At 51.5% G+C, this 62,183-nt stretch overlaps 2 protein-coding genes across 8 annotated transcripts in view; one reads left to right on the forward strand and one right to left on the reverse strand.

Moving 5' to 3' along the window:
- Positions 1–5,206: 5,206 nt before the first annotated feature.
- Positions 5,207–51,454, forward strand: CMTR1 (cap methyltransferase 1). Of its 5 annotated transcripts, none has more exons than XM_044272863.1 (25): positions 5,207–5,311; positions 8,830–8,915; positions 9,175–9,312; positions 10,271–10,416; positions 10,968–11,126; positions 11,210–11,302; positions 13,020–13,091; positions 15,451–15,545; positions 16,016–16,088; positions 18,432–18,630; positions 19,090–19,208; positions 19,285–19,381; positions 20,638–20,770; positions 21,641–21,820; positions 27,304–27,360; positions 40,039–40,096; positions 41,127–41,195; positions 41,275–41,406; positions 41,555–41,677; positions 44,788–44,879; positions 45,430–45,498; positions 47,583–47,630; positions 48,285–48,397; positions 49,748–49,856; positions 50,792–51,454. In XM_044272863.1, exons 3-25 carry the CDS (start codon positions 9,180–9,182, stop codon positions 50,952–50,954), a joined length of 2,532 nt encoding a protein of 843 aa, XP_044128798.1. In that variant the 5' UTR covers positions 5,207–5,311; positions 8,830–8,915; positions 9,175–9,179; the 3' UTR covers positions 50,955–51,454. The 5 variants fall into 5 exon arrangements, with proteins under 5 accessions (XP_044128798.1, XP_044128802.1, XP_044128800.1 ...); XM_044272865.1 differs by having other exon boundaries at positions 5,231–5,255; XM_044272864.1 differs by having other exon boundaries at positions 5,282–5,418.
- A 7,312-nt stretch (positions 51,455–58,766) lies between these two features.
- CCDC167 (coiled-coil domain containing 167) overlaps positions 58,767–62,183 on the reverse strand; it is a 12,393-nt gene continuing 8,976 nt past the window's right edge. For all 3 annotated transcript variants that reach the window (XM_044272868.1, XM_044272870.1, XM_044272869.1), the window contains exons 3-4: positions 59,681–59,733; positions 58,767–59,011 (exon numbers count right to left, since the gene is read on the reverse strand). In XM_044272868.1, the coding sequence (XP_044128803.1) occupies positions 58,908–59,011; positions 59,681–59,733 (157 nt within the window). In that variant the 3' untranslated portion in view covers positions 58,767–58,907. The remainder of the gene's footprint in view (positions 59,012–59,680; positions 59,734–62,183) is intronic.

The following is a 62,183-nucleotide window of genomic DNA, read 5'->3' on the forward strand; positions in this document are numbered from 1 at the left end:
AACAGTGCCATACACAGATCCCCCTCCCCATAACAGTGCCATACACAGATCCCCCTCCCCATAACAGCCCCGGCCCCGCAGCTCACAGCAGTAGACTATTCCTTAACTGGCAGTAACTTTTACTTTAAAATTAAATCACTGCATCTTCTTTTACCTTACAATGAAGCTCCAGTAACAGGCAGAGCAGGCGGCGGCGTAACGTCACTCACTCACGTGACGCGCATGCTCCACCTTACTATGAATGAAGCAGACGGAGCATGCTCGTCACGTGAGTAAGTGACGTTACGCCGCCGCCCGCTCTGCCTGTTACTGGAGCTTCATTGTAAGGTAAAAGAAGATGCAGTGATTTGAAGTTTAAGGACCCGCAGGCATAGCGCTTGACCGCCCGCATATCAACGAATCGTCCGATTGTTCAATAACGGCTATAATCGTTAACGTCGATTAATCGTTGCAGCCCTAGACTTGAGCCCTCTCCTTTACTCCCTCTTCACAAGTGACTGCAGACCTATTCACATACCATACCATTATAAAATCTGCAGATAACAGAAAAACGAGTGGCCATCATTACTTTAAGAAATGAACAGTCAGTCCAAAAAAATTGGCAACTTGAAAGTGCCCAATTTGCAGTCACAAAAACCATCCATCGCTACAAAGAAACTGGTCTCACATCGGACGCCCCGGAAGGAGACCAAGAGTCACCTCTTCTGCTGAGGATAAGTTCATACCGATCACCATCCTCAAATCGCAGGTTAACAGCCGCTCAGATTAGAGGACCAGTCAATGCCACACAAGTTCTAGCAGCAGACACATCTCTAGAACAACTGTTAGGAGGGAGACTGTGTGAATCAGGCCTTCATGGCAGAATCTCTGCTAGGAAACCACTGCTAAGGCCAGGCAACAAGCAGAAGAGACTTGTTTGTGGCTAAAGAACAAAGGCATTGGACATTAGACCAGTGGAAATCTGTGCTTTGGTCTGATGAGTCCAAATTGAGATCTTTGGTTCCAACCACCGTGTCTTTGTGCAACGCAGAAAAGGTGAACGGATGGACTCTACATGCCTGGTTCCCACCGTGAAGCATGGAGGAGGAGGGTGTGATGGTGTGGGGGGCTTTGCTGGTGACACTGTTGGGGATTTATAAAAAATTGAAGGCATACTGAACCAGCATGGCTACCACAGCATCTTGCAGTGGCATGCTATTCCATCCGGTTTGCGTTTAGTTGGACCATCATTTATTTTTCAACAGGACAATGACCCCAAACACACCTCCAGGCTGTGTAAGGGCTATTTGACCATGAAGGAGAGTGATGGGGTGCTGCGCCAGATGACCTGGCCTCCACAGTCACCGGACCTGAACCCAATCGAGATGGTTTGGGGTGAGCTGGACCGCAGAGTGAAGGCAAAGGGGCCAACAAGTGCTAAGCATCTCTGGGAACTCCTTCAAGACTGTTGGAAGACCATTTCAGGTGACTACCTCTTGAAGCTCATCAAGAGAAATGCCAAGAGTGTGCAAAGCAGTAATCAAAGCAAAAGGTGGCTACTTTGAAGAACCTAGAATATGACATATTTTCAGTTGTTTCACACTTGTTTGTTATTATATAATTCCACGGTTATTCATAGTTTTGATGCCTTCAGTGTGAATCTACAATTGTCATAGTCATGAAAATAAAGAAAACTCTTTGAATGAGAAGGTGCGTCCAAACTTTTGGTCTGTACTGTATGCTGTAAACTGTGAATAGTAATGCTTTAGTTTCAATGTCAGTTCTTGTTCCTCTGTCCATGGCATCTAGGATTGCTCCAAACAACATTACATTGTATTGTACAGTGACAATAAAGGCATCTTATCTTATCTTCACCCGCACCTACTGTGTCCTTCTCCCATACCATGTAGATTGTAAGCCTCGCGGGCAGCGCCCTCTCTCCTTCTGTACCAGTCTGTAACTCGTCTTCTTCATGATTAGTGCAATTGTCTGTATTATGTCTGTGCACCGCTTATCATATGTACAGCGCTATGGAATGAATGGTGATTTCATAATAAATAATAATCATATGAGGTGTATATAGTGACTGGCGCTGTCTGTATACAGTATATGAGGTGTATATAGTGACCGGCGCTGTCTGTATACAGTATATGAGGTGTATATAGTGACCGGGGCTGTCTGTATACAGTATATGAGGTGTATATAGTGACTGGCGCTGTCTGTATACAGTATATGAGGTGTATATAGTGACCGGCGCTGTCTGTATACAGTATATGAGGTGTGATATAGTGACCGGGGCTGTCTGTATACAGTATAGAGGTGTATATAGTGACCGGGGCTGTCTGTATACAGTATATGAGGTGTATATAGTGACCGGGGCTGTCTGTATACAGTATATGAGGTGTATATAGTGACCGGCGCTGTCTGTATACAGTATATGAGGTGTATATAGTGACCAGGGCTGTCTGTATACAGTATATGAGGTGTATATAGTGACCGGCGCTGTCTGTATACAGTATATGAGGTGTATATAGTGACCGGGGCTGTCTGTATACAGTATATGAGGTGTATATAGTGACCGGGGCTGTCTGTATACAGTATATGAGGTGTATATAGTGACCGGGGCTGTCTGTATACAGTATATGAGGTGTATATAGTGACCGGGGCTGTCTGTATATACAAACCGGATTCCAAAAAAGTTGGGACACTAAACAAATTGTGAATAAAAACTGAATGCAATGATGTGGAGATGGCAAATGTCAATATTTTATCTGTAATAGAACGTAGATGACGGATCAAACGTTTAATCCGAGTAAATGTATCATTTTAAAGGAAAAATACGTTGATTCAAATTTTCACGGTGTCAACAAATCCCCAAAAAGTGGGGACAAGTAGCAATAAGAGGCTGGAAAAAGTAAATTTGAGCATAACGAAGAGCTGGAAGACCAATTAACACTAATTAGGTCAATTGGCAACATGATTGGGTATAAAAAGAGCTTCTCAGAGTGGCAGTGTCTCTCAGAAGCCAAGATGGGTAGAGGATCACCAATTCCCACAATGTTGCGCAGAAAGATAGTGGAGCAATATCAGAAAGGTGTTACCCAGCGAAAAATTGCAAAGACTTTGCATCTATCATCATCAACTGTGCATAACATCATCCGAAGATTCAGAGAATCTGGAACAATCTCTGTGCGTAAGGGTCAAGGCCGTAAAACCATACTGGATGCCCGTGATCTCCGGGCCCTTAAACGACACTGCACCACAAACAGGAATGCTACTGTAAAGGAAATCACAGAATGGGCTCAGGAATACTTCCAGAAACCATTGTCAGTGAACACAATCCACCGTGCCATCCGCCGTTGCCAGCTGAAACTCTACAGTGCAAAGAAGAAGCCATTTCTAAGCAAGATCCACAAGCTCAGGCGTTTTCACTGGGCCAGGGATCATTTAAAATGGAGTGTGGCAAAATGGAAGACTGTTCTGTGGTCAGACGAGTCACGATTCAAAGTTCTTTTTGGAAATCTGGGACGCCATGTCATCCGGACCAAAGAGGACAAGGACAACCCAAGTTGTTATCAACGCTCAGTTCAGAAGCCTGCATCTCTGATGGTATGGGGTTGCATGAGTGCGTGTGGCATGGGCAGCTTGCATGTCTGGAAAGGCACCATCAATGCAGAAAAATATATTCAGGTTCTAGAACAACATCTGCTCCCATCCAGACGTCATCTCTTTCAGGGAAGACCCTGCATTTTTCAACAAGATAATGCCAGACCACATTCTGCATCAATCACAACATCATGGCTGCGTAGGAGAAGGATCCGGGTACTGAAATGGCCAGGTCTGCAGTCCAGATCTTTCACCTATAGAGAACATTTGGCGCATCATAAAGAGGAAGGTGCAACAAAGAAGGCCCAAGACGATTGAACAGTTAGAGGCCTGTATTAGACAAGAATGGGAGAGCATTCCTATTTCTAAACTTGAGAAACTGGTCTCCTCGGTCCCCAGACGTCTGTTGAGTGTTGTAAGAAGAAGGGGAGATGCCACACAGTGGTGAAAATGGCCTTGTCCCAACTTTTTGGGGATTTGTTGACACCATGAAATTCTGATTCAACATATTTTTCCCTTAAAATGGTACATTTTCTCAGTTTAAACTTTTGTTCCGTGATTTATGTTCTATTCTGAATAAAATATTAGAAGTTGGCGCCTCCACATCATTGCATTCAGTTTTTATTCACGATTTGTATAGTGTCCCAACTTTTTGGGAATCCGGTTTGTAGTATATGAGGTGAATAGTGACCGCGGCTGTCTGTATACAGTATATGAGGTAATAGTGGTGACGTGTGGGGTCCATTACCTGCTGCACACGGTCAGCTGTCTGTATACTGCACACGGTCAGCTGTCTGTATACTGTACACGGTCAGCTGTCTGTATACTGCACACGGTCAGCTCTCTGTATACTGCACACGGTCAGCTGTCTGTATACTGTACACGGTCAGCTGTCTGTATACTGTATACGGTCAGCTGTCTGTACACGGTCAGCTCTCTGTATACTGTACACGGTCAGCTCTCTGTATACTGTACGCGGTCAGCTCTCTGTATACTGCACGCGGTCAGCTCTCTGTATACTGCACACGGTCAGCTCTCTGTATACTGCACACGGTCAGCTGTCTGTATACTGTACACGGTCAGCTGTCTGTATACTGTATACGGTCAGCTCTCTGTATACTGTACACGGTCAGCTCTCTGTATACTGTACGCGGTCAGCTCTCTGTATACTGTACGCGGTCAGCTGTCTGTATACTGCACACGGTCAGCTGTCTGTATACTGCACACGGTCAGCTGTCTGTATACTGCACACGGTCAGCTGTCTGTATACTGCACACGGTCAGCTGTCTGTATACTGCACACGGTCAGCTGTCTGTATACTGCACACGGTCAGCTGTCTGTATACTGCACACGGTCAGCTGTCTGTATACTGCACACGGTCAGCTCTCTGTATACTGCACACGGTCAGCTGTCTGTATACTGTATACGGTCAGCTGTCTGTATACTGTATACGGTCAGCTCTCTGTATACTGCACACTATGTACTATACACAGGCTGTTGGGCTCCTGTCCCGCGGATCATAGATTGAAGGTTTTCCACAATATACTCAGTATTTGGTGCAGGCGCGGTTTGGGCACCTTCTGACGTCACCTAATCGCGACGGGGGCGGAGCTGGTTCTGAGTGACGTCATTGGTCGTCGCCGGGAGGCGGGAAGGACCCCGGCTGTGAGGGAGTAAACATCCAGAGAATCGAAACCTGAGATCGCAGCAGCGGACAGTGTATCCTGTGCGTGTGACCTGTGTATATGGCGGCTCCGCTCTGTATACAGTGTGTGGTGTCGTCATCTCTCCTGTATAATGTCTACTCTCTGTGTACAGCACATGGCATGACGTGTAATGTATCCCTTCATCTCCGGATAACAGTGGTGGCCAACCTGAGGCCCTCCAGCTGTTGCAAAACTACAACTCCCAGCATGCCCAGACTGTCTTCAGCTATCAGCCTACAGCAGGGCATGGTGGGAGTTGTAGTTTTACAGCAGCTGGAGAGCCGCAGGTTGGCAACCCCGGCCGTATAATGTACATACCTCTCTGTATACGGCGTATCCCCCCGTATAATGTACATACCTCTCTGTATATGGCGTATACCCCCGTATAATGTACATACCTCTCTGTATACAGCGTATACCCCTGTATATTGTACATACCTCTCTGTATACAGCGTATACCCCTGTATATTGTACATACCTCTCTGTATATGGCGTATACCCCCGTATAATGTACATACCTCTCTGTATACGGCGTATCCCCCCCGTATAATGTACATACCTCTCTGTATACGGCGTATCCCCCCGTATATTGTACATACCTCTCTGTATATGGCGTATACCCCCGTATAATGTACATACCTCTCTGTATACGGCGTATCCCCCCCGTGTAATGTACGTACCTCTCTGTATACGGCATATCCCCCCGTATAATGTACATACCTCTCTGTATACGGCGTATCCCCCCGTATAATGTACATACCTCTCTGTATACGGCGTATCCCCCTGTATATTGTACATACCTCTCTGTATACGGCGTATACCCCTGTATATTGTACATACCTCTCTGTATACGGCGTATCCCCCCGTATATTGTACATACCTCTCTGTATACGGCGTATACCCCCGTATAATGTACATGCCTCTCTGTATACGGCGTATACCCCTGTATATTGTACATACCTCTCTGTATACGGCGTATCCCCCCGTATATTGTACATCCCTCTCTGTATACGGCGTATCCCCCCGTATATTGTACATCCCTTTCTGTATACGGCGTATACCCCCGTATATTGTACATCCCTCTCTGTATACGGCGTATACCCCCGTATATTGTACATCCCTCTCTGTATACGGCGTATACCCCCGTATAATGTACATACCTCTCTGTATACGGCGTATACCCCCGTATAATGTACATACCTCTCTGTATACGGCGTATACCCCCGTATAATGTACATCCCTCTCTGTATACGGCGTATACCCCCGTATAAGTACATCCTCTCTGTATAAGGCGTATCCCCCGTATATTGTACATCCCTCTCTGTATACGGCGTATACCCCCGTATAATGTACATACCTCTCTGTATACGGCGTATACCCCCGTATATGTACATACCTCTCTGTATAACGGCGTATACCCCCGTATATTGTACATACCTCTCTGTATACGGCGTATACCCCCGTATAATGTACATACCTCTCTGTATACGGCGTATACCCCCGTATAATGTACATACCTCTCTGTATACGGCGTATACCCCCGTATAATGTACATACCTCTCTGTATACGGCGTATCCCCCCGTATAATGTACGTACCTCTCTGTATACGGCGTATCCCCCGTATATTGTACATACCTCTCTGTATACGGCGTATACCCCCGTATAATGTACGTACCTCTCTGTATACGGCGTATCCCCCCGTATAATGTACGTACCTCTCTGTATACGGCGTATACCCCCGTATAATGTACGTACCTCTCTGTATACGGCGTATACCCCCGTATAATGTACGTACCTCTCTGTATACGGCGTATACCCCCGTATAATGTACGTACCTCTCTGTATACGGCGTATACCCCCGTATAATGTACATACCTCTCTGTATACGGCGTATCCCCCCGTATAATGTACATACCTCTCTGTATACGGGTATCCCCCCGTATAATGTACGTACCTCTCTGTATACGGCGTATCCTCTCTGTATACGGCGTATACCCCCGTATAATGTACATACCTCTCTGTATACGGCGTATACCCCCGTATAATGTACATACCTCTCTGTATACGGCGTATCCCCCCCGTGTAATGTACGTACCTCTCTGTATACGGCGTATCCCCCCTGTATAATGTACATACCTCTCTGTATACGGCGTATCCCTCCGTATATTGTACATACCTCTCTGTATACGGCGTACCCCCCCCCCCCCGTATAATGTACATACCTCTCTGTATACGGCGTACCCCCCCCCCCCCTGTATAATGTACATATCTCTCTGTATACGGCATATCCCCCCGTATAATGTACATATCTCTCTGTATACGGCATATCCCCCCGTATAATGTACATATCTCTCTGTATACGGCATATCCCCCCGTATAATGTACATACCTCTCTGTATACGCCGTATCCCCCCGTATAATGTATATATCTCTCTGTATACGGCGTATCCCCCCGTATAATGTACATACCTCTCTGTATACGGCGTATCCCCCCGTATAATGTACGTACCTCTCTGTATACGGCGTATACCCCCGTATATTGTACGTACCACTCTGTATACGGCGTATACCCCCGTATATTGTACGTACCACTCTGTATACGGCGTATACCCCCGTATATTGTACGTACCACTCTGTATACGGCGTATACCCCGTATATTGTACGTACCACTCTGTATACGGCGTATACCCCTGTATATTGTACGTACCACTCTGTATACGGCGTATACCCCTGTGTATTGTACGTACCTCTCTGTATACGGCGTATACCCCTGTATATTGTACGTACCTCTCTGTATACCCTGTATAATGTACATACCTCTCTGTATACGGTGTATTCCCCCGTATAATGTACGTACCTCTGTATACGGCGTAGCCCCCCGTATAATGTACGTACCTCTCTGTATACGGCGTAGCCCCCCGTATAATGTACGTACCTCTCTGTATACGGCGTAGCCCCCGTATAATGTACGTACCTCTCTGTATACGGCGTATACCCCTATATATTGTACGTACCACTCTGTATACGGCGTATACCCCTGTATATTGTACGTACCACTCTGTATACGGCGTATACCCCTGTATATTGTACGTACCACTCTGTATACGGCGTATACCTCTGTATATTGTACGTACCTCTCTGTATACGGCGTATACCCCTGTATATTGTACATACCTCCCTGTATACGGCGTATACCCTTCTATATTGTACATACCTCCCTGTATAATGGAGGTACTTCTCTGTATACGGCGTAGCCCCCCGTATAATGTACGTACCTCTCTGTATAGGGCGTATCCCCCCGTATAATGTACGTACCTCTGTATACGGCGTAGCCCCCCGTATAATGTACGTACCTCTCTGTATAGGGCGTAGCCCCCGTATAATGTAGGTACCTCTGTATACGGTGTATCCCCTGCAGTATGAGGCGTCGCACTGTCAGTTGTATTTCTCAGTGATACCAGTGGATGGCGCCGGACTTCTGGCCGCTGTATATATTCTGTGGAGAATTAACTCCTTCCTCCTGTTCTCTCCTGCAGAGCGTTGCTCCCGGACCGCCTCGTGATGACCTGACGGAGAGTCACCGTGGATTTCCTCATCTCCTGAGCCGCGCTCCATACCTCCTGTGAGTATAATACCATCTGCAGCCTTGCCAATACTGATACATTGTAACAAACTCTCAGCTTTGATGGACTAGATCAGGATTAGTTTTCTGGATCTGCAACCCACTGAAACCAAGAGCAGCAGCCCCAACCTCCATTACATCCCCCTTGTACCTGATCTGTTGTTGTGTCTGAACAGTTACCTAAACAACCCCCCGGACGCCGATCGTAGATCTCGCTGTGCAGCTTTGTAACAACATGTTTCCCTGTCCCATCTCATAGTGAGAATGAAGAGACGAGCAGAGCGGGAGCTCCAGAGCAGCACCCAAATCCGGCAGAAGAAACGCTTTGAAGAATTGGGGCTCAACTTGAGCTCAACCTCTGATGATGACACTCAGTACAGCAATCATGGCACCCAAGGTAAGCTGCGGGCACGCAGAGAGGGGACACCCAGCCCTTGTATCCCAGCTTACAGCATTCTCTACTGCCCTCGAGTACATCACATGAGCGAGATGTCTACTCCAGGTCCTGTAGGTTCTGCATTCAGATCCCCCAGGTACAGATAGAATACATCTTCCAGGGACAGTTTGAGTGAAGAGACTTTACTTACATTACAGCTTGTACAGGGCTAGCTGAAAGTAGGCAGTCAGCTGACCCTCCCGCAGGCGGAGACAAGCGTCTGACCCTCCCGCGGAGACAAGCGTCTGACCCTCCCGCGGAGACAAGCGTCTGACCCTCCCGCGGAGACAAGCGTCTGACCCTCCCGCGGGCGGCGACAAGCGTCTGACCCTCCCGCGGGCGGCGACAAGCGTCTGACCCTCCCGCGGGCGGAGACAAGCGTCTGACCCTCCCACAGGCGGAGACAAGCGTCTGACCCTCCCGCGGGCGGAGACAAGCGTCTGACCCTCCCGCGGGCGGAGACACGCGTCTGACCCTCCCGCGGGCGGAGACAAGCGTCTGACCCTCCCGCGGGCGGAGACAAGCGTCTGACCCTCCCGCGGGCGGAGACAAGCGTCTGACCCTCCCGCGGGCGGAGACAAGCGCCTGACCCTCCCGCGGGCGGAGACAAGCGCCTGACCCTCCCGCGGGCGGAGACAAGCGCCTGACCCTCCCGCGGGCGGAGACAAGCGCCTGACCCTCCCGCAGGCGGAGACAAGCGTCTGACCCTCCCGCGGGCGGAGACAAGTCATGTTTTTATTAGTTGATAGAAAATGTTGGTTATTGAGAAAGCTGATTGACAACCTCAGTGGGAGCTGCACTCGGGGTCGCAGTGGTTGTCACCCAGCCTTTCACAGAAATAAGGTTATTATTAAGGATCCTTGGTTGTAAATCACACACACCTTTGTGACGTCACTTTCCTGTTTCGTCTCTCCTCCAGAGTCTTCCACAAGTGGCTCCGACAGCGATGGCGAGGAGAAGAGACCAGTTTTCGGGTCTGGGATTAAAGAGGGCAGCCCAGATGCGCTGGCAGAGGGAACGTCTTCCCGCTACGCGGGGTTTAACAGCGTCTCCCAGAAGCTCATGGTAACTGCTGATCTCCACAAACGATTGTTCATTTCCCACAGAATCTGTTTCGGGGCTGTTTGTCAGGGAGGAAAGTTAAGCGATTCATATCTGATCGTCCAGGCTGCACTGACGGCTACTTACCTCCTCACTGATGTAACCTACTCCTTCTGATCACGGCTGTAATACACAGTCACAACCCCGCTGGTTAACCCTTTAAATGCTGCCATCAACAGTATCCATTGGGAAAGTGTGAGATGGGGGCAGCCTCCCTTTATTACGTAACAGGCAATCTTCAGGGCACGACTGAGGACCTTCCTAGGCCCAGAAATCGGGGTCTAATGGAGGTCCCCGGCGTCTGACCAGGCATCTTACTATTAGTATAAAGCCACACATCATGTTAAACGTAAAAATCCTCCTATAGGATTATAAACATAAAGAACTGCACAAAGTATGTCCTAAAGCATCAGATAATACAGGCATCGTCAGAGCTGCAGCCGCCTGTACAACACGTGGTTCTGGTCCGTATCCCGCCATGCCTTCGTGTCGCTGACTCGTTTGTCTTCTTTCAGGCAAAGATGGGTTTCCGTGAAGGAGAAGGTCTGGGCAAGTATGGACAAGGGCGAAAAGACATTGTTGAAGCCTCGAATCAGAGGGGCCGCCGCGGTCTTGGTCTGATCCTGCAAGGCTTTGAGAAGGATCTGAATATAAACTGGAGAGACTTGCCTGAGGTAAGCTAAGGGGGGGGGAGAAGAGGAGGACGGACACAGGCGCGGAGCGATGGCTGGCCCTAACCTTCTCTCTGATGTTCCAGGCCACGGCGTATGAAGAAGTCGATTGGTTCCCAGAATGCACCACAGAGATCCCCGACGCCGATGAGCTGTCTGATTGGATGACGGTGGGCAAAGTAAGTGGTTGATTGCATGATGGTGGGGAAAGTATGCCGGCGATTATCACCTGCCGTAGTGGGACTACTCCCTTAACATTTGCAATATGATGGCATTCTGGGAGGTGTAGTTTACAGCGCCTCATTACATCAGTTCCTCCAGTGCATTGCAGCAGACACTGAACCAGCAGGAGAGAGTTAACTGGAAATCAGCAAAATAGTGAGAGCAGCTCTGGGCGACATGTCCAAATTGTCATAAGTCAGGGTCCCACTGACTGCTATAAAGTGGGGCACCGTGCCCCTCCTAGATGGAGCTCAGATATTTCTGCAGACAGGTGACGCCCCTATAGACGTGCATGAGGTTCAGTCCGTACATCGCAGTGACCATTGGAGGTCGCAGGTAACAAGCCCTCACCAAGGGAAACTCTGCCACGTTATATAGGTATAGGGCATGTTAGAATAATAGCGGGCACCGTATTCACTTATTTCCACGCCCAGTTGACTGAGTTGCCGCCGTGGCCCTGTGACGTCATTGCGGATGACACAACATTGCATACAGCTGTTAGGATAATGTAGTCTTCAACGATATTCCTGCTGACATTAAAAGCTGAGGCCTGACGAATCCCGATACAAGACCCGTCAGGATACGATTAATAAAGTATTAGGGCTGCAGCTATCAATTATTTTAGTAATCAAGTATTCTACCAATTAATCCAACGATTTATCGAGTACTCTAATAAGAAAAAGCTAATTAAAAGAACTCTATAAAAACTCATCAGCTCCCCTGCCATCAGTTCCCCCTCCAGTGCCATCAGTTCCCCCTTCAGTGCCATCAGTTCCCCCTCCAGTGCCATCAGTTCCCCCTCCAGTGCCATCAGTTCCCCCTCCAGTGCCATCAGTTCCCCCTCCAGTGCCATCAGTTCCCCCTCTAGTGCCATCAGTTCCCCCTCCAGTGCCATCAGTTCCCCCTCCAGTGCCATCAGTTCCCCCTCCAGTGCCATCAGTTCTTCCCTCAGTGCCATCAGTTCTTCCCTCAGTGCCACCAGTTCTTCCCTCAGTGCCACCAGTTCTTCCCTCAGTGCCACCAGTTCTTCCCTCAGTGCCACCAGCTTCCCCATGTCATCAGTTGCTCCCCCTCCAATGCCACCAGCTCCTCCCCCAGTGCCACCAGCTGCACCCACTGCCATCAGTTCCCCCACTCCCCCTCCTAGCCAACAGTACCCAGCCGCAGCACCAGGAAACTGAAATACCTTTCCTGTAGGGGCACTGCCAGCACTCCCGAGATCTTCCATCCTCTTTTTTACGCGCTGCACTGGGACCTGACCATGTGTGTACGTTAGGATCCTGTGCGGGCAGGCGGGTGACCACGGAGTGTGAGTAATGGCAAGCTCTTCACTCACACTCCATGGTCACATGGCACAAACGAATCATCAATGCAAAAAATTTACATCAAGGATTTTTTTTGTGTTGAGTTAATCGATTAATTTGAGGTAACATTTCAGCCCTATACAGTATACGCTGTATCGGTCATGGTGTGAACAGAGCCCACGGGAACATTAGCAGCACCTTCTGCGGACTGTGCAGTGATAATCACATCCACAGATACTTCCATCATTACTGACACTGCGCACACGTCCCCTATCTTGACAGAGAGGGTTTGTGAAGTTACAGATCCTCGTCAGTAATGCGTGCCGCACCACGTTGTCTTCTCATGCTCTGCTGCCATCTTGTGTTTCAGCGGAAGATGATCATTGACGATGAGACAGAGTTCTGCCAAGAGCCCCTTCTCCGAAGCCTCCTGGAGTGCAAGGTCTGAATCCTCCCCCCCCCTCTAAGCTATGTCAGAATTGTCACAGGTTTTCTAAAGGTCCCCATTCACATTAGACTGGTGTCAGCCGAACCCGCTGTTTTCAGATGAGACTGGCCGGCAATCTAATGGGCATGGGGAGCTCCTGATCCCAACAGTTGGTTTTGGGGGGAAGAGAAGGATTGGGTGCCTTGAATTTAAACACATGATCCTTTCTTTTGAGATAAGATGTCATCAGAGGGCTCTGTAGGTGGGTCGGGTCAGTGTGTAGGCGGGACGGGGGGGTCAGTGTGTAGGCGGGACGGGGGGGGTCAGTGTGTAGGCGGGACGGGGGGGGTCAGTGTGTAGGCGGGACGGGGGGGGTCAGTGTGTAGGCGGGACGGGGGGGGGTCAGTGTGTAGGCGGGACGGGGGGGGTCAGTGTGTAGGCGGGACGGGGGGGGTCAGTGTGTAGGCGGGACGGGGGGGTCAGTGTGTAGGCGGGGGGGGTCAGTGTGTAGACGGGACGGGGGGGGTCAGTGTGTAGACGGGACGGGGGGGTCAGTGTGTAGGCGGGACGGGGGGGGTCAGTGTGTAGGCGGGACGGGGGGGGTCAGTGTGTAGGCGGGACGGGGGGGGGGTCAGTGTGTAGGCGGGACGGGGGGGGTCAGTGTGTAGGCGGGACGGGGGGGGGTCAGTGTGTAGGCGGGACGGGGGGGGGTCAGTGTGTAGGCGGGACGGGGGGGGGTCAGTGTGTAGGCGGGACGGGGGGGGGTCAGTGTGTAGGCGGGACGGGGGGGTCAGTGTGTAGGCGGGACGGGGGGGTCTGTGTAGGCGGGACAGGGGTCAATGTGTAGGCGGGACGGGGGGGGGGTCAGAGTGTAGGCGGAACGGGGGGGGGTCAGTGTGAAGACGGGACGGGGGGGGTCAGTGTGTAGACGGGACGGGGGGGGTCAGTGTGTAGGCGGGACGGGGGGGTCAGTGTGTAGGCGGGACGGGGGGGTCAGTGTGTAGACGGGACGGGTCAGTGTGTAGGCGGGACGGGACGGGTCAGTGTGTAGGCGGGACGGGGGGGGTCAGTGTGTAGGCGGGACGGGGGGGTCAGTGTGAAGACGGGATGGGGGGGTCAGTGTGTAGGTGGGACGGGGGGTTCTGTGTAGGCGGGACAGGGGTCAATGTGTAGGCGGGATGGGGGTCAGTGTGTAGGCGGGACAGGGGTCTGGCAGGGGGTCTCCTTGTTGAAAACACATACATGTTCAGTGTTGAGCGTGTATGTGTTATGTCAGAATAGATAGCGGACTGCCGAATGAGTGCTTCACCAGCGGGTGTTGAAGGTGTATGGGCCCCTTAATGGCTATGTACATCTTCAGGGGCATTTTTTTTTTAAATGATTTTATATTACTCATTTTGGGCTAAAAATCTTTTTTTCAGTTGGTCTTTATGAAAAAAAATATTGGGCCCTTCTGTCACAAAGGGTTAACTGTCTAGCAGTTCTGCCGATCATCTGATAACCTTTATCTCTAAATTACTAAAAGGTCCTAAAGACTTATTTAAGCTGCATTCTTCTCATTAAGCTAAGAACGGAGCTATAATGAGTGTTTATAAGATCAGAGATAAGGAGCCGTCAGCTGAGCTGCCTGACAGGAAACAGTAAAAATACAGAGCCTGCTACTGGGGAATCTGAAGGCTGTACAGAGAAAGGGGCTCAACATTTTTTTTAGTAAAGAAAGACCAATTGCAAAATGGATTTTTAGCTTAAAATGAGTACAATGCAGTAGATAAAATATTGCCCCTGAAGGTGGACATAGCCTTCTAAGGATCATTCCAGGTTTAGTATTACATTCAGCCAGTACTGTGCTGCACCTACACAATATGCTATCCACTCACCTGCTCCCCACTGCTTGGATCCAGCACATCCCGATGGGATCACATGCGCCACTGAGACCAGACACGAGCGACAGCAGGGCTCATGACCCGGTCTATATGTACAGGCCTGGCACCAGAGGACTGGTGGGGAGCAGGTGAGTGGATTTGACTCCAAATTTGTCTAAAGCTGGAATAACCCTTTAAGGTTGTTACTGATAGGAGTTGTCAGACTATCCCTTTAAGAGGTTTTCCAGTGAAACACTATAATAGCATGAATTAGAGTGGGGTCCAAGCAGCCCACACAATACACGAGGTGGTCGCCCTCCATGAAAATGATAAGGCAGACTCTGTCAGAGTGACCGGGCTACGAGAAATTGGTCCTAGGACTGCGCTTTGTTAGATAGGACTACAAGTCTCAGCGGACCGAGTCTCCCAGCAGTGTATACGTATATCCTGAACAGAGGCGTGTAATCCTTCTACATTATCTGACAGGAGAATTTTCTGGACTTTTCCTGCAGAGCGCATTTGACCAGCTGGAGGGGGAGGAGATGAGAAGAGCCCGGACGCGCTCTAATCCGTACGAGATGATCCGTGGGGTCTTCTTCCTAAACAGGTCGGCATTCTCATCCGTGCCCCGCGATGCTGCTGTTGGGAGGTGGGAGCTAATAAAGGCCCCCAGGCCTGTCATGTGTGGACACCTGCGTGGCCATGCCAGAGGCGTAATACTCAGAAAGTCCTGGTATCGCCACGTCCATACGAAAACACGTAGAAAATACTGAAGTCCCAAAAAAGCTGCGTCATTAAGGGGTTAAAACCAGCAGGGAACGGCATGGACAGCTGAGCTGAATATCTTATCTTAATGTCTGACAACCTCTTGTTACTCAGGTCTTTAGCGCCACTGAACCAAGGGCAGGAAGGATCTGGAGACGGCGCAGGACTTACCCCGCGGCTGTCTCCATCCCTTACTGTTCTGTTAACTGCCTTTAATAACAATATACGGTTAGTGGAGCGTCGGCCACATGAAGCAGCGCTCGCAGTCACTGCATGTCCTGGTATTCAGGCTTATTGTGATCTCTTCTCCAGGGCGGCTATGAAGATGGCGAATATCGACCACGTCTTTGATTACATGTTTACCAACCCCAAGGACCCTCAGGGGGTGAGGAATTCATTTCATTGTTTAAATCCAGGCCCTTAAAAGGCCTTTGTGAACAGGGTGATTCTGTGAGTGCAGCTCTGGAGTATAATGCAGGATGTAACTCAGGATAAGTAATGTATGTACACAGTGACTGCACCAGCAGAATAGTGAGTGCAGCTCTGGAGTATAATACAGGATGTAACTCAGGATCAGTACAGGATAAGTAATGTATGTACACAGTGACTGCACCAGCAGAATAGTGAGTGCAGCTCTGGAGTATATTACAGGATGTAACACAGGATCAGTACAGGATAAGTAATGTATGTACACAGTGACTCCACCAGCAGAATAGTGAGTGCAGCTCTGGAGTATAATACAGGATGTAACACAGGATCAGTACAGGATAAGTAATGTATGTACACAGTGACTGCACCAGCAGAATAGTGAGTGCAGCTCTGGAGTATAATACAGGATGTAACTCAGGATCAGTACAGGATAAGTAATGTATGTACACAGTGACTGCACCAGCAGAATAGTGAGTGCAGCTCTGGAGTTTAATACAGGATGTAACTCAGGATCAGTACAGGATTAGTAATGTATGTACACAGTGACTGCACCAGCAGAATAGTGAGTGCAGCTCTGGAGTATAATACAGGATGTAACTCAGGATCAGTTCAGGATAAGTAATGTATGTACACAGTGACTGCACCAGCAGAATAGTGAGTGCAGCTCTGGAGTATGATACAGGATGTAACTCAGGATCAGTTCAGGATAAGTAATGTATGTACACAGTGACTGCACCAGCAGAATAGTGAGTGCAGCTCTGGAGTATAATACAGGATGTAACTCAGGATCAGTACAGGATAAGTAATGTACATGTACACAGGGACTCCACCAGCAGAATAGTGAGTGCAGCTCTGGAGTATAATACAGGATGTAGCTCGGGATCAGTACAGGATAAGTAATGTATGTGCACAGTGACTGCACCAGCAGAATAGTGAGTGCAGCTCTGGAGTATAATACAGGATGTAACTCAGGATCAGTACAGGATAAGTAATGTATGTGCACAGTGACTGCACCAGCAGAATAGTGAGTGCAGCTCTGGAGTATAATACAGGATGTAACTCAGGAGCAGTACAGGATAAGTAATTTATGTACACAGTGACTGCACCAGCAGAATAGTGAGTGCAGCTCTGGAGTATAATACAGGATGTAACTCAGGATCAGTACAGGATAAGTAATGTATATACACAGTGACTGCACCAGCAGAATAGTGAGTGCAGCTCTGGAGTATAATACAGGATGTAACTCAGGATCAGTACAGGATAAGTAGTGTATGTACACAGTGACTGCACCAGCAGAATAGTGAGTACAGCTCTGGAGTATAATACAGGATGTAACTCAGGAGCAGTACAGGATAAGTAATGTATGTACACAGTGACTGCACCAGCAGAATAGTGAGTGCAGCTCTGGAGTATAATACAGGATGTAACTCAGGATCAGTACAGGATAAGTAATGTATGTGCACAGTGACTGCACCAGCAGAATAGTGAGTGCAGCTCTGGAGTATAATACAGGATGTAACTCAGGATCAGTACAGGATAAGTAATTTATGTACACAGTGACTGCACCAGCAGAATAGTGAGTGCAGCTCTGGAGTATAATACAGGATGTAACTCAGGATCAGTACAGGATAAGTAATGTATGTGCACAGTGACTGCACCAGCAGAATAGTGAGTGCAGCTCTGGAGTATAATACAGGATGTAACTCAGGATCAGTACAGGATAAGTAATGTATGTACACAGTGACTGCACCAGCAGAATAGTGAGTACAGCTCTGGAGTATAATACAGGATGTAACTCAGGAGCAGTACAGGATAAGTAATGTATGTACACAGTGACTGCACCAGCAGAATAGTGAGTGCAGCTCTGGAGTATAATACAGGATGTAACTCAGGATCAGTACAGGATAAGTAATGTATGTACACAGTGACTGCACCAGCAGAATAGTGAGTGCAGCTCTGAAGTATAATACAGGATGTAACTCAGAATCAATACAGGATAAGTAATGTATGTACACAGTGACTGCACCAGCAGAATAGTGAGTGCAGCTCTGGAGTATAATACAGGATGTAACTCAGGATCAGTACAGGATAAGTAATGTATGTACACAGTGACTGCACCAGCAGAACAGTGAGTGCAGCTCTGGAGTATAATACAGGATGTAACTCAGGATGTATGTAAGTAAGTAATGTATTCTGAGATGTCAGACGTGGCGGTCAGAGTACTTTTGCCCTGAATTACATTTTCTCTAATATTTTTGTGATCACCAGCTTTCTCTGTCTCCTCCGTCTTGTTCTTCAGAAACCACTGCTGAAAGACCGAGACTCGGAGCTGCTTTACTTTGCGGATGTTTGTGCTGGGCCTGGGGGGTTTTCAGAGTATATCTTATGGAGGAAGAAATGGCACTCCAAAGGGTTTGGGATGACCCTGAAGGGACCCAACGACTTCAAACTTGAAGACTTCTATTCCGCGTCCAGCGAACTCTTCGAACCTTATTATGGTAAATCTTGTGCTTCTCTTGAAGGGGTCTTCCCGTCTTATGTAGGACGCTGCTCCAGGCCGAGATCACGCCAAGTGCCTTTTGTTACTAAATGTAGAAATATAGAAGCTGAATACGTTATTTTTATTTGCCAATTAAAAAAAAAGAAATCAACATTGTAACGTTCTGCAAAGACCCAGAGGTTGAGCCCTGGACCCCAGCGCTGCATGAGAGGACTTTTCTTCTGCACTGATACATTGTAACAACCTCTCAGGGCAGGAGAGGGATTTCTGCTGCAGTGTTTGCCTCACAGAGTAGACTAATACAGTGTATCAGAAGCTCAGCTGTGAGAAGTATTAGGTCAGAATGTCAACAATATCCTAACAGCAAGCAGAGGTCTTTACTTTGTACGTTGTGACTTTTCTGGGATTAGGCTTCCTTTCTGTGGTTTCTGTAGATTTTTCTTTTCTTGCGTTGCAGGTGAAGGAGGGGTGGACGGCGACGGGGATGTCACTCGTCCAGAGAACATCACAGCCTTTCGCAACTTTGTGATGGACTACACAGATCACAAGGGTTGTCACTTCATGATGGCGGATGGGGTACGTGGGACGGGTCCAGATATGGAGGGTGTCTGCAGTGATGGACACTGTCGGTGATGATGTCTTCTGTTCACAGGGCTTCTCTGTGGAGGGTCAGGAGAACATCCAGGAGATCCTCAGCAAACAGCTGCTGCTCTGCCAGATCCTGGTGGGACTGTCTGTCGTCAGAACAGGTGAAATCTATCTAGCCTATCTCATATCTAGTCACTTAGATCTCAGATCTGGATCTGATTCGCTGCTGGGTGTGATCCCTATCTCATATCTGATCCCTTAGATTACTTCTCTGGATCTGATTGGCAACTGAGGGTGATCCCTATCCCATATCTAGTCACTTAGATCTCTGATCTGGATCTGATTGGCTGCTGGGGGTGATCCATATCTAAGCATTTAGATGACTGCTCTGAATCTGATTGGCTGCTGGGGGTGATCCCTATCTCATATCTAGTCCTTAGATCACTGCTCTGTATCTGATTGGTTGCTGGGGGGGATCCCTCTCATATGTTTTCTCTTAGATTACTTCTCTGGATCTGATTGGCTACTGGGGGGATCCCTATCTCATATGTTTTCTCTTAGATTACTTCTCTGGATCTGATTGGCTACTGGGGGGGATCCCTATCTCATATGTAATCCCTTAGATTACTTCTCTGGATCTGATTGGCTGCTGGGGGGATCCCTATCTCATATCTAATCCATTAGATTACTTCTCTGGATCTGATTGGCTGCTGGGGGTGATCCCTATCTCATATCTAATCTATTAGATTACTTCTCTGGATCTGATTGGCTGCTGGGGGTTGATCCTTATCTCATATCTAGTCCTTAGATCACTGCTCTGTATCTGATTGGGTGCTGGAGGGGATCCCTATCTCATATCTAGTCCTTAGATCACTGATCTGGATCTGATTGGCTGCTGGGGGTAATCCCTATCTCATATCTAATCCATTAGATTACTTCTCTGGATCTGATTGGCTGCTGGAAGTGATCCATATCTAAGCATTTAGATGACTGCTCTGGATCTGATTGGCTGCTGGGGGTTGATCCTTATCTCATATCTAGTCCTTAGATCACTGCTCTGGATCTGATTGGGTGCTGGAGGAGATCCCTCTATCATAGCTGATCACTTAGATAACTGCTGTGGATCTGATTGGCTGCTGGGGTAATCCCTATCTCATAAATGATCACTCCTCTGGATCTGATTGGCTACTGGGGGTGATCGCTATCTCATATCTAATCTATTAGATCACTTGTCTGGATCTGATTGGCTGCTGGGGGTTGATCCTTATCTCATATCTAGTCCTTAGATCACTCCTCTGGATCTGATTGGGTGCTGGAGGAGATCCCTCTATCATAGCTGATCACTTAGATAACTGCTGTGGATCTGATTGGCTGCTGGGGGTGATCCCTGCAGTTTCTTACATATGATTTCTTTCAGGAGGACACTTCATCTGTAAGACCTTTGACCTGTTCACCCCGTTCAGCGTGGGTCTCATCTATCTGCTGTATTGCTGCTTTGAGCGCGTGTCTCTCTTCAAGCCAGTCACCAGCCGGCCAGCTAACTCCGAAAGGTGAGTGGTCACGGACATGGCGGATGGTAGATGAGATTGGTCTCCTAGGTAATTAGTTGCACTGAGTATTGAATTATCAATACCCAATCGATACTTTTGTACCGGTATCGATTCGATACGGGGATTTGACATTTACCGATACTAGGCTGCACTACTGCTCTCAGCGCGCTCCATGTTCTCCTCAGCAGCACAGGATATAAGGAGTCTCTCCTCCCCCCTTGTGCCGCTGCTGCCAATAAGATGACAGACGGGAGGAGGGGTTGTGGCCACTTCGCCACCAATGATGACTATTAATATAAATACAGGCGGCGGGTGCCGGCGGCAGAGTCACATAGCCGGCATCCGACTTCTATGATAGGGCGCTGCGATCCGCGGCAGTTAACCCCTCAGGTGCGGCACCTGAGGGGTTAACTGCCGCAGATCGCAGCGCCCTGTCATAGAAGTCGGATGCCGGCTATGTGACTCTGCCGCCAGCACCCGCGTCTAACACCAAAATATTAAGTTTAAATCACCCCCTTTCCCAATTTTATATATAAAATATATAAGCAACAAAAAAATAAACACATTACATATCGCCACGTCCAAGAAAGTGCGAACTATTAAAATATTACCAATATCTCCTATGCGGTGAACGCCGGAACAGAAAATCAAAACCACGCGATTCGCCATTTTTTTGTCGCCTTGTCCCTCCAAAAAAGTTTTATTTGCATGGTATCTAATAGTATCGAGTATCGCAATACTTTATTATGGTATCGTGACAAGCCTAGTTGTAATCCAACTTGTAGACGTCCCCCATAGACACGGTACTTCTGGGAGCAGAATGCCCAGTAATCCGGTAGGTGACCAGCAGTCGTCTTGCCCTCTCCCTAGGTACGTGGTGTGCCGCGGCCTGAAGGTGGGCACAGAGGACGTACGCAACTACTTGTTCACTGTCAACCTTCGCCTGAACCAGCTGCGTAACTCTGAGCAGGACGTGAATCTGGTGGTGCCGCTAGAAGTGCTGAGGGGCGACCGGCAGTATTATGACTACATGGTGCGCTCCAATGAGAGGTGAGGGCGGCCTACAGGACCCGCAGACTGGGAGACTGTCAGCCACAATGTTTAAGATAAAGCGATGACTGTTACTAAGTAGCAACTGACCGAATGGAGAGAAACTATCAACAGCATTTAGACCTTAAATCCAAGTTTAGGGGAGGAAAATGCTTTTATATAGACTTTACATCCAGAATGGTGCTCTGATGTCTTTATAGGGGCAGGTTCTGGTCCTAACACAGGGCTCCAAATACCCTGCATCATGTAGCCTAGAGATACATGACAGAATCTTGGCTGCCTGCAGCCACCACTAGGGGGAGCTCACTACATACAGGTTACACAGCCACCACTAGAGGGAGCTCACTACATACAGATTATACAGTCACCACTAGAGGGAGCTCACTACATACAGATTATACAGCCATCACTAGAGGGAGCTCACTACATACAGACTATACAGCCACCACTAGAGGGAGCTCACTACATACAGATTATACAACCACCACTAGAGGGAGCTCACTACATACAGATTATACAGCCACCACTAGAGGGAGCTCACTACATACAGATTATACAGTCACCACTAGGGGAGCTCACTACATACAGATTATACAGCCACCACTAGGGGGAGCTCACTACATACAGATTATACAGCCACCACTAGAGGGAGCTCACTACATACAGATTATACAGTCACCACTAGAGGGAGATCACTACATACAGATTATACAGCCACCACTAGAGGGAGATCACTACATACAGATTATACAGCCACCACTAGAGAGAGCTCACTACATACAGGTTACACAGCCACCACTAGAGGGAGCTCACTACATACAGATTATACAGCCATCACTAGAGGGAGCTCACTACATACAGATCATACAGCCACCACTAGAGGGAGCTCACTACATACAGATTATACAGCCACCACTAGAGGGAGCTCACTACATACAGATTATACAGCCACCACTAGAGGGAGCTCACTACATACAGATTATACAGCCACCACTAGAGGGAGCTCACTACATACAGATTATACAGCCACCACTAGAGGGAGCTCACTACATACAGATTATACAGCCACCACTAGAGGGAGCTCACTACATACAGATTATACAGCCACCACTAGAGGGAGCTCACTACAGACAGATTATACAGCCACACTAGAGGGAGCTCACTACATACAGATTATACAGTCCACCACTAGAGGGAGCTCACTACATACAGATTATACAGCACCACTAGAGGGAGCTCACTACATACAGATTATACAGCCACCACTAGAGGGAGCTCACTACATACAGATTATACAGCCACCACTAGAGGGAGCTCACTACATACAGATTATACAGCCACCACTAGAGGGAGCTCACTACATACATTATACAGCCACCACTAGAGGGAGCTTCACTACTACAGATTATACAGCCACCACTAGAGGGAGCTCACTACATACAGATTATACAGCCACCACTAGAGGGAGCTCACTACATACAGATTATACAGCCACCACTAGAGGGAGCTCACTACATACAGATTATACAGCCACCACTAGAGGGAGCTCACTACATACAGATTATACAGCCACCACTAGAGGGAGCTCACTACATACAGATTATACAGCCACCACTAGAGGGAGCTCACTACATACAGATTATACAGCCACCACTAGAGGGAGCTCACTACATACAGATTATACAGCCACCACTAGAGGGAGCTCACTACATACAGATATACAGCCACCACTAGAGGGAGCTCACTACATACAGATTATACAGCCACCACTAGAGGGAGCTCACTACATACAGATTATACAGCCACCACTAGAGGGAGCTCACTACATACAGATTATACAGCCACCACTAGAGGGAGCTCACTACATACAGATTATACAGCCACCACTAGAGGGAGCTCACTACATACAGATTATACAGCCACCACTAGAGGGAGCTCACTACATACAGATTATACAGCCACCACTAGAGGGAGCTCACTACATACAGATTATACAGCCACCACTAGAGGGAGCTCACTACATACAGATTATACAGCCACCACTAGAGGGAGCTCACTACATACAGATTATACAAGCCACCACTAGAGGGAGCTCACTACATACAGATTATACAGCCACCACTAGAGGGAGCTCACTACATACAGATTATACAGCCACCACTAGAGGGAGCTCACTACATACAGATTATACAGCCACCACTAGAGGGAGCTCACTACATACAGATTATACAGCCACCACTAGAGGGAGCTCACTACATACAGATTATACAGCCACCACTAGAGGGAGCTCACTACATACAGATTATACAGCCACCACTAGAGGGAGCTCACTACATACAGATTATACAGCCACCACTAGAGGGAGCTCACTACATACAGATTATACAGCCACCACTAGAGGGAGCTCACTACATACAGATTATACAGCCACCACTAGAGGGAGCTCACTACATACAGATTATACAGCCACCACTAGAGGGAGCTCACTACATACAGATTATACAGCCACCACTAGAGGGAGCTCACTACATACAGATTATACAGCCACCACTAGAGGGAGCTCACTACATACAGATTATACAGCCACCACTAGAGGGAGCTCACTACATACAGATTATACAGCCACCACTAGAGGGAGCTCACTACATACAGATTATACAGCCACCACTAGAGGGAGCTCACTACATACAGATTATACAGCCACCACTAGAGGGAGCTCACTACATACAGATTATACAGCCACCACTAGAGGGAGCTCACTACATACAGATTATACAGCCACCACTAGAGGGAGCTCACTACATACAGATTATACAGCACCACTAGAGGGAGCTCACTACATACAGATTATACAGCCACCACTAGAGGGAGCTCACTACATACAGATTATACAGTCCACCACTAGAGGGAGCTCACTACATACAGATTATACAGCCACCACTAGATGGAGCTCACTACTACAGATACAGCCACCACTAGAGGGAGCTCACTACATACAGATTATACAGCCACCACTAGAGGGAGCTCACTACATACAGATTATACAGCCAGCCATCACTAGAGGGAGATCACTACATACAGATTATACAGCCCATCACTAGAGGGAGATCACTACATACAGATTATACAGTCACCACTAGAGGGAGCTCACTACATACAGATTATACAGCCACCACTAGAGGGAGCTCACTACATACAGGTTATACAGTCACCACTAGAGGGAGCTCACTACATACAGATTATACAGCCACCACTAGAGGGAGCTCACCACATACAGATTATACACAGTCACCACTAGAGGGAGCTCACCACATACAGATTATACAGCCACCACTAGAGGGAGCTCACCACATACAGATTATACAGCCACCACTAGAGGGAGCTCACTGCATACAGATTATACAGTCACCACTAGAGGGAGCTCACCACATACAGATTATACAGCCACCACTAGAGGGAGCTCACCACATACAGATTATACAGCCACCACTAGAGGGAGCTCACTGCATACAGATTATACAGCCACCACTAGAGGGAGCTCACTGCATACAGATTATACAGTCACCACTAGAGGGAGCTCACTACATTTTTCGCTGAGTAAAGGATTTGTGTTTGGAATCTCTAAGATTTGGAACAGCTGAGGGTTTCTGAGAGATATCAGCTTTTTGATATGCTTAGGCTACTTTCACACTAGAGTTTTAGTTTTGCAGTATTGAGATCCGCCATATGGGCTCAGTTTTGTCCCCATTCATTGTCAATTGGGACAAAACTGAACAGAACAGAGTCACCAGAATGTATTCCGTTCCGTTTAGTTGCGTTCCCAGACCGGAGAGCAAACCGCAACATGTTGTAGCTTGCTTTCCGTCCTGGGATGCGGAGCAAGACGGATCCGGCATGACACCCAATGCAAGTCAATGGGGACGAATCTGTTTTCTCTGACACAATAGAAAACGGATCCGTCCCCAATTGACTTTCACTGAAGTTCATGACGGATCCGTCTTGGCTATGTTAAAAATATTGCAAACGGATCAGTTCATAACGGATGCAGACGGTTGTATGATCAGTAACGGAAGCGTTTTTGCTGAACCCAGCCGGATCCAGTAAAATTGCTAGTGTGACAGTAGCCTTAGGGTACTTTCACACACTAGCGTTAGAGGAATCCGGAAATCCGTGTGCAAGCGGATACCATTTGTTTCCAGATGCGGATCCGTTTGACAAATGCATTGAAATTAAGGATCCGTCTCTCCGGTGTCATCCGGAATAACGGATCCGGTATTTATTTTTCTCACATTTTTAAAGGTCTGGATCAGTTTTTCTGGAACACTTGATACCGGATCGGGCAATAATACATGTTAGTGGAAAATAATGCCGGATCCGTCTTTCCAGCAAGTATTCCGAAACTTTGGCCGGAGAAAATACTGCAGCATGCTGCGGTATTTTCTCTGGCCAAATACCGTAAAAGTGACTGAACTGAAGACATCCTGATCGAATTACTCTCCATTCAGAATGCTTGGGGATAAAACTGACCAGTTATTTTCCGCTATAGAGCCCCTAGGACGGAACTCAATGCCAGAAAAGAATAACGCTAGTGTGAAAGTACCCTTAGGGCCCTTTCACACTTGCGTTGTCCGGATCCGGCATAGAGTTCCGTCGTCGGGGCTCTATGCCGGAAGAATCCTGATCAGTTTTATCCTAATGCATTCTGAATGGAGAGAAATCCGTTCAGGATGCATCAGGAGGTCTTCAGTTCAGGACCGAAACGTTTTTTGGCCGGAGAAAATACTGCAGCATGCTGCGCTTTTTGCTCCGGCCAAAAATCCTGAAGACTTGCCGCAAGGCCGGATCCGGAATTAATGCCCATTGAAATACATTGATCCGGATCCGGCCTTAAGCTAAACGTCGTTTCGGCGCATTGCCGGATCCGACGTTTAGCTTTTTCTGAATGGTTACCATGGCTGCCGGGACGCTAAAGTCCTGGCAGCCATGGTAAAGTGGTAAAGTGTAGCGGGGGAGCGGCATACTTACAGTCCGTGCGGCTCCCAGGGCGCTCCAGAGTGACGTCAGGGCGCCCCACGCGCATGGATCATGTGATCGCATGGCACGTCATCCATGCGCATGGGGCGCTCTGACGTCATTCTGGAGCGCCCCGGGAGCCGCACGGACTGTAAGTATACCGCTCCCCCGCTCCCCACTACTACTATGGCAACCAGGACTTTAATAGCATCCTGGCTGCCATAGTAACACTGAACGCATTTTGAAGACGGATCCGTCTTCAAATGCTTTCAGTACACTTGCGTTATTCCGGATCCGGCGTGTAAATCCGGCAAGTGGAGTACACGCCGGATCCGGACAACGCAAGTGTGAAAGAGGCCTTGGTTTTATTTTCTTTAGTGTTTGCAGTATTTCTGCTTGTTGTCAGTGAATGGTTAACACTTGTTAGCATTCTGAGCCTGACCATGTACCTGACTTTCTTTTTCTTGCAGTTATTGTGAGTTTCAGATAAAAGCTTTGGCTAAAATCCACGCCTTCGTCCAGGACTCGTAAGTAAAACCGTTATTGGCCGGTAGTATTAATTTGCAGGATGAAGCTGCGCTGCGGTGTGCCGCGTACAGGGCCTCTGCTACCTGGGCCCCTCAGCCACAATCCCTCAGGGAACTTCAGGCCGGGTTCACACGGCTAAGATCCGCCTTATACAATACAGTGGCAGATCAGTCGGCGGACCGCCCTCTGTCGCCAGCGCGGTTTTGGCAGCAGAAATATTAACAGAATTTGCAGAAAGTAAATGCTAGCTATTTCTCGCCCAATTTCCTTGGGGGACACAGAAGACCTTGGGTATAGCTCATCTCCCTAGGAGGCGTGACACTAAGTGAAAACTGTTAAGCCCCTCCTCCACAGCTATACCCTCAGCCTGGAGAGAGAGACTGCCAGTTTTTGCTTAGTGTCCAAGGAGGCAAGACACTCCCTGCTACTGCAGGGCTGTTTTCTCCTTGTTTAAATTTTGATTTTTACTTTTTCTTTTCTTTTTGTTCCAGATCATCAGGGACAACAGAGTCGCACTAGACCTCTCTGTTTCTCCCGGGGTTGAGCTGCGCCAGTGCCGGTCACCCGCACTGCTGCCTCCCCCACAGAAGACAAGGTGGATCAGGGCAGCCCTGCTCCCCTACATCCCGCCAGCGCAAGGGTCGCCCGCACGCCAAGTCCCTCTCCCAGCGTCCTGCCACTACGGTGCCAGTAGCTGAAGGGGCGACCCTGCTGGAATGGACCGAGGGTGAAGACGACTATGGTGAGAGAGTGGCTTCTCCAGCCCTACGTCCCCCACCCCCCACCCTGGTCTCCTGCGTGCTTGACCCCCCATACTTGGACCCTTCGGTCACTGCTGGACCTAGGCTGGCCCCTGGGGTGCTGCAGGGCGACATTCCACTCCCTGCTCCCTCCCCTCCCTTCTGGCCCTCATGGGACATTTTAGCAGCAGAATGCTGCGAATAGGCAGCCACATCGCCTCCCTTCACATATCAGCGTCCCTCCTGGAACGCTGTGCTCACATCCTCACGGGCACCCAGTCTCAGGGTCCCCCCATCCCCTCACCGATGCGCTGCTCTGGACCGGGGGCCTTTTCCTGACGGCAGTGCTGCTTGGGCGACCGCACCTCCGGCGCTTCTAACCGGCCTGCTGGGCCGCACCTCCGAGCTGGGCCGCACTTCCTCCCGGCCCCCGACTGTTCCGGCCTGCGGGGTAGACTCCCGCGGCCGGCATTGGCTTGAGCACGATGCTCCAACGATTCCGGCCGGCCGTCGGCGACTTCCGGCCGGCCGGGCGCCGTAAATTTTGGTCCAGGCTTCGGCCTACTGGGCCGCATTCCGGCGCTCCACCCGGGCCCCTGACTTCCGGTCCGCGGGGTGGGCTTCCGCGGCCGGTTTGTCCAGGCAGTCCGCTCCGGTTTCCTGTGCGGCCCCGGTCAGCCGGGTGCCGCAGAAAATTTAGGCCCCGGCTTCACGGCCTGCTAGGCCGCAAACTTCCGGCCTCTGTTGGAGGGGGCGGGAACTTCTCCGGGCGCGAATTCTTCCCGCCTGGAGGTTCCCCGCCCCCAGGGGATCGCGGCGCCGCCTCCTCCTCCCTTCCAGGTTGGTGGCTGTTAACCCTTCGGGTACCGGCCCCCGTGCTTCTGTTTGTTTTGCTCGGCTGATGGGCCTTTATGGCTGGCGCGCCCCCCCCCCCCCTCTACTTCTATGCTGGGCACCTGTATGGTGGCACTTCTTTCTGCCTCAGTGAGGCTATTTTTTATTTGGGAATGCATAACATGGTTAAGCTAATGGATTTCTTGTGCGCTGCGCAGGACGCTGCAGCCTTATCTCAGTAGCGCCGCCTGTATGCGTGCTGCTTCCATGAGCGGCATGGTGTCGCACTCCCCGGCTGGTGCATGCTTCCCTTCTTTAGCCCTCTCCGGGATGCAGCGCTGGCCAAGTGCATGCGCCCTCCAGCTATGGTAACTGCCATGTGCAGACAACCCCTTCCTAGGCGAAATACTGCACTCTCTCGGGATGCAGGCTTGCCTGGTGCATGACCCCCCGCTTAGGTGGAATACTGCACTCTCACCGAATACGGTGTTGGCCATGTGCACGAGAACGCTGCACTCGTTGGATTCGCTGCAGGCCATGTGCACAACCCCCTTCCATAGGCGGAATGCTGCACTCATTGGATTCGTTGCCGGTCTTGTGCATGTCCTCCTTCCATAGGTGGACTCTGCACTCTCGCCAGATACGGTGTTGGTCTGGTGCACGACCCCCCTTCCATAGGGGACCGCTGCATTTTCACTGGATTCACTACCGGCCATGTGCGTGATTCCTTTCCATAGGCGAAATCGCTGCTCTCACTGGATTTGATACCGGCCATGTGCATGACCCCCTTCCATAGGCGGAATGCTGCACTCACTGGATTCGCTGCCGGTCTTGTGCATGACCCCCTTCCATAGGCGGAATGCTGCACTCACTGGATTCGCTGCCGGTCTTGTGCATGACCCCCTTCCATAGGCGGAATGCTGCACTCACTGGATTCGCTGCCGGTCTTGTGCATGACCCCCTTCCATAGGCGGAATGCTGCACTCACTGGATTCGCTGCCGGTCTTGTGCATGACCCCCTTCCATAGGCGGAATGCTGCACTCACTGGATTCGCTGCCGGTCTTGTGCATGACCCCCTTCCATAGGCGGAATGCTGCACTCACTGGATTCGCTGCCGGTCTTGTGCATGACCCCCTTCCAGGGGCGGAATGCTGCACTCACTGGATTCGCTGCCGGTCTTGTGCATGACCCCCTTCCTCTAGGCGGAATACTCCACTTCATTGGTTATGGTGCTGGGCAGCCGGCCATGTGCATTACCCCCTTCCATAGGCTGTATGCTGCATTCTCATTGGATTCGCTGCCGGCCTTGGGCATGCCTTCTTCCCTCAAGCGCCATGCATACACCCTCACTGACTGGGGTCGTTCTCTCGCTGATAAGTTGCTGGCCGCGTGCAGGACCCCCTTCCATGGTGGGATGCTTGCAACTCACTAAATCCACTGCCGGCCATATACATGTTCCCCCTTCCGTGGGCGGTGTACGGCACTCTTACTGGATTCGCTGCCGGCCATGGACATGTCTCCTTTCCTCAGGCAACATACACACACTCTCACTGACTGTGTTTGTTCTCTCGCCAGTGTGCTGCTGGCCAGGTGCCTGACCCCCATCCATGGCGGGGTGCTCGCATTCTCCCTGGTTGCAATACTGGCCATGGGCATGGCTCCCCCTTCTGGGCAGCATACTGCACTCTCACCAGATACGTTGCTGGCCTCTAAGTTGGGTGAAATGCTTGCACTCCCATTGGATACGGTGCTGGCCTTGTGCGTGACCACCCCTCATTCCATGGGTGGACTTTTTGTACGCTCACAGGACTCACACCTGTCCTTGTATGTGCTGTGCTGGACTTGTACTTGTCCCCATTCATTGGCGAAGTAGTTGTACTCTCACAAAATTCGGTGTTTGGTGGATTATTGCACACTCACTTAATGTTAGGATTACCCTGTGCATGTCCCCTTTTCACTAGGTGGACGTCCTGCTGGATGCGGTGTGGCCATGTGCATGGCCCTCTTCTGGGTGGAATATGGTATGTCTTCCTTCTCTGAAGTAGGTGCTGGTCTTGGGCATCACCCCCTTGTTGGGCGGGCTTTGCACGCTTGCTGCCCGCACTGTTTGCCAAGTACATTGCCCTCTCTTCTGGGCAGACTGCTTGCGCTCCGTCGCATGCCATACTAGTCTTGTGTGTGTCCCCCCTTCCGGTTGCACTTTGCACTTCTGTGGGGCTCTGTGGCTGGCCCTCCTTGCTGTATGACTATTTCGCAGTGGGCGGACACTCTTGGGGGCTGCTACTCTGTGCGTTGTTGGGCCGTGTATGCCTTCTCCTTCCGTAGGTGGGTTGGCTTTCTCACTGCTTATGGGGCTGCTTGTACGTATGCCTCCATTCTTCCTGCGACTTGTCGTTTTTCTCTTGGGATACGGTGATTGCCGCCGGCCTGGCACTCTTCTCTGAGGAGATCTTTCTGTTCACCTGGCCTGGATGGGCTCTATTGTTCTCTACTGCAGCGAGCTGGGTGGTATCCGTTCTCTGTTCGGAGGGTATATTTGGTGTTTCCGTTGTGACGGTATCCACCATATTCGTTGGCCCTTCCGTCTGGGGAGTGTTTGTGGTTCCTGGATGCGTACCCATTAGTTACCCTGTGGCGTTGCTTCCCAGCGCAAGCTGTCACATGGTCGAGAGCGCTGTCTCCAGCGTCCCTCGCAGTCTACGTTGGCTCTGGCCGGATTACGGTTCCCTCGCCTGTTGCCATTCCTCCTCTTGGATGCGTTTTGGTTTGAGTCCTTCCTGTTGGCACCCTCCGTGCTTCAGTTTGTTTTGCTACCAGGTTCTAGCCGCTCTTTTTGAGCAGGTCGCCCAACTTCTCTTGGTTGCTCGATTACCGAGGTCAGGGACCTCCACTTTCGATTCGTTAGGGTATTCGCCTTCTGCGAATTGGTGAGCCGGACATCTCGGAGTAGCGGAGTTCTGCTTTTTGAGCGGTCCTGTGGCTTCCCTGTTGCCCACTCCTCCTTGCGGTTGGAGGGTGTCATCCGTCTTCTCGGCTATTTTTTCTCTCGACGGCTCTGTTTTGGCTTCTCCTGGGTCAGTTTCACTCTGATGTGGCTTCTGCCCCGGCCAGGCTTCAGGGGCTGTTCCTTCACTGCCCTCCCCCCTGGGGAGACCATGGTTGTTCATATGGATGGTCCCGGTGTTCCTTATGACCTCGTACTGTCTCCATTGTTCACACTGGCTGTACTAGCTGTGTGCCTATTACCGGGTTTGCCGCATTCTGTCCTCCCGCTGGGTGCAGATTGCTTTTACCATTCTGGGCGCTGGTCCTGCTTGGACTTTACCTTCTCGGTAACCTGGCGTGCCTACTTTCTTCTGTCAAGATTACCCTTCAAGCCCCCTCTTCGGGTCTGTAGAACACCTTCCTGTGGTGGCTACAACGACAAGGACTTTAGCCTGACTTGTCCTGGAGTCTGTTGGAAACTGGCCGGGTCCCTTTCGGTTCCTTCCGTTTGTCCATCTGCTCCCCCACTCCGCGTGGATTCGGGACGGCGTTGCTCGGGGGCCGACGGGACCAGTTTTCCCAACCTTTTTGCCGTGTCACTGATTTGCGCTTACTCGCATTGGATTTCCTCCCGTCTGCCCAGACGAGTCCAGCGAGCACACTAGTGTTAGCTCCCGGCCGTGCTTCGTCCAGGTTCTGTTGTCTGACTTAGGGTCTTCCCTGGGGTTCTTTAGGAAGCTGGGCATTCACCCAATTCTGCCTTTCTCTTCCCGTGATTCGGTCTTCTCCAGTCTGGCCTGGACCTGCGACTGGGACTCTGTTACTTGAAGTGTCTGCAGTTTTTTGCTTGGACATCTCCGACTCTTGTCGACGCTCGGTCTCTTGTTTCCAGGAGGTCCGCGCCAAGGTTCACGGCTCCTGGGTGCTTTCCTCCGCTTAACCACATGGCTATTGCTGTGGTTACTGCTCAAGGGCAGGGCTCTGTTTTTTTGGTGTCACCGTTCATTTCACCAGAGCGGTTGGTGCTTCCGGGGCTGGAGGCATGGGCTTCAGCCATGTCATTGTGCAGGGTGGCCACGGTCTTCCTTGCACTCTTTCCCAGGTTTTCCTGGGTGCGTACTCTGGCTTCGGCGGCGGTTGCTGCCTTGGGCCGCCTGGTTTTTGCAGGTGGCATTTCCTTGCTGCCTTCGGGTGCTTCGCCTTGGTGCTGTGGTCCCTCCCCTCTTGGACTGCTTTTGAACGTCCCAAGGTCTTCTGTGTCCCCCAAGGAAATTGGGCGAGAAAACGAGATTTTTGTATAACTTACCAGTAAAATCTCTTTCTCGCTCTTTCCTTGGGGGACACAGCACCCACCCATTCATTGGTTTTTTTCTACACGGTTTCCGAGTTTTGTTTACCCGTTGGGTAGTTGGCTTGTTGTTTCCACTGGTTGGGCTTTGCCTTTTCTCACTACTTGGACACGCAACTGGCAGTCTCTCTCTCCAGGCTGAGGGTATAGCTGATGGAGGAGGGGCTTAACAGTTTTCACTTAGTGTCACGCCTCCTAGGGAGATGAGCTATACCCAAGGTCTTCTGTGTCCCCCAAGGAAAGAGCGAGAAAGAGATTTTACTGGTAAGTTATACAAAAATCTCGTTTTTACCCTCCCCCATTGACTTCAATGTGGAATGTAGAAGTGAATTGGGAAATCAGAGACTAAAAAAGTAATTTTCAGACCCCCTGATATTCATTTTGTAACCTGTTAGTTACGGTGGGTTCACATCACGTTTTTCCCATCCATTTAACGTATCCAAAAAACGTATACGTTAAACGGATGCCTGAGACTGATGCCATACTGCCGCATCCTTTCACCATAAGTATAGGATACAAGAACGTGGTGTAGTGTGTTTATACATCAAACGGAGGCACAAATGTGATGTGAACCTGCCCCTACAGACATTTCTTCTATTGATGTGTGTGTCCCCCAGTAATACATGCTGGATGTGAGATCTGTGTCCCCCCCCCCCCCCCAGTAATACATGCTGAATGTGAGGTCTGTGTGTCCCCCCCAGTAATACATGCTGGATGTGAGGTCTGTGTCCCCCCAGTAATACATGCTGAATGTGGGGTCTGTGTGTCCCCCCAGTAATACATGGCTGGATGTGAGGTCTGTGTGTCCCCCAGTAATACATGCTGGATGTGAGGTCTGTGTCCCCCCCAGTAATACAGCTGAATGTGAGGTCTGTGTGTCCCCCCAGTAATACATGCTGGATGTGAGGTCTGTGTGTCCCCCAGTAATACATGCTGGATGGAGGTCTGTGTGTCCCCCAGTAATACATGCTGGATGTGAGGTCTATGTGTCCCCCAGTAATACATGCTGGATTGAGGTCTGTGTGTCCTCCAGTAATACATGGCTGGATGTAGGTCTGTGTGTCCCCCAGTAATACATGCTGGATGTGAGGTCTGTGTGTCCTCCAGTAATACATGCTGGATGTGAGGTCTGTGTGGTCCCCCAGTAATACATGCTGGATGTGAGGTCTGTGTCCCCCCCCAGTATACATGCTGGATGTGAGGTCTGTGTCCACCCCCCAGTAATACATGCTGGATGTGAGGTCTGTGTGTCCCCCCAGTAATACATGCTGGATGTGAGGTCTGTGTGTCCTCCAGTAATACATGCTGGATGTGAGGTCTGTGTCCCCCCAGTAATACATGCTGGATGTGAGATCTGTGTGTCCTCCCCAGTAATACATGCTGGATGTGAGGTCTGTGTGTCCCAGTAATACATGCTGGATGTTAGGTCTGTGTGTCCCAGTAATACATGCTGGATGTTAGGTCTGTGTGTCCTCCAGTAATACATGCTGGATGGGAGGTCTGTGTGTCCCCCAGTAATACATGCTGGATGTGAGGTCTGTGTGTCCCCCCAGTAATACATGCTGGATGTGAGGTCTGTGTGTCCTCCAGTAATACATGCTGGATGTGAGGTCTGTGTCCCCCCCAGTAATACATGCTGGATGTGAGATCTGTGTGTCCTCCCCAGTAATACATGCTGGATGTGAGGTCTATGTCTCCCAGTAATACATGCTGGATGTTAGGTCTGTGTGTCCTCCAGTAATACATGCTGGATGGGAGGTCTGTGTGTCCCCCAGTAATACATGCTGGATGTGAGGTCTGTGTGTCCTCCAGTAATACATGCTGGATGTGAGGTCTGTGTCCCCCCAGTAATACATGCTGGATGTGAGGTCTGTGTCCCCCAGTAATACATGCTGGATGTGAGGTCTGTGTGTCCTCCAGTAATACATGCTGGATGTGAGGTCTGTGTGTCCCCCAGTAATACATGCAGGATGTGTTGTCTGTGTGTCCTCCAGTAATACATGCTGGATGTGAGGTCTGTGTCCCCCCCAGTAATACATGCTGGATGTGAGGTCTGTGTGTCCTCCAGTAATACATGCTGGATGTGAGGTCTGTGTGTCCTCCAGTAATACATGCTGGATGTGAGGTCTGTGTGTCCCCCCAGTAATACATGCTGGATGTGAGGTCTGTGTGTCCCCCCAGTAATACATGCTGGATGTGAGGTCTGTGTGTCCTCCAGTAATACATGCTGGATAGTGAGGTCTGTGTGTCCCCCAGTAATACATGCTGGATGTGAGGGTCTGTGTGTACCACCAGTAATACATGCTGGATGTGAGGTCTGTGTGTCCTCCAGTAATACATGCTGGATGTGAGGTCTATGTCTCCCAGTAATACATGCTGGATGTTAGGTCCCCAGTATGTGTTGGTCCTCCAGGAATACATGCTGGATGTGAGATCTGTGTGTCCCCCAGTAATACATGCTGGATGTGAGGTCTGTGTGTCCTCCAGTAATACATGCTGGATGTGAGGTCTGTGTCCCCCCCCCAGTAATACATGCTGGATGTGAGGTCTGTGTGTCCCCCCAGTAATAATGCTGGATGTGAGGTCTGTGTGTCCCCCCAGTAATACATGCTGGATGTGAGGTCTGTGTGTCCCCCAGTAATACATGCTGGATGTGGGGTCTGTGTGTCCCCCAGTAATACATGCTGGATTGAGGTCTGTGTGTCCCCCCAGTAATACATGCTGGATGTGAGGTCTGTGTGTCCCCCCAGTAATACATGCCGGATGTGAGGTCTGTGTGTCCTCCAGTAATACATGCTGGATGTGAGGTCTGTGTGTCCTCCAGTAATACATGCTGGGATGTGAGGTCTGTGTGTCCTCCAGTAATACATGCTGGATGTGAGGTCTGTGTGTCCTCCAGTAATACATGCTGATGTGAGGTCTGTGTGTCCTCCAGTAATACATGCTGGATGTGATGTCTGTGTGTCCCCCCCAGTAATACATGCTGGTTGTGAGGTCTGTGTCCCCCAGTAATATATGCTGGATGTGAGGTCTGTGTGTCCCCCCAGTAATACATGCTGGATGTGAGGTCTGTTTGTCCACCAGTAATACATGCTGGATGTGAGGTCTGTGTGTCCCCAGTAATACATGCTGGATGTGAGGTCTGTGTTCCCTCCAGTAATACATGCTGGATGTGAGGTCTGTGTGGTTGTCCCCCAGTAATACATGCTGGATGTGAGGTCTGTGTCCCCCCCAGTAATGCATGCTGGACGTGAGGTCCGTGTGTCGTCCCCCCAGTAATACATGCTGGATGTGAGGTCTGTGTGTCCTCCCAGTAATACATGCTGGATGTGAGGTCTGTGTGTCCCTCCAGTAATACATGCTGGATGTGAGGTATGTGGTGTCCTCCAGTAATACATGCTGGATGTGAGGTCTGTTTGTCCACCAGTAATACATGCTGGATGTGAGGTCTGTGTGTCCACCAGTAATACATGCTGGATGTGAGGTCTGTGTGTCCTCCAGTAATACATGCTGGATGTGAGGTCTGTGTGTCCCCCCCAGTAATACATGCTGGATGTGAGGTCTGTGTCCCCCCCAGTAATACATGCTGGATGTGAGGTCTGTGTCCCCCCAGTAATACATGCTGGATGTGAGGTCTGTGTGTCCTCCAGTAATACATGCTGGATGTGAGGTATGTGTGTCCTCCAGTAATACATGCTGGATGTGAGGTCTGTGTGTCCTCCAGTAATACATGCTGATGTGAGGTCTGTGTGTCCCCCCCCCAGTAATACATGCCGGATGTGAGGTCTGTGTGTCCCCCAGTAATACATGCCGGATGTGAGGTCTGTGTGTCCTCCAGTAATACATGCCGGATGTGAGGTCTGTGTGTCCCCCAGTAATACATGCTGGATGTGAGGTCTGTGTCCCCCCAGTAATACATGCTGGATGTGAGGTCTGTGTCCCCCCAGTAATACATGCTGGATGTGAGGTCTGTGTCCCCCCAGTAATACATGCTGGATGTGAGGTCTGTGTCCCCCCAGTAATACATGCTGGATGTGAGGTCTGTGTCCCCCCCAGTAATACATGCTGGATGTGAGGTCTGTGTCCCCCCCAGTAATACATGCTGGATGTGAGGTCTGTGTGTCCCCCAGTAATACATGCTGGATGTGAGGTCTGTGTGTCCCCCCAGTAATACATTCTGGATGTGAGGTCTGTGTGTCCCCCCAGTAATACATTCTGGATGTGAGGTCTGTGTGTCCCCCCAGTAATACATGCTGGATGTGAGGTCTGTGTGTCCCCCAGTAATACATGCTGGATGTGAGGTCTGTGTGTCCCCCCAGTAATACATGCAGGATGTGTGGTCTGTGTGTCCCCCAGTAATACATGCTGGATTGTGGTCTGTGTGTCCCCCAGTAATACATGCTGGATGTGAGGTCTGTGTGTCCTCCAGTAATACATGCCGGATGTGAGGTCTGTGTGTCCCCCAGTAATACATTCTGGATGTGAGGTCTGTGTGTCCCCCCAGTAATACATGCTGGATGTGAGGTACTGTGTGTCCCCCAGTAATACATGCTGGATGTGTGGTCTGTGTGTCCCCCAGTAATACATGCTGGATGTGAGGTCTGTGTGTCCTCCAGTAATACATGCCCGGATGGGAGGTCTGTGTGTCCCCGAGTAATACATGCTGGATGTGAGGTCTGTGTGTGTCCCCCCCCCCCCCCCCCAGTAATACATGCTGGATGTGAGGTCTATGTCCCCCCAGTAATACCTTCTGGATGTGAGGTCTGTGTGTCCCCCCAGTAATACATGCTGGATGTGAGGTCTGTGTGTCCCCCAGTAATACATGCTGGATGTGAGGTCTGTGTGTCCCCCAGTAATACATGCTGGATGTGAGGTCTGTGTGTCCCCCAGTAATACATGCTGGATGTGAGGTCTGTGTGTCCCCCAGTAATACATGCTGGATGTGAGGTCTGTGTGTCCCCCAGTAATACATGCTGGATGTGAGGTCTGTGTGTCCCCCAGTAATACATGCTGGATGTGAGGTCTGTGTGTCCTCCAGTAATACATGCCGGATGTGAGGTCTGTGTGTCCCCCAGTAATACATGCTGGATGTGAGGTCTGTGTGTCCCCCCCTTCCCCCAGTAATACATGCTGGATGTGAGGTCTATGTCCCCCCAGTAATACATTCTGGATGTGAGGTCTGTGTGTCCTCCAGTAATACATGCTGGATGTGAGGTCTGTGTGTCCCCCAGTAATACATGCTGGATGTGAGGTCTGTGTGTCCCCCCAGTAATACATGCTGGATGTGAGGTCTGTGTCCCCCCAGTAATACATGCTGGATGTGAGGTCTGTGTGTCCCCCTAGTAATACATGCGGATGTGTGGTCTGTGTGTCCCCCAGTAATACATGCTGGATGTGTGGTCTGTGTCCCCCCCAGTAATACATGCTGGATGTGAGGTCTGTGTCCCCCCCCCCAGTAATAATGCTGGATGTGAGGTCTGTGTCCCCCCAGAATGTGAGGTCTGTGTCCCCCCCAGTAATACATGCTGGATGTGAGGTCTGTGTGTCCTCCAGTAATACATGCTGGATGTGAGGTCTGTGTGTCCTCCAGTAATACATGCCGGATGTGAGGTCTGTGTGTCCCCCAGTAATACATGCTGGATGTGAGGTCTGTGTGTCCTCCAGTAATACATGCTGGATGTGAGGTCTGTGTGTCCCCCAGTAATACATGCAGGATGTGTTGTCTGTGTGTCCTCCAGTAATACATGCAGGATGTGTTGTCTGTGTCCCCCCCAGTAATACATGCTGGATGTGAGGTCTGTGTGTCCCCCAGTAATACATGCTGGATGTGAGGTCTGTGTCCCCCCCAGTAATACATGCTGGATGTGAGGTCTGTGTGTCCTCCAGTAATACATGCTGGATGTGAGGTCTGTGTCCCCCAGTAATACATGCTGGATGTGAGGTCTGTGTGTCCTCCAGTAATACATGCCGGATGTGAGGTCTGTGTGTCCCCCAGTAATACATGCTGGATGTGAGGTCTGTGTCCCCCCCAGTAATACATGCCGGATGTGAGGTCTGTGTGTCCTCCAGTAATACATGCCGGATGTGAGGTCTGTGTGTCCTCCAGTAATACATGCCGGATGTGAGGTCTGTGTGTCCCCCCAGTAATACATGCTGGATGTGAGGTCTGTGTGTCCCCCCCAGTAATACATGCTGGATGTGAGGTCTGTGTGTCCCCCAGTAATACATGCTGGATGTGAGGTCTGTGTGTCCCCCCAGTAATACATTCTGGATGCGAGGTCTATGTCCCCCAGTAATACATGCTGGATGTGAGGTCTATGTCCCCCCAGTAATACATTCTGGATGTGAGGTCTGTGTGTCCCCCCCCCCCCCCCCCCCAGTACCTGGGTACACAGCCTGTGTAATTTACTCCAGCCCCCCTGCAGACTTTCATGTGTGCTGTCTTCTGGTACAATGCCATCACTTTGTGGTGGTCTTCTTGGATGCGTCCCAGCTGTGTACATCCTCCCCACCCGTCTGCGATATCTTTCAGCGAGAGAAGGGAGGGGGAGAGCAGCGCGCCGATGATTTATGTTACATTCTGCGCCAGCTAGGTGAAGGACTTACACACACTCTGCAGAATTGGAAGATTTACAAAGTTGCTCAATTTTATATCCCGGAAGTAGATGAAGAGTACATTCCGGTGTATATCGGCGTCCATGGCCTTTAGCCAGTGTTTGGAGAAGGTGAAGTCTGCATGGTGGTCATATTCTGCTGTGATTGTTTTCAGGTCCCTGAGCGAGCCCCACCAGGCCGATCTGCGGAAGGAGTGCCTGAAGCTGTGGGGGGTAAGTGCAGAAGCTGCGTCTCTGTAATATTAGCGATTTTACATCACTCGAGCGTGATCCTGAAGTCAGGGCCGCAGGCGACATCTTTCTTCTGATGTTTAGAACGCTCCCTCACACAGAGAAGTTGGAGATAAACTTGGCTTTACCATTGTGTCCTGGATATGATGGTGTCTTGTCAGAGCGACCATTGTGGGGTCTTGGCTTACGTATTAGAACTGGGATTACACTGCACTGTGTGTGACTAGAGTATATTCACATGTAAGCGGAGGGGTGCTGTAGGGCGCCCCACCGCATGTCTAACCTGCTCCCGAGCGCCCATAGACTATAAACTCTCTGAGCTGCTGAGCGGGGGTCCGCTGTCAGTGACGGCAGGGCACTCCATAGTGAAGGCAGGGACCGCTCCTGGGTCTTCACTATGATCACTGTATACACAGTGGAAGGAGCGCTGTGTATACAGCTGAGGAAGCGCTATGCCGTTTCCTTTTCCGGCCCCCGGAACTACAACTTGTCCCACAAAAAATAAGCCCTCACACATCAAAGTTAACAAAAATAAAAAAAGTTATGGCTCTCAACAAGCATTTCAGCAAATCCCATGTTAGAAAATCCAGATGCCGCTCCTTCCCTTCTGGGCCCAAACAGCAGTTTACAACCGCAATTGGAGAAAATGGGTAAGAAATTGTGGGGTGAAATTCTCCTGTTATCCCATGTGAAAAAGAAAGTTTGGGCCTAAAGCACAATTTTCTTGTAAAAAAAAAAAAAAAAAATTAATTTTTCATTTTCACGGCCAAGGGTTATAAATTCTATGAAACGCCTGGTGCTCAGTACACCGCTTAAAAATGCCTTGGGTGGTGTAGTTTCCAAAATGTGGTCACTTTTGGGGGGTTTTCACTGTGGGGGTCTTTTGAAATAAAAAATGGCACCCAAAGGCCAGTCCAGTAAAAATCTGCCCCCCCCCAAAAAAATAAACACCATATGGCGCTCCTTTCCTTCTGACAGCACATCTCGTCATCCATGTTGTTTCTCCTTCCAGATTCCTGACCAAGCTCGAGTGGCCCCGACTAACAGTGACGCTAGGGCCAAGTTCTTCCAGCTGGTCCAGGTAGGTCCTCGCTCCCCCCGCCGCTTCTCTTGCTCCATCTTACTGTACATGAACATGGCGCCCGTCCTTCTGTTTCTAGAGCCGGGACATTGACGTTTACAGTAACAAGCCGACCCCCCTGACGAACAAGACCCTGGAGAAGCTGAGCCACGTGCTGGACTACAGGTGCATGGTGTCCGGGAGCGAGCAGAAGTTCCTCCTAGGATTAGGGGTAAGAATGTACACGTGCCGCGTTATACCGCTGCGTCAGGAGTCTCGGAAAGCTGATGGTCAGGGACAGCGAGATGAAGCGTGAATGTTGCGCAGACACGTACGATGCAGGTTGTTTTATTTAACCCCTTGTGTCACTATCTCCTCAGAGGTCTCAGATCTACACCTGGGGGGGTCGACCTTCTGACCGCTGGACTAAACTGGATCTAAAAACGGAGCTGCCCCGCGACACCCTCCTGTCTGTGGAGATTGTCAATGAGCTGAAAGGCGAGGTGAGTGGTAAACGTGATGGGGGCCGTATATGTTCTATAGAATGTGCCCCCCCCCCCCAAAAAAAGGTTCCAAGTAATAAAAATCCTCAAATTGTTCAGAATTGGTGCCGCTGACTCCCATGTAGGGTCGGGCGATATCAAAAATATGTCCTTGATAACGATATTAATAAATGTATTGCGATAATGATGTATAATGTCTCCTTGTTGCCCCCATAGTATGGGGGCCACAAGGAGACATTGCTCTATATAGTATGGGGGCCACAAGGAGACATTGCTCTATATAGTATGGGGGCCACAAGGAGACATTGCTCTATATAGTATGGGGGCCACAAGGAGACATTGCTCTATATAGTATGGGGGCCACAAGGAGACATTGCTCTATATAGTATGGGGGCCACAAGGAGACATTGCTCTATATGGTATGGGGGCCACAAGGAGACATTGCTCTATATAGTATGGGGGCCACAAGGAGACATTGCTCTATATAGTATGGGGGCCACAAGGAGACATTGCTCTATATAGTATGTGGGCCACAAGGGGACATTGCTCTATATAGTATGGGGGCCACAAGGAGACATTGCTCTATATGGTATGGGGGCCACAAGGAGACATTGCTATATATAGTATGGGGGCCACAAGGAGACATTGCTATATATGGTATGGGGGCCACAAGGAGACATTGCTATATATGGTATGGGGGCCACAAGGAGACATTGCTCTATATGGTATGGGGGCCACAAGGAGACATTGCTCTATATGGTATGGGGGCCACAAGGAGACATTGCTCTGTATGGTATGGGGGCCACAAGGAGACATTGCTCTGTATAGTATGGGGGCCACAAGGAGACATTGCTCTATATGGTATGGGGGCCACAAGGAGACATTGCTCTATATAGTATGGGGGCCACAAGGAGACATTGCTCTATATAGTATGGGGGCCACAAGGAGACATTGCTCTATATAGTATGTGGGCCACAAGGGGACATTGCTCTATATAGTATGGGGGCCACAAGGAGACATTGCTCTATATGGTATGGGGGCCACAAGGAGACATTGCTATATTTAGTATGGGGGCCCCAAGGAGATATTATACTGTATGGGGTCCCCATACATTATAGTGATGTCTTCTTGTGGCCCCACTGTTTCACACCATGGGCGCACAGATTTAGATATGAATGGGTCTGCATTCAGTCCGCAAAAAATTTGAATCAGATGCAGACTGAAAATACGGTCGTGTGCAGGAGTCCTATATGGGTGGACATTACATAATGCGCGGCCAAACATACAGGAGAATGTGGCCCCACAAACCTCTTCCATCCAGTGATGTCTCCTCTGATGTAGACGTTCTCTTTCCTCATCTTCTCCATTCAGAGCCCAGACCGCCATGATAACTTCTTCCAGCTGCATCTCGTCTCTGCAGAGTTTGCCAAACAGACATCTTACATTCCTCACTTTTCCATCATCCTCCCTGGTGTCCCAACATTGTCATCCTGCTGCCACCCCCAATACTATGTCCGCTGTGCTCCCCAATGACCAGACACTATACTGTAGAGTCCCCCCCCCCTCCCCAAATAACTCGGACTGCCCTCAGTATTAATAGTGCCCCCTACAGCACCCCAATAGCAATCCCATTAGTAGTAATCTCCTCCATATTGTGCCCAATAATAATGTCACCGCAGTACCTCCAATATTAAAAGGGGTTGTCTCACTTCAGTAAGTGGCATTTATCATGTAGAGAAAGGTAATACCAGGCTCTTACTAATGTATTGGGATTCTCCATTTTGCTTCCTTTGCTGGCTGGATTCATTTTTCCATCACATTATACACGGTTAATTTCTATGGTTACAGACCACCCTGCAATCCATCAGCGGTGGCCGTGCTTGCACACTATAGGAAAAAGCACCAGCCTATGTGCGCTCCCATGGTCCCGGCCACCATAGAGGTCGGCACTTTTTCCTATAGTGTGCAAGCACGGCCACCGCTGATGGATTGCAGGGTGGTCTGTAACCATGGAAACGAGCAGTGTATAATGTGATGGAAAAATGAATCCAGCCAGTGAAGGAAGCAACATGGAGAATCCCAATACATTAGTAAGTGCCTTGTATTAACTTTCTCTACATGATAACTGCCACTTGCTGAAGTGAGAAGACCCTTTAATAATGCCCCCTATAGTACCCCCATTTATATAATGCTTTCCCCCCTCTAATATAATGCCTTCATATATAATGCTCCCCCCGTAATATAATACCCCCATATATAATGGTCTCCCCATAGTATAATACCCCCATATATAATGGTCTCCCCGTAGTATAATGCCTCCATATATAATGGTCTCCCCGTAGTATAATACCCCCATATATAATGCTCCCCCCGTAGTATAATACCCCCATATATAATACTCTCCCCCTCTAATATAATGCCTTCATATATAATGCTCCCCCCGTAATATAATACCCCCATATATAATGGTCTCCCTAGTATAATGCACCCCCCGTAGTATAATGCCTTCATATATAATGCTCCCCCCGTAGTATAATACCCCCATATATAATACTCTCCCCCTCTAGTATAATACCCCCATATATAATACTCTCCCCCCGTAGTATAATGCCCCCATATATAATACTCCCCCCCCCCCCCCCATAGTATAATACCCCTATATATAATACTCTCCCTCCCACCACCAGGTATCCCCCAGTAGTACCATGCATAGATCTACAGAACGGACCATATACTCTGCTGCAGGTCCAGGCCCTTGGTTGCTGCTTCCTGACAAAGGAGCTTGTGATGTCATCAGGCCTATGAGGTTGAACGGCGGGGACAGGAGCCAGAGGCCCCCGTGCCCCGCGGAAAACCGCCACCCCCCTGCCTCATGGCTGAAGCGCGTGTGACGTTACAAAATACAGCAGTAATTAAGAAACAACGATATGGCCATTTCTCATTATCGTAGTATATGGTACATACCGGTAAATGGCCCATAGTGGTCCCCTGAACGTACCAAGTGCCCCGTTATGTGCTCGTACACCCCTTGCGCCTGATTGCTACATTAGCGCTGTAGTGGCGGCCATGTTGGTTGTCCCCCAGTAAAGATCTCTTTCTGTGACCGGCAGGGTAAAGCACAGAGGAAGATCAGCGCCGTTCATATCCTGGACGTGCTCTTCCTTAACGGCATGGACGTCCGACCGCAGCACTTCACCCAGAGGTAAGTCCTGGGGCATCGCCGCCCGCCAGACCCCGAATCTGCAGAACGCGGGGGCTCATTTATCGCCTTCTGTGAAATAGAGCCGGCTTAGTTACCATAGCAACCAGATGCCGCCTTTCATTTTCCTAAGGAGCTGTCAAAAACGAAAGGTGGAATCTGGTTGGTTGCTATGGGCGACTGAGCCAGTTCTGCTTTACACCAGTTTGATAAATCTCCCCCTTAGTGTTTTAATTCCTTAATTCTTTTTGGATTTCTGCTTCCTGTCAGTGAATAGAACACTAGGAGACTAAAAGAGACCTGTCCTGGGCTCTGGTGCACTGTAACACGCCCTGCACCCGTCTCAGCCGAGCATGGTCAAGCTCTGGATGTAAACATTGCCATTCACTGACAGCAAGTGGCGAGGAATTGAAATGAGAATTTTATATTAGTAACTGAGAGAATTTTGTCAGATATCACAGAATGCGGAGAAAGTGACTGGAAATTGATTGAGATTTCTTCCAGAGTCTGCAGAGGATGATGGGGGTTATTAATGTGTCCTCTCCTTCCTCAGGATGCAGCTGGCTGAGAAGTTCGTGAAGGCCGTTTCTAAGCCCAGTCGGCCGGATATGAACCCCATCCGGTGGGTACCACAAGCCCCCATCACACTAAGGGATGTTACCTCCACTATCGTCACAGTGTGTCGGTGCAGACAATCTAAACAAATCGCTCTCCTGCGCTGCAATCCAGGTGTCTCCGCTGTGCAAGCAGGGCTAGGTCAGGCTCTAGATCTAAGCAATGAGTGCTCCTGTTCACTGACAGCAAGTAGAGACCTTGAAACATAAAGTATATCAGAAAGCTACAGAATGCTTATTAACCCCTTTCCCCCCGTGCTGTAACAGTGCTGACTTCAGCTCCCTCGGTCACCGCCACCAGTGGAATGCAGTCTGTCAGGCATAATACGCCGCAGCACAGGGCGTTACCTAAGAGATCCTGCTGCAGTAACCAGCGCCGGCCATACACAATGAGTGGAATGCAGTCTGTCAGGCATAATACGCCGCAGCACAGGGCGTCACCTAAGAGATCCTGCTGCAGTAACCAGCGCCGGCCATACACAATGAGTGGAATGCAGTCTGTCAGGCATAATACGCCGCAGCACAGGGCGTCACCTAAGAGATCCTGCTGCAGTAACCAGCGCCGGCCATACACAATGAGTGGAGCTGCAGTCTGTCAGGCATAATACGCCGCAGCACAGGGCGTTACCTAAGAGATCCTGCTGCAGTAACCAGCGCCGGCCATACACAATGAGTGGAATGCAGTCTGTCAGGCATAATACGCCGCAGCACAGGGCGTCACCTAAGAGATCCTGCTGCAGTAACCAGTGCCGGCCATACACAATGAGTGGAGCTGCAGTCTGTCAGGCATAATACGCCGCAGCACAGGGCGTCACCTAAGAGATCCTGCTGCAGTAACCAGCGCCCGCCATACACAATGAGTGGAGCTGCAGTCTGTCAGGCATAATACGCCGCAGCACAGGGCGTCACCTAAGAGATCCTGCTGCAGTAACCAGCGCCCGCCATACACAATGAGTGGAGCTGCAGTCTGTCAGGCATAATACGCTGCAGCACAGGGCGTCACCTAAGAGATCCTGCTGCAGTAACCAGCGCCGGCCATACACAATGAGTGGAGCTGCAGTCTGTCAGGCATAATACGCCGCAGCACAGGGCGTCACCTAAGAGATCCTGCTGCAGTAACCAGCGCCGGCCATACACAATGAGTGGAATGCAGTCTGTCAGGCATAATACGCCGCAGCACAGGGCGTTACCTAAGAGATCCTGCTGCAGTAACCAGCGCCCGCCATACACAATGAGTGGAATGCAGTCTGTCAGGCATAATACGCCGCAGCACAGGGCGTTACCTAAGAGATCCTGCTGCAGTAACCAGCGCCCGCCATACACAATGAGTGGAGCTGCAGTCTGTCAGGCATAATACGCCGCAGCACAGGGCGTCACCTAAGAGATCCTGCTGCAGTAACCAGCGCCGGCCATACACAATGAGTGGAGCTGCAGTCTGTCAGGCATAATACGCCGCAGCACAGGGCGTCACCTAAGAGATCCTGCTGCAGTAACCAGCGCCCGCCATACACAATGAGTGGAGCTGCAGTCTGTCAGGCATAATACGCCGCAGCACAGGGCGTCACCTAAGAGATCCTGCTGCAGTAACCAGCGCCGGCCATACACAATGAGTGGAGCTGCAGTCTGTCAGGCATAATACGCCGCAGCACAGGGCGTTACCTAAGAGATCCTGCTGCAGTAACCAGCGCCGGCCATACACAATGAGTGGAGCTGCAGTCTGTCAGGCATAATACGCCGCAGCACAGGGCGTCACCTAAGAGATCCTGCTGCAGTAACCAGCGCCGGCCATACACGATGAGTGGAGCTGCAGTCAGGCATAATACGCCGCAGCACAGGGCGTCACCTAAGAGATCCTGCTGCAGTAACCAGCGCCGGCCATACACAATGAGTGGAGCTGCAGTCAGGCGATCGTAGAGATGCTGGGGGTTGGACCTCCGCCGATCGGATGTTCATCACCTGTCTTGAAGATAGGCTATCAATAAAAAAAAGTCCTGGTCAACTGTCTTAATGTAGCAATCTGGGCCACATTCTTAAGGGGTTGAAAATCTATCTCCCCCGTATTTAAAGCTGATCTTTTGTGCTTCTCCAACAGCGTGAAAGAAGTCTACCGACTAGAGGAGATCCAGAAGATCTTCCTGAGGTAATCCGGCTTTTGTAAGAACTCTGCAACTCTGTTAATGAGCCAGAAACAGCCTCCAAATATCTGCTCTTCCGGAGGCTCTTACCCTCCCCCCATCCCCTCCTCCAGAGGCTCTTACCCTCCCCTCACCCCCTCCTCCAGAGGCTCTTACCCTCACCCCCTCCTCCAGAGGCTCTTACCCTCCCCTCATCCCCTCCTCCAGAGGCTCTTACCCTCCCCTCATCCCCTCCTCCAGAGGCTCTTACCCTCCCCTCATCCCCTCCTCCAGAGGCTCTTACCCTCCCCTCACCCCCTCCTCCAGAGGCTCTTACCCTCCCCTCATCCCCTCCTCCAGAGGCTCTTACCCTCCCCTCATCCCCTCCTCCAGAGGCTCTTACCCTCCCCCATCCACCCCTCCAAATTCGTCTTTATTTCTTGTTCATAGCAGGGTACAGGGGAACGACACTCTGACCGGACGTTGACGCGTTTCGGACACAGCAGTGTCCGTAGTCGTAACCTGGTTATGATCTTCACCAGCGTCTCTTATCCCCCATCCCTTTACTAGTTGGATTACATTTTCGCTGACAGAGGAGACAATCAGTTGGGGTCTCTGGTTCTGCTGTCGTCTCTTCTTTCACATGACTCATGACAGATATAATGCATTCTGCATTCTAGGTTGGAGATGAAGATCATTAAGAGCTCTGGTGGGATGCCGCGGCTCTCCTACACCGGCAGAGATGACCGCCACTTTGTGCCATCCGGGCTCTACATTGTGAAGACCGTGAACGGTGAGCGCAGTGTGTGCTGATGAAGCCTTCCCCATAATACTCGCTGTCTGTGCACTCCCCCATAACACCTGCTGTCCTCCTGTGTCCTCCCCCCCCCATAATACTCTGTCCTCCTGTGTCCTCCCCCCCATAATACTCTGTCCTCCTGTGTCCCCCCCCCATAATACTCTGTCCTCCTGTGTCCTCCCCCCATAATACTCTGTCCTCCTGTGTCCTCCCCCCCATAATACTTTGTCCTCCTGTGTCCCCCCCCCCATAATACCTGCTGTCCTCCTGTGTCCCCCCCCCCATAATACTCTGTCTTCCTGTGTCCTCCCCCCATAATACTCTGTCCTCCTGTGTCCTCCCCCCCATAATACTCTGTCCTCCTGTGTCCCCCCCCCCCATAATACTTTGTCCTCCTGTGTCCCCCCCCTCCCATAATACCTGCTGTCCTCCTGTGTCCCCCCCATAATACTCTGTCCTCCTGTGTCCTCCCCCCATAATACTCTGTCCTCCTGTGTCCTCCCCCCCATAATACTCTGTCCTCCTGTGTCCCCCCCCCCCATAATACTCTGTCCTCCTGTGTCCTCCCCCCATAATACTCTGTCCTCCTGTGTCCTCCCCCCCATAATACTCTGTCCTCCTGTGTCCCCCCCCCCCATAATACTTTGTCCTCCTGTGCCCCCCCCCTCCCATAATACCTGCTGTCCTCTTGTGTACTCCCCCATACCTGCTGTCCTCTTGTGTACTCCTCCATAATACCTGCTGTCCTCCTGTGTCCTCCCCCCCATAATACTCTGTCCTCCCCCCCCCCCATAATACTCTGTCCCCCTGTGTCCTCCCCCCCATAATACTCTGTCCTCCCCCCCATAATACTCTGTCCTCCTGTGTCCTCCCCCCCATAATACTCTGTCCTCCCACCTAATATCGGCTGTCCTACTGTGTCCTCCCCCCATAATACCCTCTGTCCTCCAGTCCTCCCCCTGTAATACCTGCTGTCCTCTTGTCCTCCCGCCATAATACCCTCTGTCCTCCTGTATCCTCCCCCATAATACCCGCTGTCCTCTTGTGTCCCCCCCCCTAATACCTGCTGTCCTCTTGTCCTCCCCCCATAATACCCGCTGTCCTCCTGTATCCTCCCCCCATAATACCTGTGCCCTCCTATGTCCCTCCCCCCCAATAATACCCGCTGTCCTCCTGTATCCTCCCCCCATAATACCTGTGTCCTCCTCTGCCCTCCTATGTCCCTCCCCCCCAATAATACCCTTTGTACTCCTGTGTCCTCCCACCTAATATCGGCTGTCCTACTGTGTCCTCCCCCCATAATACCCTCTGTCCTCCTCCATAATACCCGCTGTCCTCCTGCAGATCCCTGGACCATGGCCTTCAGTAAAAGCCACAACCGCAAATACTTCTACAACGTGAAGACCCACATGTCCAAGTACGAGCTCCCAGTCGAGTCCATCGCACCATTTCAGTAAGTGTGCGCTCCCTCCCATCAGGAGCCCTGAGTGTATCCCAGTCCTCTGTATATGAATTGTAATAATTAGGTTTCAGTTCTGACTATTTTATGATCTTTGTCAGTGATTGGGAAAATTCTGAAATACATCCAGAGGCTGGAAACACTTCCTGACTTAATACTGTACACCTCACAGCTGAGGGTTTGTTACAGTGTGCCGAGCCTGTAAGCTAAACAAACTGGGCTCCAGGCTGCTACATTTTACCTGCACTGATGCATTACAACAAACTGTCAGGACAAGAGAGAGAGGGTTGTCTAGACTGGAAGCAATTGTGTTACACCCTCAGCCGTGAGGAGATACAAGGAACGGTGTGCGGACCACCCAAACAATCGGCAAATAGGGGGCTACACAGCCATACTATAGAGTAGTGAGAAGCAATCCTGGGACTATTCCAAAAATAATCTATATTAGATCGTGATCCCATCCACAACCTTCCCATAAAGACGCTTAAAACCACAGAAATAGTCCCGTAGAGCAATAGTGCAGAAAGGAGTACAATACAAAGCCCAGGCAGCCCGGAGAGGGGGGCGGCAGGAGCTCCTCTGGCGTCAGATAAACTAGAAAGTTCCCATTCATTACCAGCAAGCAGAGATCTTGAAATCGGGGAGGACTGAAACCAAGTACGTTGGAATGTAACATTTGTGGAACCAAGTCCATTGTTCTGTCAGGGATATTCCGGTTCGATAAAGTTGGCCCCTATCCACATGATGGGGGTCTGACTGCTCCACCTGCCTCGTTTTGGGGCCTCCACAGGGTTCTTATAATGGGCTGGTGTCCCGGCAGTTGGACTCCCACCTAGTTATCCCCTATGCTGTGGACATGGGATAACGTTATGGGTTGGCGGCTGTATCCCGCATGTCCTAACCGCCTCTGCCTGTATCCTCTCTTGCAGCGTCTGTTTCTTGGAGCGCCTCTTCTGGGAGTGGGGTGAGGGGGTGCAGATCCACGAGTCTCAGAAACAGGACCCCAACACGGACAAGCTCTCCAAAGACACCGTCCTGCAGTTCATCCGGATGCATCAGCCCTTGTCCTCGGGGGGTCGAGAGGAAAGGTAGTGACCGGACAAGCGGAAGTGCAGGACGCAAGCCACCTCTTCATCAGCGGCTACCCTCGCTGGGGCGGCTGTCAGAGACTCAAAGCCTCAATAGAGGGGGAAGGGCACATGGAGGCGAAAGGGAGACCCCCTCTATTTCATTAAAGAGACATTTATTGCACTGCAGGCAGAGACATGGTGGAATATATTTTCTTTTAGCTCCCGGTCGCTTTTCCGCTTCTATATGACATGTAGTTGCCCGTCCGACACTAGAGACGAGTGCAGAAGGTCCAGGGTCGTCTCCTGGGGCAAGAATGGATTGAAATATGAAAAAGGATCTGGACGCTAAGTTGGGGGGGAGGGGGTCTGCTGCAGCTGGCGCCCCCCTCTCCCCACAATCCATGACTCGCTTTGAAGCTTCATCGTCCTGTCAGTGTGTTTTACTGCATGGTTTGCCTTGTACCCCATCATAGGGAGGACATCCCACTCCTACAGCAATAAAGCACTAGAGTTTGGATATAACGCTCGTTCTGCAGAGGGGATCCATCATTAAAACCGCCCCCCCTCTAACCCACAGAGGTACAGACCCCACCTGACCTCTGAGGAGTCCCGTGGTATCAGATCCTGTAAGTTGTTCAGTGCTTTTTGGTAGGGGGCACCACTGCCCTGACGTGGGGTACCTGTCTGTTTGAGGCTTAGGTAGCTGGACCGGGTGCTGTCTCCTCCCCAGGTAAGTGATGCACACTTAGGCCTCTTTCACACGGGCGTCGCGGATTGGGGCCGGATGCGTTCCATTTTCACTGCGATTACGTTCCATGTTTGCGGTTTTTCCGTGCGGGTGCAAAACATTGTAATGCGTTTTGCACACGCGTGAGAAAAATCGGCATGTTTGATTCCCAGACCCGGACTTGTTCACAGAAGTTCAGGTTTGGGTTAGGTTAAAATAATAGCATTTTTAATACAGAATGCATAGTACAATAGCGCTGGAGGGGTTAAAAATAAAATAAATAATAATTTAACTCGTCTTAGTCCACTTGATCGCGCAGCCGACATCTCTTCTGTCTTCTTCTTTGAGGAATAGGACCTATGATGACGTCACTGCGCTCATCACATGGTCATGGGTCATGTGACGGACCATGTGATGAGTGCAGTGACGTCACCACAGATCCTTTTCCTGTGCACAGCAAAGACAGAAGAGAAGCCGGGCTCCGTGATCAAGTGGATTAAGGTTATATAAAAAAAATAATTAAGCCCTATTGTACTATGCAGTCTGCATGAAGAATGCTATTATTTTTCCTTATAACCATGTGATAAAGGAAAATATTAATGATCGGGTCCATATCCCGATCGTCTCCTAGCAACTGTGCGTGAAAATCGCACCGCATCCGCACTTGCTTGCGATTTTCACACAACGTTACCCTACGGGGCCTAAAAACGCAGAATATAGAGCATGCTGCGATTTTCACGCAATGCACAAGTGATGCGTGAAAATCACCGCTCATGTGCACAGCCCCATAGTAATGAATGGGTCCGGATTCAGTGCGGGTGCAATGCGTTCACGTCACGCATTGCACCCGCGCGGAAAACTCGCTTGTGTGATAGAGGCCTCACACGACCGTCCACATGATGTAATGTGATTCCTCAGGCCGCCGTCTTCCCATAGTGCACCTGGTGCCATCTCTTCTCAGGTAAGAGACGTACACACCCGGCCGCCCATATGATGTAACCCGATCCCTCAGACCAGGCCGCCGTCTTCCCATAGGGCACCTGGTGCCATCTCTTCTCCAGGTAAGTGACGCACACACGATGTAACCTGATTCCTCAGACCAGGCCGCCGTCTTCCCATAGTGCTCCTGGTGCCATTTCTTCTCAGGTAAGCGACGCACATGCACCCGGCCGTCCACATGATGTAACCCGATTCCTCAGACCAGGCTGCCGTCTTCCCATAGTGCACCTGGTGCCATCTCTTCTCCAGGTAAGTGACGCACACACGATGTAACCCGATTCCTCAGACCAGGCCGCCTTCTTCCCATAGTGCACCTGGTGCCATCTATTCTCCAGGTAAGTGACGCACACACTCGGCCGTCCACATGATGTAACCCGATTCCTCAGACCAGGCCGCCGTCTTCCCATAGTGCACCTGGTGCCATCTCTTCTCAGTTAAGTGACGCACACACCCGGCCGTCCACATGATGTAACCCGATTCCTCAGACCAGGCCGCCGTCTTCCCATAGGGCACCTGGTGCCATTTGTTCTCAGGTAAGTGACGTACACACACCCGGCCGTCCACATGATGTAACCCAATTCATCGGCCCGGCCTCTGCTCCATGCATTAGGATCCGCAACCTCCCGCTGTTCTGCAATTACAACTCCCAGAATCCTTCTTTCAATTCTATGGGAGTTACAAGAGCTGATTGTGTATGCTGGGAGTTGTAGTTTCGCAGCTCATGATTCCTGCTATACACAGCAAGGTGTGATGTGTATCCTGACCCCTTTCTATCCTCAGCAGAAGCCACGACCCCGTCCCTGGAGTCGGTCTTCCTTGGAGCACATATGGTAGGTACTACCCTCTAGACACCAGCCCTTCTGGAGGTGACCCCGCTGTGTACACATCACAATTTGGTACTTGATGTCCATTTGCCCTCAGAGCGTCCAGAAGGCACCATGTTGACGTCATGCAGTTCCTGTGCTTCGTCTGGATGGAGACCTCGTTATGGTGTGGCCACTGGTGGTCTCAGGCACGTGGTCTGCAGCATCTACAGGACAATCCTGCAGAAAACATGGAGGTTCCCTTCCTCCCCCGCTGGCCGGGGGCTCGGCTACAGCTGCGTCACAGCGAAGGGCTGGTGTGATCTGGGAGACGGGGAGAACGCCTCAGATATACAAGACCGCATCATCTCGTTTCCAGGACCGTAGGAAGTTACCCTCTGCTAGAGGTCTGCTGCTCATCCTGAGCCTTCTGTTTCATTAATAGAATGCCAGAGCTACAGTGAAGACCGACGCATGAGCAGTAGTGCGTGCACCAGGCGGCGTCTCTGGCATGAAGGGTAATGGTAGCCACTGGAGGCAGTCACGCAGGCTGCTCCCCCTCTTTGGGGCTGTAAGAACGTCTGTGAAAACTATTTTATTTTTTATAGAAATGTATGAAAACAAATAATCTGCATTGTCCTCACAGTGATGGCTCCAGCAGAATCAGACTGGAGCCCGTCAGCAGGCAGGCGGACATCACCGGTGCAGCTCAGCCGCAGGTCACATGGTCCAGAAATAATACACCAGCGCTGCGAGGAAGAAGAGGCCGAAGGACAGCGCCGCGTTCTTACGGTTCTCGTGTCGTAGGGATTTCAGCTCCTTCTCTGAAGAGACAAAGCCGCTCGTGGGTTAATTTGACACCGCCACCGTATTTACAGTACGATACTATTTCCTGACCAAGGTCAAGTCCAGAATAATATACATTGTGTCATGCTCCGCCCCTCCGCACCACTGTAAGGGGTTGTCTAGTCAAATTATTTTCCAGAAAAGCTGGAGCACCTTAAAATAATATTAAAAAAATTGACAATACTCAGCAACAGCAAAGAATGGTGAGCACTGACAGAAGAAAAACTGACACTGTCATGCTCCGCCCCTCGTCCTGCACCGTTAATACTGTATCCTGTGTCATGCTCCGCCCCTCGTCCTGCACCGTTAATACTGTATCCTGTGTCATGCTCCGCCCCTCGTCCTGCACCGTTAATACTGTATCCTGTGTCATGCTCCGCCCCTCGTCCTGCACCGTTAATACTGTATCCTGTGTCATGCTCCGCCCCTCGTCCTGCACCGTTAATACTGTGTCCTGTGTCATGCTCCGCCCCTCGTCCTGCACCGTTAGTACTGTGTCCTGTGTCATGCTCCTCCCCTCGTCCTGCACCGTTAATACTGTATCCTGTGTCATGCTCCGCCCCTCGTCCTGCACCGTTAATACTGTATCCTATGTCATGCTCCGCCCCTCGTCCTGCACCGTTAATACTGTATCCTGTGTCATGCTCCGCCCCTCGTCCTGCACAGTTAATACTTTATCCTGTCGTGCTCCGCCCCTCGTCCTGCACCGTTAATACTGTATCCTGTGTCATGCTCCGCCCCTCGTCCTGCACCGTTAATACTGTATCCTGTGTCATGCTCCGCCCCTCGTCCTGCACCGTTAATACTGTATCCTGTGTCATGCTCCGCCCCTCGTCCTGCACCGTTAATACTGTATCCTGTGTCATGCTCCGCCCCTGTGCAGTCAGGTCTATAGAGGCCCCTCCCAATACTCACCATAATTAGACATTTTGTTGGTGAGAGAATTCTTCTCTTTCTCTAACAATTTCCTGTTGAAATAAAAAAACAGATGTCAAAACAAACGCTAAAAACAAAACACCAATACTTCCTGTCCATGGCCGCACCTCCCTTCCCCATGGCCCCAGTTCACCTCTCTCCCCCCCCCCCCCCATGGCACTCCCTCACCTCCTCCATTGCCCACCTCCCTCGGTCCTGCTCATGGCACCCCTTCCTCCATCGCCCTTCCCATGGCCCCTACTCACCTCTCTCCCCCCCATGGCACTCCCTCACCTCCTCCATCGCCCCAGCTCACCTCTCTCCCCTCCTCCATCGTCCTGTTGAGGGCCCCCTCTCACCTCTCTCCCCCGCATGGCACGCCCTCCCTATGGCCCCTTCTCACCTCTCTCCCCCTATTCGCCCTCCCCATGGCCCCCCGCTCACCTCTCTCCCCCTATTCGCCCTCCCCATGGCCCCCCGCTCACCTCTCTCCCCCTGATCGCCCTCCCCATGGCCCCCGCTCATCTCTCTCCCCCTGATCGCACTTCCCATGGCCCCCACTCACCTCTTCCCCGCATGGCACTCCATCCCCTCCTCCATCGCCCTCTTGAGGGCCCTAGCTCACCTCTCTCCCTCGCATGGCACTCCTTCCCCATGGCCCCCGCTCACCTCTCTCCCCCTGATCGCACTACCCATGGCCCCCGCTCACCTCTCCCCCCCTGATCGCACTACCCATGGCCCCCGCTCACCTCTCTCCCCCCATGGCACCCGCTCACCTCTCTCCCTCTCATGGCACTGCCTCCCCCCCATGGCCCCCGCTCACCTACCTCCCCATGGCCCCCGCTCACCTCTCTCCCCCGCATGGCACACTCTCCCTATGGCCCCTTCTCACCTACCTCTCCCCCTCATGGCACTCCCTCCCCATGACCCCCGCTCACCTCTCTCCCCATAATCGCACCACCCCCCCCCTCCTCCATCGCCCTCCCCATGGCCCCCGCTCACCTCTCTCCCCCAATCGCCCTCCCCATGGCCCCCGCTCACCTCTCTCCCCCAATCGCCCTCCCCATGGCCCCCGCTCACCTCTCTCCCCCAATCGCCCTCCCCATGGCCCCCGCTCACCTCTCTCCCCCAATCGCCCTCCCCATGGCCCCCGCTCACCTCTCTCCCCCAATCGCCCACCCCATGGCCCCCGCTCACCTCTCTCCCCCAATCGCCCACCCCATGGCCCCCGCTCACCTCTCTCCCCCAATCGCCCACCCCATGGCCCCCCGCTCACCTCTCTCCCCCTAATAATAGCATTTTTAATACAGAATGCATAGTACAATAGCGCTGGAGGGGTTAAAAATAAAATAAATAATAATTTAACTCGTCTTAGTCCACTTGATCGCGCAGCCGACATCTCTTCTGTCTTCTTCTTTGAGGAATAGGACCTATGATGACGTCACTGCGCTCATCACATGGTCATGGGTCATGTGACGGACCATGTGATGAGTGCAGTGACGTCACCACAGATCCTTTTCCTGTGCACAGCAAAGACAGAAGAGAAGCCGGGCTCCGTGATCAAGTGGATTAAGGTTATATAAAAAAAATAATTAAGCCCTATTGTACTATGCAGTCTGCATGAAGAATGCTATTATTTTTCCTTATAACCATGTGATAAAGGAAAATATTAATGATCGGGTCCATATCCCGATCGTCTCCTAGCAACTGTGCGTGAAAATCGCACCGCATCCGCACTTGCTTGCGATTTTCACACAACGTTACCCTACGGGGCCTAAAAACGCAGAATATAGAGCATGCTGCGATTTTCACGCAATGCACAAGTGATGCGTGAAAATCACCGCTCATGTGCACAGCCCCATAGTAATGAATGGGTCCGGATTCAGTGCGGGTGCAATGCGTTCACGTCACGCATTGCACCCGCGCGGAAAACTCGCTTGTGTGATAGAGGCCTCACACGACCGTCCACATGATGTAATGTGATTCCTCAGGCCGCCGTCTTCCCATAGTGCACCTGGTGCCATCTCTTCTCAGGTAAGAGACGTACACACCCGGCCGCCCATATGATGTAACCCGATCCCTCAGACCAGGCCGCCGTCTTCCCATAGGGCACCTGGTGCCATCTCTTCTCCAGGTAAGTGACGCACACACGATGTAACCTGATTCCTCAGACCAGGCCGCCGTCTTCCCATAGGGCACCTGGTGCCATCTCTTCTCCAGGTAAGTGACGCACACACGATGTAACCTGATTCCTCAGACCAGGCCGCCGTCTTCCCATAGTGCTCCTGGTGCCATTTCTTCTCAGGTAAGCGACGCACATGCACCCGGCCGTCCACATGATGTAACCCGATTCCTCAGACCAGGCTGCCGTCTTCCCATAGTGCACCTGGTGCCATCTCTTCTCCAGGTAAGTGACGCACACACGATGTAACCCGATTCCTCAGACCAGGCCGCCTTCTTCCCATAGTGCACCTGGTGCCATCTATTCTCCAGGTAAGTGACGCACACACTCGGCCGTCCACATGATGTAACCCGATTCCTCAGACCAGGCCGCCGTCTTCCCATAGTGCACCTGGTGCCATCTCTTCTCAGTTAAGTGACGCACACACCCGGCCGTCCACATGATGTAACCCGATTCCTCAGACCAGGCCGCCGTCTTCCCATAGGGCACCTGGTGCCATTTGTTCTCAGGTAAGTGACACACACACCCGGCGTCCACATGATGTAACCCGATTCATCGGCCCGGCCTCTGCTCCATGCATTAGGATCCGCAACCTCCCGCTGTTCTGCAATTACAACTCCCAGAATCCTTCTTTCAATTCTATGGGAGTTACAAGAGCTGATTGTGTATGCTGGGAGTTGTAGTTTCGCAGCTCATGATTCCTGCTATACACAGCAAGGTGTGATGTGTATCCTGACCCCTTTCTATCCTCAGCAGAAGCCACGACCCGGTCCCTGGAGTCGGCCTTCCTTGGAGCACATATGGTAGGTACTACCCTCTAGACACCAGCCCTTCTGGAGGTGACCCCGCTGTGTACACATCACAATTTGGTACTTGATGTCCATTTGCCCTCAGAGCGTCCAGAAGGCACCATGTTGAAGTCATGCAGTTCCTGTGCTTCGTCTGGATGGAGACCTCGTTATGGTGCGGCCACTGGTGGACTCTGGTCTCAGGCACGTGGTCTGAAGCATCTACAGGACAATCCTGCAGAAAACATGGAGGTTCCTTCCCTCCCCCGCTGGCCGGGGGCTCGGCTACAGCTGCGTCACAGCGAAGGGCTGGTGTGATCTGGGAGACGGGGAGAACGCCTCAGATATACAAGACCGCATCATCTCGTTTCCAGGACCGTAGGAAGTTACCCTCTGCTAGAGGTCTGCTGCTCATCCTGAGCCTTCTGTTTCATTAATAGAATGCCAGAGCTACAGTGAAGACCGACGCATGAGCAGTAGTGCGTGCACCAGGCGGCGTCTCTGGCATGAAGGGTAATGGTAGCCACTGGAGGCAGTCACGCAGGCTGCTCCCCCTCTTTGGGGATGTAAGAACGTCTGTGAAAACTATTTTATTTTTTATAGAAATGTATGAAAACAAATAATCTGCATTGTCCTCACAGTGATGGCTCCAGCAGAATCAGACTGGAGCCCGTCAGCAGGCAGGCGGACATCACCGGTGCAGCTCAGCCGCAGGTCACATGGTCCAGAAATAATACACCAGCGCTGCGAGGAAGAAGAGGCCGAAGGACAGCGCCGCGTTCTTACGGTTCTCGTGTCGTAGGGATTTCAGCTCCTTCTCTGAAGAGACAAAGCCGCTCGTGGGTTAATTTGACACCGCCACCGTATTTACAGTACGATACTATTTCCTGACCAAGGTCAAGTCCAGAATAATATACATTGTGTCATGCTCCGCCCCTCCGCACCACTGTAAGGGGTTGTCTAGTCAAATTATTTTCCAGAAAAGCTGGAGCACCTTAAAATAATATTAAAAAAATTGACAATACTCAGCAACAGCAAAGAATGGTGAGCACTGACAGAAGAAAAACTGACACTGTGTCATGCTCCTCCCCTCGTCCTGCACCGTTAATACTGTATCCTGTGTCATGCTCCGCCCCTCGTCCTGCACCGTTAATACTGTATCCTGTGTCATGCTCCGCCCCTCGTCCTGCACCGTTAATACTGTGTCCTGTGTCATGCTCCGCCCCTCGTCCTGCACCGTTAATACTGTATCCTGTGTCATGCTCCGCCCCTCGTCCTACACCGTTAATACTGTATCCTGTGTCATGCTCCGCCCCTCGTCCTACACCGTTAATACTGTATCGTGTCATGCTCCGCCCCTCGTCCTGCACCGTTAATACTGTATCCTGTGTCATGCTCCGCCCCTCGTCCTGCACCGTTAATACTGTATCCTGTGTCATGCTCCGCCCCTGTGCAGTCAGGTCTATCGAGGCCCCTCCCAATACTCACCATAATTAGACATTTTGTTGGTGAGAGAATTCTTCTCTTTCTCTAACAATTTCCTGTTGAAATAAAAAAACAGATGTCAAAACAAACGCTAAAAACAAAACACCAATACTTCCTGTCCATGGCCGCACCTCCCTTCCCCATGGCCCCAGCTCACCTCTCTCCCCCCCCCATGGCACTCCCTCACCTCCTCCATTGCCCACCTCCCTCGGTCCTGCTCATGGCACCCCTTCCTCCATCGCCCTTCCCATGGCCCCTACTCACCTCTCTCCCCCGCATGGCACTCCCTCACCTCCTCCATCGCCCCAGCTCACCTCTCTCCCCTCCTCCATCGTCCTGTTGAGGGCCCCCGCTCACCTCTCTCCCCCGCATGGCACGCCCTCCCTATGGCCCCTTCTCACCTCTCTCCCCCTATTCGCCCTCCCCATGGCCCCCAATCACCTCTCGCCCGCATGGCACTCCATCCCCCCCTCCATCGCCCTCCCCATGGCCCCCGGTCACCTCTCTCCCCCTGGCCCCCGCTCACCTCTCTCCCCCTGATCGCCCTCCCCATGGCCCCCGCTCACCTCTCTCCCCCTGATCGCCCTCCCCATGGCCCCCGCTCACCTCTCTCCCCCTGATCGCCCTCCCCATGGCCCCCGCTCACCTCTCTCCCCCTGATCGCCCTCCCCATGGCCCCCGCTCACCTCTCTCCCCCTGATCGCACTTCCCATGGCCCCCACTCACCTCTTCCCCGCATGGCACTCCATCCCCTCCTCCATCGCCCTCTTGAGGGCCCTAGCTCACCTCTCTCCCTCGCATGGCACTCCTTCCCCATGGCCCCCGCTCACCTCTCTCCCCTGATCGCACTACCCATGGCCCCCGCTCACCTCTCTCCCCATAATCGCACCACCCCCCCCTCCTCCATCGCACTCCCCATGGCCCCCGCTCATCTCTCTCCCCCAATCGCCCACCCCATGGCCCCCCGCTCACCTCTCTCCCCCAATCGCCCACCCCATGGCCCCCGCTCACCTCTCTCCCCCAATCGCCCACCCCATGGCCCCCGCTCACCTCTCTCCCCCAATCGCCCACCCCATGGCCCCCGCTCACCTCTCTCCCCCAATCGCCCTCCCCATGGCCCCCGCTCACCTCTCTCCCCCAATCGCCCTCCCCATGGCCCCCGCTCACCTCTCTCCCCCAATCGCCCTCCCCATGGCCCCCGCTCACCTCTCTCCCCCAATCGCCCACCCCATGGCCCCCGCTCACCTCTCTCCCCCAATCGCCCACCCCATGGCCCCCGCTCACCTCTCTCCCCCAATCGCCCACCCCATGGCCCCCGCTCACCTCTCTCCCCCAATCGCCCACCCCATGGCCCCCGCTCACCTCTCTCCCCCTCATGGTACTCCCACTCCCTCCATGGCACCCGCTCACCTCTGTTCCCATGACCCCACTCACCTCTCTCCCCCTCATGGCACTCCCTCCCCATGGCCTCCGCTCACCTCCTCCATCGCGCTCCCCATGGCCTCCGCTCACCTCCCTCCCCTCCTCCATCGCCCTCCCCATGGCCCCCACTCACCTCACCTCCTCCATTGCGCTCCCCATGGCCTCTGCTCACCTCCCCCCCCCCCATGGCCTCTGCTCACCACCCCCCCCCATGGCCTCTGCTCACCACCCCCCCCCCCCATGGCCTCTGCTCACACCACCCCCCCCCCCCATGGCCTCTGCTCACCTCCCCCCCCCCCCATGGCCTCTGCTCACCTCCCCCCCCCCCATGGCCTCTGCTCACCTCTCTCTCCCCCCCATGGCCTCTGCTCACCGCCCCCCCCCCCCCCCATGGCCTCTGCTCACCCCCCCCCCCATGGCCTCTGCTCACCCCCCCCCCCCCATGGCCTCTGCTCACCCCCCCCCCCCATGGCCTCTGCTCACCCCCCCCCCATGGCCTCTGCTCACCCCCCCCCCCCCCCCATGGCCTCTGCTCACCCCCCCCCCCATGGCCTCTGCTCACCCCCCCCCCCCCCATGGCCTCTGCTCACCCCCCCCATGGCCTCTGCTCACCTCTCTCTCCCCCCCATGGCCTCTGCTCACCTCCCCCCCCCCCCCATGGCCTCTGCTCACCCCCCCCCCATGGCCTCTGCTCACCCCCCCCCCCATGGCCTCTGCTCACCCCCCCCCCCCCATGGCCTCTGCTCACCAGCCCCCCCCCCATGGCCTCCTGCTCACCCCCCCCATGCTCACCTCCCCCCCCCCCATGGCCTCTGCTCACCTCCCCCCCCCCCCCATGGCCTCTGCTCACCTCCCCCCCCCCCCCCATGGCCTCTGCTCACCTCCCCCCCCCATGGCCTCTGCTCACCTCCCCCCCCCCCCCCATGGCCTCTGCTCACCTCCCCCCCCCCCCCCCCATGGCCTCTGCTCACCTCCCCCCCCACCCCCCCCATGGCCTCTGCTCACCTCCCCCCCCCCCCCCATGGCCTCTGCTCACCTCCCCCCCCCCCCCATGGCCTCTGCTCACCTCCCCCCCCCCCCCCAT

Source organism: Bufo gargarizans, unplaced genomic scaffold (genome assembly GCF_014858855.1).
Source record: "Bufo gargarizans isolate SCDJY-AF-19 unplaced genomic scaffold, ASM1485885v1 fragScaff_scaffold_149_pilon, whole genome shotgun sequence".
Taxonomy (NCBI): domain Eukaryota; kingdom Metazoa; phylum Chordata; class Amphibia; order Anura; family Bufonidae; genus Bufo; species Bufo gargarizans.

Coding starts and splice junctions, on each gene's coding strand:
- CMTR1 (XM_044272863.1), top strand. CDS start 9,180: ATGAAGAGACGAGCAGAGCGGGAGCTCCAGAGCAGCACCCAAATCCGG. Junction 19,382..20,637: donor ACTGTCTGTCGTCAGAACAG/GTGAAATCTATC, acceptor GATTTCTTTCAG/GAGGACACTTCATCTGTAAG. Junction 40,097..41,126: donor AGTGCCTGAAGCTGTGGGGG/GTAAGTGCAGAA, acceptor TTCTCCTTCCAG/ATTCCTGACCAAGCTCGAGT.